Consider the following 72089-nt stretch of genomic DNA (forward strand, 5'->3'; position numbering starts at 1 on the left):
TCGTTAAAACACCTCAAAGCACTTTATAGAATACATTGTGAAGTGGAATAAAAACAGAAGTCGTTCGGAACATGCAGCAGGTCAGGCAGCATCTATGGAGAGAGGAAAATTAGTTAATGTTTCATGTTGATGACCTTTCATCAAAACATCGACCTGAAACATTAACATGCTGCGTGTTCCCAGAAACTTATATTTTTATTTCGGATTTCCAGCATCAGTGGTATTTTGCCTTTTGTGCAACGTAAAGTGAATTGACTGCATATTTTGTGGGTGAAACGCGGCAGCCAAGTACGCACAGCAGCGTCCCACAAGCGGTTTGTGGATTGAGTGACCAATTTTGGGGGAATATAGACTGCCATAGCTTTTAATCAAAAATGAAAACCCTTTGCCACCTGTATTAATGTACACCAAAAAGAGTGCAGCATTTTATTTTCAGGTGTTGCGGTTTTAAAATCCCATCGAATCAAATCCCATCAAACTGTTGCGTTGGTGCAATGGATAATTTAACGACTGGTATTTAATCCCAAGAAAAAATATGGATCAAAACTAAAACTGAAAAGGGCTTTGACAGAAATAAGCCGCACATCATAATAATAATAATAATAATAATAATCCTTGCATTTGATATAGCGCTTTTCACGTCGCGAGGACGTCCCAAAGCACTTCACAGAACACACTGTAAAGTGAATTGACTGTATATTTGTGGGCGAACGCGGCAGCCGATTGCGCACAGCAATGTCCCACAAACAGTCGTAGATTGAAAATGACCAATTTATTATTGTTTGGGGTTTTTGTACGTGACCAGTGATGAGTTCTGATCGCCCTCTTATGCTCTCAAAAGAGTACTGCACAAAAAGTCGTGGAGTAAACACGTCAGCATTGCTCTTTCGGACCATTAAGAAACACTCGTAAACTTTCAGTGTTTTATAACATCGTCGCGAGAGAGAGAGAGAAAAAAAAACCATTCAGAGTATTTTTTTTTCCTTTCTGTCCCGATGGGGAATACATGACTCGTGCGATGAGCAATGCAACTGACAGTGGCCGCAGCTCAACCGCAGACAACATTTCTGCACCAACGATGAGAGCCTTTTCTTTCTCGGTCGCCGTTATACAACGAGAGAAACGGTCAAAACAACGCGCAAGAAAAAAAAAAGGGGGAAAACCGATGTGCGGCGCAGAGCTGAAAGTCGAGACGAGAGGGAATCCCAAACGTTTGCTTTGCAATGTGCGGAAAACAAAATCCACGCCGTTGACCTAAAAAAGAAAAAAAAAAATCCACCTTTGCGTTTTTACTTTTTTTTTTGCAAAAAAAATATATAAAGGAAACGAGAAAGTTTGAAGGGTTTTTTTAAAAAAAAATTAAAATTTTTTTTTGCCACAGCAAGATTGGGGGCTGAACAACGTCTCCACTGGCCAATCGCTCGCTTCAGGGTTGTTATTAACCATATAAATCAAACCCAGAAGTCTCTCTAAGTCGTACCTGGTGTGTGTGTGTGTGTATATATATACACACACACACACACACAGACACAGCGCATCTTGTGAGAGGAGCAGTCACTCAGAGCAGCAACATGTCTTTCTCGTGGAGTGTACTGTTTGTCACAGTGTTGGGTAAGTAAGCTTTCATTTGCACAGTCACTCTACTTCACATTGCCCTTCAGGAGACTTTCTGTTGAATTTGATGTTTTGCATTAATATTTAAGGCTTTATCCCCCCCCCCCCCCCCCCCCCTCGTTACTGACTGGGGAAGCTGCTGGTGTAGTTATTTACCCACGGTATTTGTCAAATGCAAACCTTGTCCTGAAGCAACCACCAGTTGGGAAATTAATTTATTGCGTGTTTATTTTTTTATTGCAGGATCAGTGTCTTCTGAACTTTACACGGCTCGCATAAACATGGCAGGAATCCGGGGCACTGTTGACTTCGACACCGGTTCACAAGAGATCTCGACCAATTTGACGAGCGATTGTGCTCAAGTCAACGTTTCCATCCACGAATTGCCAATCATGTACGGTCACTCCGAGAGCCCCTGCAGCCCGGCGAATACCGGTGGCGAGATCTATAGATTCGTCGGGAATGGGATGCACAGTACGCTGAATTACAGCGACTTTTTCAAGACAGAATCTTCCTTGTCAGATCTGTCAGTCATCATCCACCATTGCCAAACCGATTCCCGAGCATGTGGCACCGTAACAAAGAAATCCGGACTCACCAAGACCTGGCAGGGGAAATTCTTTATCTCTGTAGCCGGTGAGGTGTACATCCGCCAGAATGTTAACGAGACCTCGTCCAGAATTCTAACAGACCTCAGAGTGACCAACAGCAGTAGGCACATTCAGAACGTATCTCTGTACCTTTCACAGACTTGTGTTGAGGGGGCACAAGACAACGCGACATCTAATCGGGTACTCCTGGGCGAGTTCCAAGTCGGTACCCCTTTAAATGCTCGAAGATTTCGAAACGATGGGGTCAATTTAACAACAGGGACTCCAGAAAAGTTTCTGGTCATGAACGACAATGGAACATTGCATTGTGCTGAACTTAGGCAGCTGGAAGCAAAGAGGGTTTCTGCTGTCATAGGCATGAAAGGTGTCAAGGGGTATTTAAATTTCAGCCAAATATCTCCATTTGATCCTACAATTTTCACCATTTTTCTGACAAACCTGAACAAGCTGGCTAAAGCATACCATGTCCATAATTTTCCCGTGCCACAACAGCGTACTGCAAAAGATATGCTTTGTAGCAATGATAACCTAGGAGGACACTGGAATCCATTTGGCTTAGATACATCCAGCACCTCCTATCCCAAATTCCCGAATGGGACCCATGATCACTATGAAGTAGGAGATCTGAGTGGAAGGCATGGCTCTTTAGCTGATATGAATGAGTTTGAAAAAACCTTCAAGGACTGGAATCTCCCTTTATTTGGGACCAACAGCATTGTTGGTCGTTCGGTGGTCATCCACCACCCCAATAGTTCTCGTTGGCTGTGCGGCAGTATTGGATACCCAGGAGAGGTCAAAACTGCAGTAGCCATATTTACAAGCCCTGTGGCAGGAAGAATAATGTTTAAACAATTGGCAAACAATCCCTACTCAGATGTAACTATCTTTTTGGAACTTTCTTATGTCAACTCGTCCGCCTTAGTCACAGATGGTCATAACTGGCATGTCCATGAATATCCTATTAGTTCAGAATCAGATTCTGACACAAGTATTTGTTCAACTACCATGGGGCATTTTAACCCTTTCAAAGTAGACGTTAAAAATCTTTATAAAACGGAGTGCAGTCCTGAAAGCCCTTTCAGGTGTGAAATTGGAGACTATGCCAGTAAACATAAAGCAATAAATCTGCCTAACCGCACTGGAACTGTTAATACCAAGAGTTTTTTTACTGATACCACTTCAGCGCTTGATGGACAACGTTCCATTTTCCCCAGATCAGTAGTTATTCACGGAAAAAATTACTCATCTACCCGGTTAGCTTGTGCAAACCTAACCCTCCTTCACTCAGTTCAATTGAGGACTGATGCATGGATGGGTGTTGGAAAACTAAATGGAAATGTAACATTCAAACAAGTTTCCAATTTGGATCCCACTGTCATTCAGACGAATTTAATGGATATAAATGGAAACGCAAAAAATTATTTCATAAATACTCTTCCCATCAAGAATGGCTCTTCGGCATGTTCTGACGCCAATGTTGAAGGGCATTACAACCCATTCTCTGTGAATATGTCTTTGTCTCCTGCACCAGGCAATGGTACAGCTGATCAGTATCAAGTTGGTGATATCAGTGGTAAATTTGGAACATTATCTGGTCTAAAACAGTCATTCCAACAGCATATAGACACCAACATGGCACTGTTTGGACCTCGTAGTATTGCCGGACGTTCATTGGTTATTTACTCGTCAAATGAATCACGGTAAGTTGTTTTTACACATAATAAATAAAAATTTATGTTTGATTTACACGTTGAAAGCATTCTTTATATAATGGGTTACTTTGAAGTGTTGTGATTTTAGACAAGCATGGTAGCTATTCACAAGATTGGTCTAGATGAAGAAAGCCTTTTGGCCATTTGACCTCCTTCCTCCAGAACACCCACCCTACCATCCCCATCACAGCATTGAGCTGCTTTTTAAATGAGTCCAATATCCTGGCCTCAACCAGCTTTCCTGGCAACATTACCCTCTGTAAAGAGAAACTTTCTGGGGTCTATCCTGAAATTGCCCTTTACAATTCTTATTCTACTGTTTTCTTGCATCTTTGAGTTTTAATCTGGGTTTACTTGATCAATCACATTTAAAATATGCTCCATTATGAGGTCCTCTCTGAGTCATCTTCTCTCAAGCCCTAGCTTGTATAATCATTGCTCATAGCTCGTTCCTCTAACACTGGGTTTGCACCAGAATGGAGAGAAATGGTCCAATAATCTTGTGAATTTGCATTTTACTGTTTCACATGTATTTCACTGAGGAATATTGGCCAGAATATTGGGAGAGGTTTCTGTAGTTTTATGGGATTCTTAATGAACCATCCGAATAATCAGAAAGGATTGGCAGGATCTCTGTTTTGATATCTAATTTGACTTATCTCGAACTCTGCATCGACTTAGAAGTTAAATACTTTTGCTTTGTCTGGGTCATTTTTGGTATCAAAGACTCATACTTTGTGTGCACCCAGAAGTATTGAGGTTATAATTAGATGTATCGCAAAGTATTTCTAATTAAAAGTCCATTTTATATAATACCTATAAGGGCCAACTAAATGTAGGCTGTTAAGAACAGATTTTACACATGACCCTCTAGGATAGTTTCATAGCTAATTGCAATACGAGACATCAGCCTTGATGGCTTACTAAAATCTTTGTGGAACTGATAGAATTTGAGAGGAGTTATTGATCCCATCTTTGTACTGCAATGCAAACTGGGTTCAAACACTGGAAAAATATAATACTTGCTGCTATACGATCATGTTTCCTTTTGCGAAGATTAGAAGCTAACAGCTACAACTGTTAAATCAATGTGATACTGCAGCTCGGCAGAGGGGTAATGAAATATTTATAAAGGTAACTCTAATACCGGAGAGTTAATTTGTTTTGGTTGATATGTTTAAAAATTGATTTGGCTTTCAAGGTATCATAATTCACATCTTTCATTATTTCCTAAAAATACCTAACACTACTCATTGTCCTATGTGAAGGGATCTATATAAATGTTGTTGTTTTTGTTCCCCAAGCCATTGCTTCTATCACCGGTTGTTAGTTGATTGGCGGATCACTTTTCCGGGGGTAAAAAAAGTCCAAAAAAGAAAAATAATAATTTGGTCACTCAATCCACGACTGATTGTGGGACACTGCTGTATGCAATTGGCTGCCACATTTCGCCCAGAAAATATACAGTCAATTCACTTTGCAGAATATTCTGTGAAGCGCTTTGAGACATCTCAAATAAGGAGTGTGATAAGGAGCTATATCAAATGCATGGATTATTATTATAACTGAAAGTTTTAGAGTTTGTTGTGTTTGAAGATCAGTACGAGAAACTTATTCATAATAATTATTAATACTCTTTAAATTTAATACATTCAGCCTTTCAGTTGGAAGGATGTCTAAAATCACTTTGCAGGATTTACTGGAAAGTGATTGTGAAATGTGTTGGTGAACATGAAAGCCTGGCTTAGTTGTGGAACTCTCATGTGTGAAATGCTAAAATTGTGCCCCCAATTAGTTTGTCTTAGTCAGATTTAGAGATTGAAAGGCTACTTAAAGTTGATAGTTATTTAGTCAAGATATGGATCGAAAGTTCTGAAAGAAAGTATAATCAAATAGATATGATCAAATATTCTATGGAATATTATAACGTCAGTCCAGTTGTGTTTAAGATGGTGAAAATGCACACATTAAGTACGTTTTGTAGAATTGCATAGAATTTACAGCATGAAAACAGGTCATGCGGTCCAACTAGACTATGCTGAATTGCCATTCCCTTATTGCATGTGCTTTATTTAAAAAAATATATATAATTGAGGATAAGTAGATGTTGAACTCTGTTTTTAATGTGCGTCTTCATTTTCGTTTTTGATTGCTTTGATGATGCTGATGCTGGGGCAAAAGTTGGCAATGTGCAAATCTAATCGCTGACAATGATGCTGCAGGGGAGTGGATTCGAGCCAAGGTTGTCTTTAATGGCACGATGAACGGGACAGTCACACTGGTAAGGCTGTTTTTCTTTCAAATACTTTAAGGAGACAATACAGTTCTCCCTTCCTGCCATAGAAGTGCTGTACAAATTAAGGATTAATTCTATAGTGCCCTTTCATAGAATCATAGAATTGTACAGCACAAAAAGAGGCCATTCGGCCCATCAAGTTTGTGGCGGCTCTTTGAATAGAGCAATTAATGTCAATCCCACTCCCCAGCCCTTTCCCCATAACCCTGCAAATCTGTCCTCCTCAAACACCCATCCAACGCATTTTTAAAAGTAGTTATCGAATCGGCCTCGACCGCCCTTTCAGGCAATGGGTTCCAGATTCGAACAACTCGCTGCGTCAAAAAAATGTCTTCTCACCTCTCCCCTCTGCTTCTTTTAGAGACTGTTTTGAATCTGTGACATCGAGTCACCGACACACCCACCAGTGGAAACAGTCTTTCCCTTTCAAACCTATCAAATCCCCTCGTGATTTTGAAGACCTCTATTAGGTCTCCTCGTAACCTTCTCTGCTCCAATGAGAATAATCCCGGCCTCTCCAGCCTTTCCTCATAATCAAGGTCCCTCATTCCTGGTACCATCCTCGTAAATCTCCCTCTGCACCCTTTCCAATGCCTTAACATCCTTCCTATAGTGTGGTGCCCAGAACTGGGTGCAGTATTCTAACTGAGGCCTAACCAGTGTTTTATAAAGGTTAATCATAACCTCCTGACTCTTGTACTCTATGCCCCTATTTATAAAGCCTAGAATCCCATTTGCCCTTTTTACAGCCTTATCTTCCTGTCCTGCCACCTTCAAGGATTCATTTACCTGCACCCCAAGGTCTCTCTGTTCTTTTATACCCCTTAAGATTGTATTACCAGCCTGTATTGCCTCCCCTCATTCTTTCTACCAAAATGCATTACTTCGCATTTCTCTACATTGAAACTCATCTGCCATGTGTCGCCCATTTTACTATTCTGTCTATGTCTTCCTGCAATTGGCTCCTATCCTACTCACTGTTTACTACCCTATCTAACTTTGTGACGTCCGCAAACTTGGAAATGGTACTTGCTATACCCAAGTCCAGATCATTTATGTACATTAAGAAGAGCAGTGGTCCTAATACCGAGCCCTGGGGAACGCCACTGTACACTTCCCTCCAGTCAGAAAAGCAGCCGTTCACCACAACTTTCTGCTTTCTGTCTTCCAGCCAGTTCTGGATCCACGCTGCCACTGTCCCTTTTATACCATAGGCTTCTATCTTTCTTACAAGTCTTTCATGTGGCACTTTGTCAAATGCCTTTTGAAAGTCCATATAAACTACATCAGCTGCACTACCTTTATCCACCCTCTCCGTTACCTCATCGAAAAATTCTATTAGATTTGTTAGACAAGATTTGCCTTTAACAAATCCATGTTGGCTGTCCCTAATTAAACCATATTCTTCTAAGTGAAGATTTATTCTGTCCCGGATTATAGTCTCCAGGAGTTTCCCCACTACTGATGTTAGGCTGACTGGCTTGTAGTTCCCAGGTTTGTCCTTCTGTCCCTTTTTGTACAGGGGAGTCACATTGAGGAGTCCTGTAGCTCAGTGGCTAGAGCACTCGCTTTGCAAGTGAGAGACCTGAGTTCAATTCCAGGCAGAGGGCGAAACCTTGGGCAAGTTTCCTTACTCCACACGCCTAATAATAATCCCTCCAAAAACCCAAAACAATAATAAATTGGTCATTTTCAATCTACGACTGTTTGGACATTGCTGTGCGCAATTGGCTGCCGCGTTCGCCCACAAATATACAGTCAATTCACTTTACAGTGTGTTCTGTGAAGCGCTTTGGGACGTCCTCCTGACGTGAAAAGCGCTATATCAAATCCAAGGATTATTATTATTATTATTGGCCACTCTCCAGTCCTCGGGCACCACTCCTGTGTCCAACAAAGATTGAAAAATTGTAGCCAAAGCCTCCGCTATTTGTACCCGTGCCTCCCATAGTAACCTTGGTTGCATTCGTCCGGACCGGGCGACTTATCTACCTTCAGCGCAGTCAACCTTTTCAGTACTTCCTCTTTGTTTATACTTATCCTATCCATTCCCTCTACCCTCTCCTCTGATACTACGGCATTTGGTGCATCCACTTCTTTTGTGAAGACAGATGCAAAGTACTCATTCAGCACATCAGCCATGCCCTCTGCCTCCACAATAAGATTTCCCCCTTGGTCCTTAATTGGCCCCACCCTACCTTTGACTAGCCTTTTTTCTTGACATGTTTGTAAAATATTTTAGAATTCCCTTTAATGTTACCCGCTAACCTTTTTTTGTACAATCTTTTTGCCCCTCTTATTTCCTTTTTCAATCCTCTTCTGCACTTCCTATATTCGATTTGGTTGTCTTCTGTATCTTGGGTTTGACATTTGTCATACGCCTCCTTTTTCTGCTTCATTTTAAATACAATTACTTTCGTCATCCAGGGAGGTTTGGAAGCCCTACTTTTCCCTTTTGTGGGAATGTATTTATTTTGTCCCTGAGCTATCTCATCCTTGAAGACTTCCCACTGCTCTTTAATTGTTTTACCTGCCAATCTTTCTTTCCAGTCCACCTTGGCTAGGTCCCTTTTTAACTCACTAAAATTTGCCCTCTTCCAGTTGAATACCTTTACCTTAGATGGTTCCTTGTCTCTTTGAATCTAATGATGTTATGATCACTGTTACCCAGATGCTCTCCCATTGAAACCTGCTCCACTTGCCCTACTTCATTCCCCAGAACTAGACCTTGTTGGGCTGGAAACATACTGATCAAGAAAGTTGTATTGTATGCATTGTTGGAATATTTGCCCCTCCTTGCCCTTTTATTTGCCAGTCTATTTTGGGATAATTAAAGTCGCTCATTATCACGACTCTATTGGCCTTGCATCTGTCTGAGATCTGCTTGCAGATCTGCTCATCTATTTCCTTCCCACTATTTGGTGCTCTATGGTATACCACTACCAGCGTAACAGCTCCTTTTTTCTTCCTTAACGTTTTGGGGCCCTCCAGCACCTCGACCCTTTCCACGGCTATAACTGTATCCTTGACTAACCCTTTCTGCGATTGCCACACCCCCTCCTTTTTTTCCTTCCCTATCTCTCCTGAATACATTATAGCCAGGAATATTCAGCTCCCATTCTTGTCCTTGCTTGAGCCAAGTCTCTGTTACTGCTACTACATCGTATCCCCCTATGACCTGCAGCTCACCAATCTTGTTTGCTATACTCCATGCATTTAGGCACATGCACTCCAAGACCGACTTGACCTGTTCTGCGCTTCCCCCCTGTTTTATTTCTCCATTTCTAGCTCTTCGTTTTTTGCATTCCCTTCCCCCCTCAAAACTAGTTTAAACCCTCCCCAACAGCATGAGGTAGCCTGTCTGCAAGCACATTCGCCCCACCCCTGTTTAGGTGCAACCCATCCAAATGATACAGGTCCCACCTGCCCCAGAAATGGTCCCAATGATCCAGAAACTTGAAGCCCTCTTTTCTGCACCATTTCTCCAGCCAGGCATTCATATGCTTGATCCTGCCATTCTGATACTTATTTGCCCGAGGCACAGGGAGCAATCCAGAGATCGCCACCTTAGATATTGAATTCTTTAGTATCTTCCCCAGCTTTTGATACTGACCCTGTAGAGTCTCAGCCCTTTTTTTACCAATATCGTGGATCCCCACCTGGACCACCCTTCTGGATGTTCTCCTTCCCCCTGAAGAATTTTATCCACCCTTTCTGCGATGTCTAAGACTGTTGCACCATATCATCCTTGACTCCCGTTTTCTGTTACAAAAACGTCGGTCTATACCTCTCACTGTTGTATCCCCTATGACAACAGCATTACTCCTGTTACCTATGTCCCCCTGTTCCACCAATTGTTTTATACTGTCCTCCCTGGAGATATCCACACTCTCAATGTTCAGTACAGAGTACTGGTTTGAGAGTGCTACTCTATTGGGGGCATTTTGCCTAGCCCCTTCCCTCTTCCTACCATGCCGGACAGTCACCCAGTCATTTTCAGTCTGAACCCTTGGTGTGTGGGGTGGGGTGACCACCTCTTGAGGTGTCTGGTCCATCAAATACTCACATCCATTGATCAAGTTTGAAGACCAAGGCTTGATCACCCCTCTCTCAGGGGTCCCATTATCTGCAGGACTGATGAAAACATCCTGTCCCTGACCATTAACTGGATGCAAGCATCTCCCGAGCCTCAGGGGAGCGATGGTTTCCTCCAACATACTGTCCAAGAACCTCTCACTGTCCCTGATGGTGCGCAGTGTCTGCACCTCGGCTTCCAGCTCAGTTTCTCTCAGCTGGAGCTTCCTGAGTTGCAGGCACTTGCTGCAGATGAAGTCGCCCGGGCTCAGGGCGCCCTCCATTATCTACCACATGTCACAGTCCTCGCATTTCACTTGCCACATCATCTTCTCACTCAGTGTTTTCAATATTTTTTTTGTTTTTTTGTTTTAATTTGCTGTCAGTGTTGTAGTTTCTGACAGTTTGTTGATGTTTGTCCTTGGTTCTGCTGTTGAAAAAAATGACGTCACACCTATGTCACTTTTTCTTTTTTTCGTCGCTCCGACAGTTCAGAGGCAGCTTACCTCCGCCGCTCCTTTTATACTGATTGCTAGGCCCAGGCTCCGCCTCCGCTCTGACCTGATTGCTCGCCCCGAGCACTTAAAAATATGTATATTTCACTTCTACCCTATTCTCCCATGTCATCTTAGCCATTCACAGCCTTATAGAATCATAGCATTTTACAGCACGGAAGGAGGCCATTGGGCCCATCATGCCTGTGCCGGCTCTTTCAAAAAGCTGCCTACTCGTTCCACTCCCTGCTCTTGCCCCATAGCTCTGCAAATTATTCCTTTTTAAGTACCTATCTAATACCTCTTTGAAAGCTATTATTGAATCTGCTTCCACCATCCTTTCAGGCCGTGCATCCCAGACCGTGATAACTCTCTGGGTAAAACAATTCTCCTTGTCTCCCCTCTGTTTTTTTGCCAATTATCTTAAATCTATGTCCTTTGGTTACCGACCTATCTGCCAGAGGAAAGTTTCTCCCTATCTACTCTATCAAAACCCTGTATAATTTTGAACACTTGTATTAAATCTCCCCTCAATCTGCTCTGCTCTAAGGAGAACAATGACAACCTTTCTAGTAGTCCCGCATCTCTGGTATAATTCTTGGAAATCTTCTCTGCACCCTGTCTAAGGCCCAACAGAAAAAAAATGTGGTTACTCAATCCTTGACTGTTTGTGGTCCACTGCTGTGCGCAATTGGCTGCCCCATTTCGCCCACAAAATAGACAGTCACTGCACTTTACAGTGCATCCTGTGAAACGCTTTGAGACGCCTCGAAGGCATGTTAAGGCACTATATCAAATGCAAGGATTATTATTATTTTTATCAAGCTTTTTGGAGAATATACATCAAGTTGGTTTTCTGAAAATAATGTGCAGAACAAAGTTCTGATTTTTGTGGTAAACGTTACCTTATATTGCCCATGAATCAACATGGGCAATATAAGGTGACTCTACCAGTTTAAGCAGAGGAGGAAAAAACATGATGAGAAATCCTACCCCAGAAATTCAAACACACATGAATACTCTGGGTATCCATTTTGTTTTGGAAAAAATGTCAGTTGTTTGTGGCAGGGATGCATTCATACGCAGCGGTACTCATTATCTTTGCCAAGATAAGGACAGTGGTATGAAATTTTTATTTTCTGTCATTTCAATCATCCCTAAGAATTCTTATCTAAATTCCCTTTAGAAATCGTACAAATCTGACCTGTTATGTAGAAATTACTATAATAATAATAATCCTTACATTTGATATAGCGTCTTAACACATCATTGAGACATCTCAAAGAACTTCATAGAATATACTGTAAAGTGTTTTGACTGTAAATTTTGTGGGTGAAATGTGGCATCCAATTGTGCACGCAATTACAATAATTAAATGACAATATAGATGGAGGCCATCCGCAAATCAAGCTTCGCTGGTGTTAGGTGCTCTACTGGAGCTAACTAGTTAATCCCAGTTTCCTACTCATTCCCCATATTTTATTATATTTTTCCTTTTAAATGTGCACCTATTTCTCTTAAGTGTAATAGTCTCAATCTTGGGAAACCTTATAGCAAACCTTTCTTGTTCCTCTACATAAATAGGCTGTTTCTACTGGTTGGGGAGTCCGTAACCAGGGGACACAAATATAAGATAGAGACTTGGGGATCAAAAAGAGAACTTAGAAGAAACTACTTTGCATAACATGCAATGCGATTGTGGAATTAACTGCCTGAAGTGGTGGTTGAATCAGATAGTATAGATGCATTCAAGAGGAAGCTAGGCCTTCACATGAGGGAGAGGGGAGTAGAAGGTTGTGGGAGGGAGTAAGGAATGGATGGAGATTCAGGTGGAGAATACAAATGGGCGACACCAACAACAACAAATTACATTTGTATAGCGCCTGTTATGTCAGGAGGACGGTCCCATCGACTGTTTGGGCATGAATGGCCTGTTTCCATGCTGTACGTTCTTTGTAATTGTGGGCACAACAACTCAAAAGCAGTTTCAATATTCAGTTTGTTCTAAAGTGTGACTCACTTTGATTTGCTTGTTACTGATGGAGATATCAGATGACTGAGTCAAGGAAATAGTTTATATGCATAGGCTTATCACAATCTATCACTTCATTATTTCTGAACAGATGAGAACTTTTTAATGTCCAAGTTTAATAATTTCTTAAGAAATGTAACAAACCCTTTAGTCCAATACTGACAAATGTGTCAAAATTATCTCATCATGTTGCTCTGAGTAGAAATGTTATGCCTGGCTGACAATAGGAATTCCTATTTTTATTAAGCCATGTCAATTCTAGTCAAAATATGATATCTTGCACAGCTGAATAAAAGATTAGATCAGTTGTTAATTGAGCGCCTGTAAAGTGGATGATAGTAGGTATCCCAAATTGTTTTATTTGAGGTACTTATTGAGGATTATTATACCTATTATAATAAGCGTGGAGGGGCATCGTTGGGATGAGGGAGGGCGGAGAGGTTGAAGCACGGTCGAAAAGGAGGGTCTTGAGTTGTGTCTTCAAGGAGGCAAGGGATGGTGCGTGGCGAAGGGATTGTGGGATGGAGTTCCAAAGAGTGGGGGCAGAGAGGCTGAAGGCCCAACCGCCGATGGTAGAGTGGGTTGGGCGGGAGACACGGAGCAGGCCGGAGTCTGCTCAATGAAGGGAATGGACAGTTTGATAGGGGATGAGTGGGTCAAACAAGTAGGAGGGGGCAAGACCATGGAGGGGCTTTGAAAGTGAGGACAAGGATTTTGAATTCTATCCTTTGAGGGATGGGGAGCCAGTGGAACTGGGTGAGGGTGGGGGTGATGCCTGTTGCGGGGGAGAAAATGAACTGCAGAGTTTTGGATGATTTACAGCTTGTGGAGGGAAGAGTTGGGAAGACTGACAAGCAGGGAGTTGTTGTAGTCGAGCCTGGATGTAATAAACCGGGAATGAGGGTTTTGGCAGTCTGAGGGGAGAGGCAGTGGCAGAGCCAGACAATGTTACGGAGGTGGAGGAAGGTAGAACGGGTCATGGCATGGATGTGGGGTAGAAAGGGCAATTGAGGATCAAACTAGACGCCAAGGTTCTGGACTGGCTCAATGAGGTAGAGTGTGCATCCACGGATGGTGATGATGCCAGTACCTGAGGTATGGAGGCGCTGACGGGAGCCAATCAGGAGGGCTTCAAGAAGGTTGTGGGTCTGGGTTCAACATTGTAGACAAAGAAACGTATTACATGGTGACTTTGTTTTGGCTAATCCTTGGGGTTTGCACATATATCAATTGAGTTATTGCAGACATAGGCACCTCAGACACCTTACTTGGTGCCTTAGGTGTTAATTAGCACATCACATCCATCACAATTAGAATCTTCATCCCAAAGTAGCAGAAAGTGTGGAAATGCAGTGATGTTATCATTGATCGTTTGGGGACCAAAATAGATTTTTTTCCAGGATGTTTTTTAAAAAGCTGAGCAAAGCTATATTGTAATTGTATTAGTGGAGATATTGCATCTGCTGCAACCCAGATTTTTATCAGGATCATTGTAAAGAGTTATCAGAGCAGAACAGAAACTCAGTTTCTTTCAAAACATATTTAAATTGTGATTGTGCCTCTTCACAAAAAAAGCACATGGTTCAAAAACTGAACTGGTTCCAATAATAAGTCACTCCAAATATTATTTCCTGCCTCATTGCAGTATATTAAGACCCTGTAACTGTGATTTTTCTGCTTTCATCCCTTGCAAACTGTTTTATTTCCATCTGCGATGTTCCCTATTTTTCCTTGTCAAACTATTTTTGTATTGCTTTTCACGATTAATATGTGAACCATTTCTCAAAAATATCTTTATGGTTTAAATATGAATACATGTTAAGTCAACTTGAAACACATTTTGTTCTGACCAACAAATTCCTGATTCGGAATGAAGCTTAATTATAGTCAGCAAAAGAGTGCAAGCTTTGATAAGAAACTCCTCGATCGATCTAAATTGACTCAACCCTTCCCTCCCCCCAAGAATGTAATGTGTTTGGGCTTATTGATCAGATCAATTAAATTAAAGAGCCTGGGAATCCTCTGATGGGTTCATCGCGGCACTCAGCGCTGGCTGTCCAGCAGCAGCCACACCGACTGCCCCATTCCCCGCTACAACCGCAAGTCACCCTGGACCCTGACCCCGGGGGCTAACCTCTCCTCCCTCAACTGCATCCCCACCCTCCCTCCCAACCAACCCACTACCCCCTCCCATCCCACTTATCCCCCTGGCAACTGTCCACTCCGCATTGGACTTCAAAATGTCCGCTCCATCTCCAACAACACCCTGGCCATCAAGATCTCATCCTCGATGAGAACATTGACATCATGGCGATCACAGAACCTGGATCACCCCAGGCGGCACCTTTCCTCTCACTGAGGCCACACTACTCCGCTCCACCTACCACCATCCCCCACGCCCCAACCGTCGTGGGGGTGGTATGGCCCTCATATCCAGGACGTCACTTGTCCTACCCCCTACTCCACTGGCTTGTTCCCCTCTTTCGAAGAACACCTTACCCTCTGCCATCCCCCCACCTCTCTCTGAAAATTCTCTTACTTTACTGACCCCCAAAATCCTCTCCCACCTCCATTTCTGACATCTCCACCCACTTTGCTTCCCTCTGCCTCTGCTCCAATCGCATCATCATTCTAGGCGACTTCAACCTCACTTCACCCCCTCCTGCTCCATCTCTTCAGACTTCTCCTCTCTCCTCTCCTCTCTCAATCTCTCCCTTCACATCCACTCTGCTACCCATACCTGTGGTCACTCGTTCAACCTGGTGATCACCCGGGGCCTCAATGTCTCGGATGTTACCATCACTGACAAGGCCATCTCTGACCACCATTTCATCTCCCTCAACTCCCATATCCCTCTCCCCACTGCCTTCAAACCTACCACCATCTTCTACCACCCGTGGAAGAAGATTTCCCTGCAATCCCTCTCCGCTGCCCTGGAGTCCTCTGATCTCCTTCCCCTCTGGCCCACCTCTCGCAACAACCCACCCACTGCACTCACTCTTCTCCACAGCACCCTCTCCACCACACTTGATGTCCTTGGCCCCCTCACCTCCCGAACTGCCTCCTATTCCTGATCCTCTGCCGAACGCACTTGGCTCAAATCTGGCCTAACAGTCCACCGTCACATCTGGCTGTACCTCATCAAGAACTACCACTCCACTCTTGCCTCCGCCAAATCATCCTTCTATTCCAGGTTAATCCTGGAGGCGAAAGGCAATCCCAGGCTCCTATTCTCCACCACTAACTGGCTCCTCCGCCCTCCCCGACATGCCTCACAGATACTTTCCTCTGACTCCCACTGCGGGAAAATGTTGGACATCCTTGAATCCAAAATCGCTCAGCTGCCCTGCCCTCCCAACTTCCACCCCCTCCCTACCCCCACCCCACACAATTACCCATCTGACAATTACCCATCCCTCCTTCTACATCTTTGAACCTATCACCCCTTCCTCTATCTTCAACACAGTAACCTCCATGAAGTCCACTACCTGATCCCTCAACCCCATCCCTACCCCTCTCCTTAAATCCCAGCTCCACTTCCTTGCCCACTACTCGCCGACATCATTAACCTCTCCCTGTCATCTGGCACTGTTCCTTCCCCCCTCAAAACAGCCACTATCACCCCCACCTTGAAGAAACCTTCCCTCGACCCATCACAGCTATCCAGCTACCAGCCCATCTCAAATCTTCCCTTCCTATCCAAGGTCCTTGAAAGAGCCGTTGCCTACCAGCTTCGCTCTTTCCTCTCCTCTCACTCCCTTCATGAACCCCTCCAATCGGCTTACCGTGCTGCCCACAGCACAGAAACTGCTCTGGTCAAGGTCACAAACGACATCCTGACCATGTGTGACCAGGGCTCCCTCTGCCTCCTCGTTCTCCTCGACCTCTCCACCGCCTTTGACACCGTAGACCACTCAATCCTCCTCCACCGCCTGTCCTCCCACCTCAACCTTCAAGGTTCTGTCCTTGACTGGTTCAGGTCTTACATTTCACACTGCCTCCACTTCGTCGCGGCAAACGGCTTCTCCTCCAGCCCCCGCACTGTCTCGTGCGGTGTTCCTCAGGGCTCTGTCCTCGGTCCCCTCCTCTTCACCCTCTACATGGTCCCCCTTGGTGATGTCATCCACAGACATGGGATAAATGTTCACATATATGCGGATGACACCCAACCCTACCTCTGCTGCCTCCACCCTGAACTCCAGGACGACTGGCGTCCTGACCGACAGCCTGTCCAACATCAAGTCCTGAATGAGGGCCAACTTTCTCCAACTCAACATCAGCAAAACCGAGGCCCTTCTGATTTGCTCGCGCCAGCGCCTCTGCACCTCAGGCGCTGACAGCATCAGCCTCCACGGCTGCACACTCAACCTCACTAAGCCAGTCAGGAACCTGGGTGTCTTTTTGGACCCTGAACTGGATCCTTTCTCTGCCACATCCGTGCCATGCCCGGCACTGCCTACCACCAACTCTGCAACATTGACAGACTCCGCTACTGCCTCACCCCTCAGGCTGCCGAAACCCTCACCCACGCAGTCGTCACCACAAGGCTTGATTACGGGAACTCCCTCCTTATCGGCCTTCCCAACCCTTCCCATCACAAGCTGCAGATTATCCAAAACTCTGCAGCTCGTATACTCTCACGCACCAGGCTCCGTGACCCCATCACTCCCACCTTCGCCTGACTCCACTGGCTCCCCCCACCCCAGAGGATCGAGTTCAAGATCCTCATCCTCACCTTTAAGGCCATCCATGGCCTTGCCCCCTCCTACCTCTCTGACCTGCTGACTCCCTACCAACCTGCCCGCGCTCTCCGTTCATCGGGCTCCTGCTCCATGTCTCCCGCCCAACCCGCCCTACCATCGGTGGCCGTGCTTTCAGCCTCTCTGCCCCCACACTCTGGAACTCCATCCCACGGTCCCTTCGCCTCGCTTCCTCCCTTGCCACCTTCAAGGCCGGTCTCAAGACCCTTCTCTTCAACCGTGCCTTTGATCTCCCTCCCACCTCTCTGCCTTCCCTCACCCCTACACCATCCCTCCCCCATGCTCGGGCCTCGACACCTGATTGTTCAGCGCTTTGGAACATCCTCCTGACGTGAAAGGCGCTCTATAAATGTAATTTTGTTGTTGTTGATTAATTTCAGCTTCAGCAGCAAGCTTATTACGTTTAGATTTTCCTGATGTAATTTATTATTCATCCTTTGTGCACCTACACTCTATAAACAAACTGAAAGAAGATTAGTTCTTTATCATTTTTATATTTATGCTATCATAAAAATGTGGCAACTCATTTCTGTCATACTGAGGACAGTGGTTTCGCAGAGATGGTCTGGAGCCCAGCAATGCTCATTATCAGATCTGTTCACGTGTTTCTGTTCCTCAGTTTATTGCAGTTGGAGCTCATCAGCAAACTCGTTCTAATCTGTCTTTGCCAGGTGTATCTGTCAAATTAAAGAAACATTGAATACAACCATCTTGCAGGAATAGAAACATAGAGACAGGTGTAGGCCATTCAGCCCCTCGAGCCTGTTCCACCATTCTATTGCCTAGGCAATGTTTAATGATAGTTTACAAAAATGCCTCATTAGCCCTAGAATTCAGTAATGGGATAAAATTGTCAATGGAGTGCAAATTAGAATATAAATAAAAGTGCATCCAAGGTTCATTCTAGTTTACACACCAAATCTAATTACCCCAGAATGATTTTAGAATAGAGGTAATGCCATTCATTTCTTTTCATTAAAAGTTTTTAAAGGTAAAATATTTAGTTAATTTCAGGAATGACACTGGGCGAAGAGGAAATCTCCCTTTTGTGCCGCATAGAGTATCAATCACCTTTTACAGCCCAGTCTTACTCATTGCAGCTGAATATGTATGAGACCTTGCCCCACCGGCCTAGTGGCAACCAAAAACTTGCATTTATATAGCACCACTTATGCAGGGCAGCGTCCTAGAGTGCATGATGCTGAGCTGAAGGGAGAGGTGACCGTAGGCATGGTTGAAGAGGAAGATCCTTAGGCATGGCCTGAAGATGGGGAAGGAGGGGGCAAGGCAGAGGGATAGAGGAAGAGTGTTTCAGAGTTTCATGGCTGAAAACGCAGCCACTGATAATGTAACAGAGGGCACGAGGGACCAGCAGGAAGTTGAGGCCAGTCGAGCAGAGGCAGTGGGTTGAAGGTTGGGGAGTAAGCAGGTTGGAGAGTTAGGGAGGTACTAGGGCATGAAGGGATTTGAATACGAGTGTGAGGATCTTGAAATCGATCCGTTGAATGATAGGGAGCAAGTGGAGCCTGGCTGAAACTAGTGTGATAGAGGTACAGAGTTTGGTGCATCTGAGAATATGGGTGGTGGAGTTTTGGATTAACTGGATTTTGTGGATAGTGGAACTGGGGAGATCGGCGAGGAATGCTTTTGTGTAGTTGAGGCGGGAGGTGATGGGCTATACAGGGAAGATAGTCCAAAAACCAGCCAGGCCGATTTAAAAAAAACTAGCTAAGTATCCTGTTGACTTTTGACAATCTAAAGGATATGTTCCAAGTGTTTTGTGAGTGCAAGGTACTGTCAAGGAATGCAAGGAATTTTACAGTGATTAATCATCTGGAAAATGCCCAATTTTGGTTGGTTAATATCAACAGAATTTATGCTGAGTTGTGCTTCTCACTTGTAAACTCACAGGGAATTTTTTTTGGTCAACTGGGTCATTTGTCTTGAAATGCACACTCTCTCCCAGAGGTACAAATCACTGAACCCAGGCACTCTCGCTTGTGAGGCAAGTGTTCTAACTGGTATGCTATAGGATTCCTGTAGGAATGAGGATTCCTTTGTGGAGTCCTGTAGCTCAGTGGTTAGAGCACTCGATTTGCAAGCGAGAAACACCTGGGTTCAATTCCAGACAGGACGAAACCTTGGGTAAGTTTCCTTATTCCACACGCCTAATAATAATCCCTCCAAAAAACAAAACAATAATAAATTGGTTGTTTTCAATCCACGAGGTACACTGTGGTTCGCAATTGGCTGTTGCGTTTCGCCCACAAATATACAGTCAATTCTCTTTACAGCATATTCTGTGAAGCACTTTGAGACGTCGAGAAGACATAAAAAGCGCTATATCAAATGCAAAGATTATTATAATATAGCACCCTTCACGCGGTATAGCGTACTGGAGCGCTTCGATCTTTGAGAATTTGTTGGTGTTATTCAGTGATCTGCCTCTAAATTTTATTTAACATTGTTTGACATTGGAATGTTATTCATAAAGCACTTACTGCCCACGAGAAAACATTTCCCAGCTATTTTCAAAACAGGGCGGATTGCAATCAGAGCTAATTTCATTATGTGCAGTGCAGTCACGTCAGTCACATAGAAATTACATACAACTACCCCAACCCAAATAAATAGGACCTAAATTAGTTTGATTTGTGTATACTGGCTCTGATATGCACTCACAATGATCTAATTTTACTTGTACCTAATTGCTTGTGAATTGATATCCACCCTGTCTTGTCTCTCTCTTTCAAAAGGTGATGGAAGTGATGGCGTTGATCATACTTTCAACAAGTCACCATGGCTGGGAATGCAAATTCCCTCCTGTGGTTTATTTTTCATTAGTTTTTAAATCCCCTGCATGGGATGGGTTATTTTGATGGATCTGGTGGAGTTGTGTATTGTAATTGGAGTTGAGGTACAGTTCAGCCGTGACCTAATAAAATGGTGGAACAGGCTCGACAGGCTGAATAGGCTACTCCTGTTGCTAGGTTAGATATTTTGAATGTTTCTACAAATACATTTTACCAAGGAATCAATTTGATATGTATTGTATAAAAAGATAAATTAATTCAAGTTGGAAAGCAAACGTACTCATTTGAATTACAATATTTTTATTTTCTAAATTCTGTTTCAATTAGACATCATACTCACTGTTGAATGTATGTCTTTCAGACGTCTCAAAGCGCTTTTTGGACATCTCAAAGATGTGTTAAGGCACTATATCAAGTGCAAGGATTAATATTGTTATTACATCTGTGAATATTATAGAAAACTGGTCGGAGTTTCTGATGAGAAGTGTGTCGGTCATTCATTTCATGGGTCTGACCTTTTGCAAACAGCAGACTGACTGCTCTTGAATCAAACATTAATCTTGTGCAGTGATCCAGATTTGAAGGAGAAGGTAATCAAGTGTGCGGTGCAGTGATTCAGCCTCAGAATTTGATTAATTTGAACATGCAGTGAATGTATCTATGCAACATGCACGCATTCACAGTTTGGTTCAGTTGATAACACTCTTGCATCTACAGACTGACTAGTACCCAGGTCCTCTCGGGTGTGAGGCAAGTGCTTTAAACACTACGCTACAGGATTCCTGTAAGAGCAAGAACCAGTTAACCAGATTTAGAGAGAAATTATAAGAACAATGAATAAATTTAGTGAATATTATAGAAAACTGGTAGGAGTTTAAAATCACAAAAGTCATCTGAACTCCACCCCCTCTGGCCTACCTCCCACACTGATTTATTCTCTTCGCTCACTCTCCTCTACAACTCCCTCTCCACTGCCCTTGATGCCCTTGCCCCTCTCACCTCCTGAACCACCTCCTTCCTCCTCACGAACCTCACCCCGGTACACCAGCCATCTCTGCTTCCTCAAGGGTCGGGTGCCGCCCGCCGAACTCACCTGGCTAAAATCTGATCTAACGGTCCACCGACAGATCTGGCTGGACCACATCAAAACATACAGTTCCGCTCCACCTCCGCCAATTCATCCTCCTACTCCAAGATAATCTTGGAGGCGAAGGACAACCCAGGGTCCTATTCTCCACCACCAACCGGCTCCTCCGTCCATCCTCTCACGCCTCCCCCATCCTCTCCTCAAACACTGACTGTGAGGAGATGCTGGATTTCCTTGAGTCCAAAATTGAGGGGATCCGATCAGCTGCCTCCACCCTCCCAACCGCCACTCCCTCTCCATCTCTCCCCCGCACCACTCCGACCCCTACCCATCCCTCCCTCCACATCTTCAAACCTGTCTCCCCCTTTCTCATCACCACTACATTCAGCATGAAACACACCACCTGCTCCCTTGACCCCATCCCCACCCCTCTCCTTACCTCCCAGCTCCATCTCCTCACCCCTCTACTCTCTGACACCATCAGTCTCTCCCTATCATCTGGCACTGTTCTCATCGCCTTAAAAACAGCTATGATCACCCCCATCCTGAAAAAAACTTCCCTGGACCCATCCTTACTTTCTAATTAACAGCCCATCTCCAACCTCTTTTTTCTTTCGAAGATCGTTGATAGAGTCATTGCTTCCCAGCTTCGCTCAATCCTCTCCTACCACTTCCTTCAGGTGTCCGCGCTGCTCACAGCACGGAAACTGCTCTGGCCAAGGTGATAAACAAAATTTTGCCCATCTGTGACCAGGGCTCCCTCTGCCTCGTCATCCTCCTCAACTTCTCTGTTGCCTTCGATACTGTGGACCACTCTATCCTCCTCCACCGTCTCTCCTTTCACCTCAATCTTCAAGGTTCTGTCCTTGAATAGTTCAGGTCTTATCTCTCACGCCATTTCCAATTTGTCTCCGCCAACAGTTTCACTTCCAGCCCCCGCAGAGGCTCGTGCAGTGTTCCTCAAGGCTCTGTCCTCGGTCCCCTCCTCTTCAACCTCTACATGCTCCTTCTTAATGACATCATCCACATACATGGGGGTCACCTTCCACATGTACGTGGATGACACCCAACTCTATCCCTCTGCCTCCATCCTCAATTCTAGGACGGCTGACATCCTGATAGACTATCTGTCAGACATCAAGTCCTGGATGAGAGCCAACTTTCTACAGCTCAATGTCAGCAAGACCGAGACCCTCCTGATTGGCTGGCACCAGCACCTCTGCACCTCAGGCGCTGGCAGCATCAGCATCTATGGATGCACACTTCACCAAGCCAGTCAGGAACCTGGGTGTCTTGTTCGACCCCCAACTGTCCTTTCTCCCCCACATCTGTGCCATGACCCGCTCTGGCTTCCCCCACCTTCATAACGTTGCCCGACTCTGCCACTGCCTCACCCCTCAGGCTGCCAAAACCCTCATGACACATTCGTTACCTCAAGACCCTCCTTTTAGATCGTACCTTCAGCTGCCCTCCTACCCCTCTGTCCTCCCTCATCCCAACCTTGCTACCCCACGCTCGCGTCCTGATCCCTGAGTGTTCAGTGCCTTGGGACGTCCTCCCGATATGAAAGGTGCTTTACAAATTTAATTTTTTTGTTGTTGATGTTGTTGTCGTATTCTGGTAATCTGAAGTGAATCAGCAATATCGTCCAACATGCTGGTAGTTTGTTTTTCACCTCATGAGTGTTTGTGGGACTTTACTGTATACAAAATGGTGACCATATTTGCCTGTAAATAGTCACTACATTTAACAATGGTTAAGCAATGTTTTATCTTTCAGTGTGATGTAATTAGAGGATTTGCAGCAGTTGAATTTGTTGTCTCCAGAATTTATCAGATAACTGAGCAACAATGAAGTCAAAGTTGTAAATTGTTATTTTTACCCGGCAATGGATTGTGGTGAGAATTTAAATTGCCAGATTTCAAGAGAGTGAAACTTGAACTGTTTAACTAGCAATCTGATCCAATGAGGCTATTGTTGAATCATGGTTTTTGAAGCATGCATTAAGCCATGTTCTCACTCGTCACTTAATAAAAAGTCTCCAGATCTTCTTGCTCTGAATAAACAAAAAGATAAATTTCATGAGACCTTTGTCTCCATTAAGGTTGCCTTTGTCTTTATTGTGTTCTACTGTACCATCCAATATTGCCCATAACAATCAAGCAAATACAAATAATTCACACCGATCTAATTGAAGTTGTTTCATGCTTCCTTGACCTGCTTTACATCAAAATCCAATTGTGTAACATGTGAAAACTGATGCTATATTGGGAGTTTTGGCATAAACAGCATCCTTGGCCCTTGGAAGGGGACATGAAACAGAAAAGCTACAAGCAGGTGAAAGGATTTGGAGCAATTAGAGAGCATAAGTCCAGATGATCCCACCAATTTTAATCAGCTTTTAGTGGCATCATTAGGAGTTTCTACCACAAGCTGTAATGATAATTTAAAGCTCAACTGAGATTTAATGACAAGAGATCCAGATGTACTGTTTCAAGCTAAAAGCTGGTAAGGACCACCAATTTAAAAAGGCATGGCACTGTATGCTCATAACATTTTTATTATTACATATAACTTTAAAAAAAATCTGTAATATTTGAAGGGATTCGTGAAAAATAACAGAATTTACAACTTTGACTTCATTGGTTTCTCAGTTATCTGACAAATTCTGGAGACAACAAATTCAACTCTTATTTGTCAAATTGAAGATCAGGAATTGACATTGGAAAGCTCATTTTCTGGATATGATCAAGAAAACTGTTAGTATGAAACAATCTATCTGAATCAAAGCACGTTGCTCACCCTTCTCCTTAATAATTGTTGCACTTGACTTAAGATGCTGAAATGCCTCAAAAGCGCTTCACAGAATTTTCTATAAAGAGTTGCGATTGTATTTGTAGGTCTGAAATATCTAAGATATGAGGCCACGTAGTTTGTATTACAATTTACAAGATTGGATGGATTGTGAAAAATTCCTGAATTCAGTCTTAATTTGAAAGTTTCCCACAGTTCTTTATAAAAATTATAAAAAAACAGCATCCACGTTGAGACTGAATTTAAGAATTACCCTTAAATTTCCTGCTCCTGGAGATTAGATGAATTTATTTCTTTATGCATCGTGTTTCTGAATTTGCAACTCTCCATGGAATAATCAAGAAAACTGGGCCATACTGTTGGGATATAATCCTGTTTAGACTTTTTAACCATGTCTTCAAGAGAAAAGATTGCTCTGAGGTTTAGTAAAATTAGATAAAATGAGAATCCCATCAAAACAAAACTTGCTAAATAATTTAAATAGTCTTTGAATCTCACACCATGTCATATTGGTTAGAAATAGCCTTCAAGCTATTTATTGTTAACTTTGCTTGCTTTCCAAGATAGTTTTAGCCACAATGGCCCTGGACAAGCTTTGAGTTCACCCATCGAAGGATGGCAGAAGGCCACACATGATCACTTAAAGTTTTTGAGTCTATTGTTCATTGGCAGTATGTAGGCCAGTGAAATAATAATAATAATCCTTGCATTTTTGCATTTGATGTAGCACCTTATCACGTCTTCGAGATGTCTCAAAGCGCTTCACAGAATATACTGCAAACTGAATTGACTATATTTTGTGGGCAAAACATGGCAGACATGTGCTCACAGCAGTGTCCACAAACACTGTGATTGAGTGACCAATTTATTATTTATTATTTTACAAAAATTATTATTATTCATGAAAATTAATAATAATCCTTGCATTTGATATATCGCCTTATGTGTCATTTAGACGTCTCAAAGCCTTCGCAGAATATATTGTAAAGTGAATTGGCTAAGATTGAATTTAAGGGTTTGCCAAAATTCCGCACAATATTAAACTTTAAGACCAGGCTAAGACCACATCTTTAAAAGTAGCAGTTCACTTGTGTCCACTGACTCCTATCTAAGAATCTATGAACAGCTGAATATTTGTCTTAAACATGTTCTCCTTCTCCGCAGTGCAGTTTGACTGTGAGTATGAGCTTACAGTCAAACTATTCATTCTTTTGAGAATACAATATATTGAGAGGAATTTGGTTTTTACAATGTCAACTGCAAATTCTCAGGCTTCATCAATCATGGCTTTGCAACTAGGTACTCCTGTGTTTTGTTTTTCTAACCCTGTGAAAGTTGATATTTATTCTCTCATAATACCCTTTCAGCTTGATGTTTGTGCGTCTGGATAATTGCTTAATCAGCCAATAATTATATTTTCCAGTGTTCCTATTGTCCTTCCAGTACAATATGATTCTATGCAACCAGGAAACTTTCTTTAGAGCAGGGTTTAGGAATACAGGAAACGTGATTGCATCCAAGTTTTCATTATGATGAAGATAATTATGTTTTGTAGCAATTTTTAAAATATTTCCTGCTTTCTTCCTCAACGTTTAGCCTAATGTGTTCCACGACGAAATATCTACAAACCTTATCGTAGTTTCTCCTCGATTGCTAAAGTAGTTTTTCCACACAATATTCTGGTCAATCAAGTTCTTACCCTCATAATCTGTTTATTGGAACTGAAAAGGCATTCTCAGAAAATTGATAGTTTGAATTTATTCTCATAAAAACCTTTTCACCCTGATGTCTATACATCTGACTCGCAAGAATTTCACTTTACAGTATATTCTGTGAAGCGCTTTGAGACGTCTAGAAGACATAATAAGGCGCTGTGTCAAATTTAAGTATTATTATTGTTAAGAATTTAACTCCAGTACGATTTTTTTTCTCTCACTCCACTCTTTCCATCACAATGTGCGATTTACGTTACCATTTTCGCAAAGGAAGAAAAAGTGTAAACCAAAGGGATCAGATTTTCCTGATTATAAAATAGTAGTGTGTTTTTCTGATTGTTGGTTTTGCATTTTAAGTTTCTTAAATTAGAAAACATGGCAATGCTGAGCGAAGGAATTCATTCTAGAGCATTCTGTATAGGTCCCATCACCAGACACCAGGAAGATTGTTAAAAGCCGCTTTCGAAGCCCTCCATGGGCTTGTTATTCCCAGTACAGACCTGTCTGCTCGGCGGACTCTGGCCTGCTCCACATCCCCGCCCTGCCCACCCCACCATTGGCGGTCAGGTCTTCAGCCTTTCTGCCCCCACCCTTTGGAACTCCCTCTTATAGTCCCTTTGCCTCGCCCCGATCTTGTCTCCTTCGACACCAGTCTGAACCATCGCCTTTGGTCACTCTCCTGTCCCCACTCTCTTTGCCCTCCACCCCTCCTGATCCCAACCCCAGCTCGGACGCAAATCCTTGTCTGTCCTGCATCTTGGGACATCCTCCCGATGTGAAGGGGACTGTGTAAATATAATTTGTTGTTGTTGCTACCATGTTATTTCCATAATCTCCTTCCAACTGGCTGCTTTCTGCTCCACATGGATATCCTGGTTACATATACAAACTAGTTTTTTCCTTAAGAGATATTGTAAAATGTTATTGCAGTTGACATGTTTGAATGCAGCCACTAATGCATGAACTTGTTTCCATCCTATATCTAAATGGACAGATCTTTCTTACAATGCAGCAGAAATGATGGACTGACAACGTTGATTCAGCCAATTTCCTTTTGATCCACATTACCCTGAGATTAATTTATCACTCTGCACATGAAATTTTCTTGATATTGTTGGGAATGTTCAAATTACGTTGTGTGTAAATAGGGTCAGTAAAGCTATGACAGCTATGTTTAACAGCTTAAGGTGTTGTCTTTCTGATTATATCATGGAGACCTGTAGCTCAGTGGTTAGAGCGCTCGCCTCACAAGCAAGAGATCTGGGTTTGATTCCCGGCAGGACAAAACCTTGGGCAAGTTTCCTTACTCCACACGCCTGATAATAATCCCTCAAGAAAAAAAACAATAATACATTGGTCACTTAAATCCACGACTGTTTGTGGGACGCTGCTGTGCGCAATTGGCTGCCGCATTTCGCCCACAAATATACAGTTAGTTCACTTTACAGTATATTCTGTAAAGCGCTTTGAGATGTCTAGAAGACATGAAAAGCGCTATATCAATTGCAAGGATTTTTATTATAATTATATCTTTGTTTATCTCCGAGCAACTGGTTCGTTGCAGTTCATTTTTGTCCTTCTGGATTGAACATTTGGAAAATAATAATAATAATAATCCTTGTTTAGCGTCTTAAATCATTGATTTATCACCTTATCACATTTTGAGACATCTCAAAGCGTTTCACAGAATGTACTATAAAGGGAATTGACTGTATATTTTGTGGGCGAAACGCGGCAGACAGTTGCACACAGCAGTGTGCCACAAACTGTCATGGATTTCTTTTTTGAAGGGATTATTATCCCTGGAATAATATGCTACAGGACTCCACGGTACAATTGAATTCAAATATTTTACAGAAAAATGTCACTTTGAAAAATTGTGGAGTCCTGTAGCTCAGTGGTTAGAGCACTCGCCTCACAAGCGAGAAACCTAAGTTTGATTCTCGGCAGGGCAAAACCTTGGGAAAGTTTCCTTACTCCACACGCCTGATAATAATCCCTCAAGAAAAAAAAATAATAAATTGGTCACTTCGATCCACGACTGTTTGTGGGACACTGCGGTGTGCAAATGGCTGCCATGTTTCTCCCACAAATATACAGTTTACACTTTACAGTATATTCTGTGAAGCGCTTTGTGACGTCAAGAAGACCTGAAAAGTGCTATATCAAATGCAAGGATTATTATTATTTCCAATGTTTTTTTTATTCAGCTCCAGTTTTGGCTCTTGTGCTTGATAATCCCAAAGCATTTGTTCTACAACCAGTAGTACTTATGGCACAATGATATCAATATCACTGACTTGTACAGGTAGCATTTCTGACTTATAGAGATAGAATTTCTGGCTTGCAAGTCGGAACCCCCGATGACTCAACAATTTACATGCAGAGAAGATTGAATAACGTGTCTTCATGTAGGCAGTGTGCAGCACTGAACAAGGGGGTATTGTAAGCACCAGCAAAATATCCAGTTTGAAATATCAAGCAAGGACTGTAACTTGATAATGTACTGCAGTCCTCTATAGCCCCAAACCCTGTTTGTCCAGTTTGATTAAGCATACAATTAGAAGAGTGGGTTTTGTTAAATTGTGTCAAAGAATATGCCAAAGAAGTGTATTAGACTCAACAGGAACCAGGTCGAAAAATTAGTATTTGACCTATTTAAAAAAGCTAATTGAACCCTGGCTAATATGTTTTCTAGTGCTGCTTCCTGAGTGCATCAGCCATGACCAACTCTGGGAAATGTATCCCATATTCACTGAATACCCCCTCTGATTAGTGAATCCATAACAAGGGATCCTAAGATCAGGATAATGATTGGAAGAATTCAGAAGGCGTTGAGAAATCTTTTACGCAGAGGGTTATTAGAAGGTTGAATGGCTTGACACAAGTGCCCACCTCATATAAGGGTATAACAGCACTTAAGGTAATTCAGTGTCAGTCTGGATCATTTGGTAGCATTTTCGCCTGAGCCAGATGGTTTTGGTTCAAAGTGTCCTGACCGACAATCCCCACAAATAAAATTGATCACTCGCTTCAGGGCTATTTGTGGAACATTTCTGCGTGCAAATTGGCGGCTGCATTTGCCTAAAAAGGGCCAGTCACTCCACCTTTCAGTACACCTGTGAAGCGCTTTGCAGTTCTTAACAGGAGCCCTTAACAAGAAATTTGAGTTCTACAGATAGGATACTCCTTCTGGAAAATAGGTTGCATCGACCACAGTACTGTGTTATATATAGATTTAATAAAAGCTCATGATAAACACAGTAGAACTGGTGTACATAATGATAGGACACTGAGACAGATATATGGGGCAGTGAATAAATTTATAATTGTCTGTGTCAAATCTGGGTTGTTATAAAGCATATTTTAGTGCACTATTCAGTGGCTCACTCATAGAAATACAATAAGAATCCAACACATTTAATTGTTTTTAGAAAGTTAACAATGATCCTGGTATGACATGACTATGGATAGCTAGTAATAGGAAATCCCAGCCCTGCTTTTCCAACAAGAAACATGCAAAGTATAAGAGTGTATTGGCATTTGGTAGCATTTTTACCTTTGAGTCAGAAGATTGTTGGGACTTTGAACTTGCATAGTATCACTAGAAAAGAGAAGAGAGTTTCTCCTGGTGTTCTATACTATGGTCAGGTGCATAACCATAGCATACATCTAATTTATGAGATAAATATCACTCAATCAATGGCTCTCAAGGGCAGCACAGTATTTTTGGGGGGGCTAGAATGGTAAACCATATAATGACCTTGTTTCTATCTGAGAAATTTGGAATTTGTGCCTGAGTGGTATAGTCAAACCTCAATTCAACATTCTCGCATTATCGTGGGTAGTTTGGCTTAGTTGGTTGCACACTCACTGGATTAAACATTTGCTGGTTTCAATCCCCATGTTAGGACTTGAAACTCATAGTCACATATTAATGAACAAATCTGTTCACAAATCTATTCATCTGTTTGTGTTGCACATTAAGATAAATAGGGAGGATACAATTAATAATCCTTGCATTTGATATAGCACTTTTCACGTCGGTTTGACGTCCCAAAGCGCTTCACAGAACACACTGTAAAGTGAATTGACTGTATATTATTCCATGTTGTACCATGAAAGCATTTCTTAAAATAACTGGAGTGTGGGAAGACTTGAGAAGGTACTGTGTGGATATGGAAACAATATAGGAATAGGAAACAGACTGCACATGACCCTTGAAATCTTGGCAGAAGTGAATGGTGTTCCAGGACGTGACATCATGTCAGTTTAAAACAAAAACATGTTTCAGAGTTAACAACTTTGAAAGTCCTTCACCTTTTAACCAATTATTTATTTATCAAGAATATTTACCCAACATATGTCCTTGGTTTAAGTGGCATGTTTATATGCCTTGGCTGCAGCTGCACATCTGGAAAAAAATACGATAGGTCTATAAATTGTGAATAGAAACAAAAAGGGGCACAACTTTGATATGTATGTAGTTTCTGTGATAGCTATGATTGTAAAAGTTATCTTCCTACCCCCGTTCCAATTGAGAGAGTTCTTGAAGCAGGCACTTTGGGCACTTGCCAATGTAATTGTAACTTAAAAATTAAAATTGATCATTTACATTTCTGTTATTCCTGTTACACCGGCCTGCTTCAGGTCCCCCTCACTTCCTGCTCCACCATTGGCGGTCGGGCATTCATCATCTTTGCCCCCACACTCTGAAACTCTATCCCACAATCCTTCCACCTAAACCCCTCTCTTGCCTCCTTCAAGTCCCGTCTGAAAACCTTCTTCTTCGATCGTGCCTTCGACTCTACCGACTCTACTCCTGTCTAAAAGTTATTTGGGTGATGTACAGAAAAGCAGAAGTAATAAAAAACATTGAATCTCCAAAACTCCAAATATACCATTCTACTTTCTCTTCCTCCTCTCCACATCATCATTCTGTTCAAATCAAGATGTTATTCTTTTAAAAGGACTGCATGACCTTCAATCTTCCTTTATTCCCACGATGAATCTGCAGTTTCTAAATGAAAATCAAAGCGTTGCTTTTCGATTTGCTTTGTCCTCTATCTAGTACAACATTTCTTGGCCTTTCTTCAGTTTAAAAAAAAGTCATTGGTTGAATGAAAGTGAAAACAATTCTGACACTCAAAGGGATTGCTAATGAGATTACCAGATGGATGTGCAGAACAAAGGGAGTTATTGTATTATTACTGTTTCCTGAGTTCTGATTGCCGGACGAGTAATTAATGCCCACTAATCACACATGCACTTCATTTTCAGTTGCAACTAGTCTTCCCAGATGGGAGTTCAAGTGACACAACAGTGGAAGTGTACCTTCAGCAAACGAGGAGACACTCTAGTGCTGTAAGTCAACACATTGTTCAGTTCATTGTCCTTCATTTTGAGTTGGCCTTTTGGCTAAGATGAAGTGTAGTGTGTGTGTAATGAAATTGGTGGGTGTTGGAATTGGAATCAAGCTCATGAAAACGATTTCAATCAAGGTTCAAATGGATTATTGGACAGAGTAGATGCAAAGCCAAAGCTGACACATGAGTATCTGATCTAATCAAAATTTTTATCAGTGTTTTGTTTAATCCTCTTGGGCTTGGCTCCAGGGTGATGTGCTTGGCAACAGAATGTTGGAATTGAGTCAACCCTCCGCAGCAGTCGGCAATCTTGGTAATCCTGAGCCAGGCAACTCCGCAGTACTTCAAGGCACTGCTGATGACAGACCAGCCAATCTAGTTTATCGGCAGAACTTGGAGCGATAGACTAATCAATGGGAGCAGGGATTCTTCCCACCCAGCCCTGCTAACCCTGCAAGCCAAAGCTCTAACCAGTAGAGTGGTCCTAGCTGTACAAGCAGCCAGGCAGTGCTCTCAATGGTAAGCTGTCTGGATTTAGCTGGTAAAACTCCTGCAGTTATCCAACACACAAACCTTAGCTCTCGCCAACATGCTCGTTATACTTTCCAGAATTGCACAGCCCATTTTAGACACAGGGAAATTTCCACGTGTAGTTGATGTACACATGTACTCTGCCTGGTTTGGATACTCTTAAGCACAATGATGGGTTTCCTACTTTGTTGTTCTACGGCCTTCCTAACTTGTCGTAAATCTCTGTAAGGTATTTGCTTTCTCTTCATCTGAAACACTTGATTCAGTATTTGTTTGAATTAATCAATGTGATTTTGCAGCAATTCATTATGAGCAAGATGTTAATGTTGCATTTACAAAGCTTGCACATAATGAAACCGGTTTTCTTTGCTTCCCAGAGTGAGGATCTAAAATGGCATATTCACACCTACCCCAGAAAAGAAGATGACCAGACCTGCAGCAACGTAGGAGGACATTATAATCCTTACAAAATCGACACAAAGGTACGTTCAGGTTCACTTTTACCCTTTAAGTGTAGACTACAACAAACAGAATGCTGCTATTGAATGGCACACCTCTTGGATACCAGACTTATTTTCTGTTGCCATTGAATAAGTTGTTGCTGTAGCTACAAATTCAGTTTATCTTATTGTGTTTCTTTAGTGAAACTGTTACACCTATACTGACTATGGTATCTAGAAATCTTGCCTGATTAACCACAGCAATTTTTTTTGTATACCAAAAATGTTACAGTCAGAACAGCTGCTTATGATAATATTTTTTGCATTTGATGTAGTGCCTTTTCTGGAGGACATCCCAAAGTGCTTCACAGGATTCACTGTAAAGTGCAGTTTTTGTGTATTTTTTGTAGGCAAACTCAGCAGCCAATTTCCACACAACAATGTCCCACAAACGGTCATGAAGTGAATGACCAATTTTATTGGAGGGATTATTGGCCAGGACATCAGGAGAAACGCTCTTCTATTTTTGAATAGTGCCATAGAATCTTTAACATCCAGCTGAACAGACAAATGGGACCTCATTCTCTTGTCTCACCTGGAGCTCCAATGCCTGACACACAACCTTTTGACTCAGAGCTGCGAGTGTGACCAATCGAGCCAAGCTGACACACACCTTGCTATAACATGGGTTGGCAGTTTCTGGATCCCAAACATTAGGCTGATCTGTAGACTCTCTTGTTTGACAACCTGGTAGGTAATTCAGAAATCGAATACTCACGAGACATTTTATTTGCAACACTTATTCATTTTTTTGGGGGGGAACTGAAAACATGTAAAGTCATTATTCCGAGTATTCTTTTTGTAATGAAACTGATTTGAGTTACCTCCACATTGTGATAAATCTGAAATGTTATTTTCATTGCCATTGGCATTGGTTTCAGCAATTCTATTTTTATGGTGAAATGGAAGGAAACTAAATTTAGGGAGTGGCTTCCACATCTGTTTTTAACATAAATGTATGTAAGAAAATATATTGTCAATTTTGCAACCATTTGCCAGTTTGGGTTCAGTTATCAATGCTCCAGTGACATCAGTTACAGATTATAATGTGTCCCAAAGCAACTACATTCAATTCAATAGGAGTTCCCATCTGCCAGACCTGGAAAACAATAACATGGGCAACAATGGAATTAAAGCAGGGCCCAAATTGGCTACCTCCAGCATAAATGGTGCCTCCCAAAATGCCTGGAGTGCTTTACCAATGAAATGCATTGAGTACCATATTCATGGACGTCTTGTAGTACAGTGGTTAGAGCACTCGCCTCGCAAGCGGAGCAAAACCTTAGGCAAGTTTCCTTATTCCACGAGCCTCTGTTTACGTAGCAGTAAGTAGGGATCTGTTGTTAATTGATTGGCAGATTGCTTTCCTGGGGGTAATAATCCCTTGAAAAATAAATAAATAATAATAATTTGGTCACTCAATGCATGACTGTTTGTGAGACACTGGCTACCGAGACATTGGTTGCTGCATTTCACCCACAAAATAAACAGTCAATTCACTTTACAGTATATTCTGTGAAGCGCTTTGGGACGTCTAGAAGATGTGAAAAGCACTATATCAAATGCAAGGATTATTATTATTAAAATATACAGTCAATTCACTTTGCAGTATATCTGTGAAGCACTTTGAAATGCCTCAACGATATGATAAGGCACTATATAAAATGCAAGGAATATTATTATTAGCAGCTATGTATCCTATCCTGGAGGGTGGCATGGCATTCAACATTATAATATATGTCAATCATGGTGATCACTCACACAAGGAAACTACTAATATTGTTTTCTGAAATATGACTTTGGCAATGTTATCAAGCCAAACACATGTTGAATCTGATAAGCCTATAATTTTCCTGTTAACGTCGGGGAAATGGTGCTTTGTTCACATATTACATAAAATGTTTATAGACGCATTGTGCAAACCAAAGGAAATTACATATGTTAAACAATACCTGTATTTTAACTTGAATGGAACAAAAGTGACAGCGAGCAGGGGTTGTTGAGTGGAAAGTATCCCAATTACCGATGTTAAGTTGTGTGCCCTTGCCAGCAGTGAAGTGGAAAGTTTGTACAGATTTATCAGATTAATGCAAGTCGACTGTTGTTTCAGGTGCTGCAAAAAGGAAAAATAAACTACTCGTGGAACAATTACAAATATAGTTGAACTTTCTTGATACAATAGATTACAAAAATGTGTTAGGAACTGTGATAACTGTCGCTGTCTAGGTAAACTGGTTAAAGACCAGGATTTACCAAGAGACAAGAGGATCTACAAAGAGACAATTTGCATAGCACGTTCAAAGATTCTAACCACATCTACTGTAAAGCTACTATCAGCCTTCTCCTCTACCCCAAAATCCAACTACCCTGAAAGCCCTGAGCCATGAGGAGGACCACAGCAAGTCCTCTGAGCAGCTCCGCAGGCCCCCATGTTGCCCCTTTTCCAACTTGTTTTCAGCCACTACATCCTGAAACTCAGGAACAATCTTCCTCTAACAACAAAATAACTTGCAATTATATAGCGCCCCTCAAACAGGGTAGCTTCCCAGAGCGCTTGACAGTAGCAGAGCATGACTCCGAGCCGGGGGTAGGGGGAAGTGACCGTGGGCATGGTTGAATAGGAATAATAATAATAATAATCCTTGCATTTGATATAACGTTTTTCACGTCTTAACGTCTCAAAGCGCTTCACAGAATAGACTGTAAAGTGACTTGACTGTATATTTGTGGGCGAAATATATAATATATATATAAAATAAGGAAGGTCTTAAGGCATAATATGAAAATGGGGGGGGAAGGAAGGGGCAAGGCGGAGGGATAAAGGAAAAGTTTTCCAGAGTTTCGGGGTGTAGTGGTTGAAATATGGCTACCAATGGTGGAAAGGAGGGTAAAGGCTCTAACCCTCCACCTTGCCCTTTCATCCCTAGCTATTGGCGGTGGCTGCCCAATTCCAGTCAATTGGCTGATGGCCCTATCAGTTAAGCCAACGGGTCATTTGTCTTAAAGGTGACCCTTTAACTGAGTTTTACACCCCCCCACCCAGGAATATTTCTATATGTTCAAGAACCGTACAATTTGCTATTAAAGATTTATTAAGGAATTGGTTTTCATCAATTGACCATGTTTTTTCACTTGTGGTTTCAGGCCAAATACAATTCCACCTGTTCGTTATCTTATCCTTTGCACTGTGAAGTGGGAGACATGAACTCCAAACAAGGCCCCATCAGTCTTGGGAAGAGATACTTAATGAATGACGTCAATCTGCCACTAAATGGAGATTTTACTGGTCGGTATATAGATTCATAGAATCATAGAATTGTACAGCACAAAAAGAGGCCATTTGGCCCATCGAGTTTGTGTCGGCTCTTTGAATAGAGCAATGTAATGTCAATCCCACTCCCCAGCCCTTTCCCCATAACCCTGCAAATCCGTCCTCCTCAAATACCTGTCCACCGCGTTTTTAAAAGTAGTTATCGAATCGGCCTCGACCGCCCTTTCAGACAATGTGTTCCAGATTCGAACAAGTCGTTGCGTATACACGGTTTAAAAGATGTACACGGTTTAAAAACTGCCAGAATATTACAACATAAGAAATTATTTTGTATTTAGGTGTTAGTCATTCATCCTTGTAACTCAGCACCAATCGTTGAAAGTAAAGCTGTCTTTGATTCATTTTGAGAAGATCTATTGAGAGAAGACTTGATATATTAACATTTTGAGTTACTGAACCCATTAGTTATTAGAAGTCATTGAACCATGGGTTTCGTAAAGGCACTAACATAGCTGGCAATATGCCATCTGACTAGAAAGTTGCAGGTTCAATTCATATTGGAATTGGCCTTAGCTTGGAGCTGTAGGCAGGATGATGATGATGCTCTCATGGATTTCATATTGAGCTGTACTGCCCAACATAAAACTGGTGGAGAGTTCCTGGAGCCTGCTAGCCACCTAGCTGAACAAGTAGCAGGAAGCTTGCCAGATAGTGATTTCAATGACAAGCTGTGTGGTTTTAGCTGGTTAAACTCCAGCAGTACCACAAGCCACACTTTGGAGTCCTCAGGTCTTGGCTCTTGCCAACCTATGCCTGATACACTCCAGATTTAGTCAAACAGGATACGTCACTCCAAAGAGAGAGAGTTTCCATTCCAAAGCCATGGAAATTTCCATGTGCAGCTGGCATAAATATGTGGAGCTTTGTCTGGCTTGGATACTCTTAAGCATGGTGACGGCTTTCCGCATAAGTCAGACACTCAGCTGACCAAAAAATACTGAATAGAGTGTACATGTTTATCTTGGATAGAATTCATTTATGTATTTGCATTTCATTCGTCATTGTGAAGTAGTGCTAAGATGTGCATCCTATATGAAAGGAATTATTGCTGTTTAATGGATACCGTTCTAATTGTTTTATTCAATTCTAGTTGTGGGCCGATCAGTGGTGGTCCACAGTAATGGACCTAAAGGAAAGTTGATGAATTGTGGTACCGTTGTTGCCGACTCTCCAGTGAAATCACTTATTTTTCCCACCGTGAAACATTTCAGCAGGTAGGCACTGGAAAGTGGAAGTAGGCTTGCGATCAAAACATTCAAAATATCTCAAGAGAAACTTGAGTGGATTATTATGTTTGGATATCTGATTACCACCCCACCTCCCATTGTGTAAATGTCCTGAAATCACTCCTGGCATTCTGTGATTTTAATACTTCCTCCAAACTTCTTGTAATAATAGAAATAACTTGCGTACGTTTGGGGATGCAACCAATGAAAGTTATAGAGGTTTAAAGTTTCGCTTTGACAAAAGATAAAATGGTTTGAAATACGGTAATTCTATCCTTAAAAGTCTTTTTTTCTTACATTGAGAATGGCCCATAGTACTGGATTGAAACAAGGTTGAAAAGAGTCATTCAGATGCATATTAGGTACATTTTCTTTATATGGTTCCAACTATCTTGTTTAAGATAATCTTTAAACAGAGTTGTATTTAAATGTTAGTGCTTTTTGTTTCAACTTCATCCCTTTCTTCTTCAGTGTTTAATGGGACTAGATGCTGCTTTAAGTCCAAGCCTTTCACCCCCAGCTCTGTCTTGAACATCTAAATACAATAGATGCTCGGACAGTGGTCACTTGCTGTTTAAATTTTTCTCGAAAGATAACATTAAATCTATCTTTAATAAAGAGATTTCCCAGGCTTTTCCCTAGGCTTTTCTAAATCATTCTTTGTGACAGGAAAATAAAGAGAAATATAGCAGAACAAAAAAAACTTCACTGGTTAAAAATAATTAGGAATTGAATTATAATAAAAAAACTTGCATTTGATACAACACCTTATCACGTTGTCGAGCTATCTCAAAGCGCTTCACAAAATATCCTGTAATGTGAATTTACTGTATATTTTGTAGTATGTAGTAGCCAATTGCGCACAGCAATTTTTACAATTAGGTAGCCCTTAGGTCCCCAAAACAGAAGTAATGCATAGTAACAATTTTAGGCAGCAGTTGACAATAGATCAATCTGCTATATGAATCTAGTAATATGATGTATTTCCATTATTTTAAAGAGCTGAAATTATGCCACTTAAGATTATACAAGAATGAAATGAAACAGTGTACAAAAAAGAGAAAGTGCACTTAAGTTCTTTTTTCATGGAACAATGTTTTTATTTTTAAAATGTTGCAGTTGACTCTTGTTGGTTTTGCCCAATAATATATCATTTCTAGGAGCTCCAATTAACATCTTGATGTGAACCAGTGGGAGTTTTAGTTTGTGCTAATGCAGTGGAGTGATCTTTCCACTTTGGGTATATTTGTTTACATGGTGGTAACCCAGTGGAAAGATTATTCCAACTGGCTGCACTGTGCATTTGGTACAATGTAAAACTGCTACTGGCTCACAAAGATAAATTAATTGGAGCTCAGTGACCAGGCAGATGACTCGGGATTGATTCCCAGAGCACTAGAGCAGCCTAGCGAACGTCCTAGGTTCCCCTCTACTGGGTCCAGCCAACTCCGTGTCCCCCGAATCCTCCGCTACACCATTGGCGGCCGTGCCTTCAGCCACTACGCCTCGAATCGTTGGAACTCCCTCCCTCAACCGCTTCACCTCACCTCCTTCCCCATCTTCAGGTCGCTCCTGAAGACCTTCCTCTTCGACCGCGCCTACGGTCACCTTCTGCCTCCCCCTGGCTCGGCCTCGGGGCTCTGCCATTGTTAAGCAGCCTGAGATGCTGCCTGGCGTGGAGGGCAATATATAAATGCAAGTTGTTGTTGTTATGGGGTTTAAAACACACGCATGAAAACGGCATTTTAAATGATGCCTTACTTTACGCCTTGAAATGGCGACTTGAAAGGCGCTATACAAATGTAATCTTGTTGTTGTTATGCCGGAAAGATCAATCCCAGAATTTACGTACCATATACTCAAGGACAGTATTGCCTTAGTTTAAAAATAGCTATGGTTTTAATCTTTGTAGTGACAGGAATCTGGTCTGCTCCATGTACCCTGCTCTCCCGCCCCATGATTGGCGGTCAGGCCTTCAGCCTTTCTGCCCCATCCTATTGGAACTCCATCCCACAGTCCCTTTGCCTCACCCCCTCCCTAACCTCCTTCAAGGCCCATCTCTAAACCCAACTCTTCGGCAATGGGTTCGGTCACCCTCCTTCCCCCACCCTCCCTGCCCTCCATCGCCCAATCCCCAGTTTTGCAAATCCTTGACTGTGGATTGATTCTCAAGGCGCTATACAAATATAATTTGTTATTAAAGAAAACAATCACTCTGTTGTTTCCTGTTTTCAGTTAAGCATTGCAAGCATTGAAGCTGTGAAGTACAGGAGAGATGTTTTCATTTTGCAAAATAGGGAAACGTGGTTGGGAAATTCAATTGAAAAAACATTGCACAACACAATGTCCTGAAACTGCTGAATTCAGTGTGTACAACATTTACTGATCATATTAATATTTTAACTGTGGAAATAAATTATTCTCAGAACAGCTTGACCTCAGCATGAAAATGTGCTGTATCAAATGCAAGGATTATATTATTATTATTAATCTATTATTAATCTAACAGCCTAAACTGAAAATAAGAGACTAATATCAGGACTGTGTTCTGTTTGTAGATATGATTTCCGTCATACCATTGCTGACTTCCTGGGGATTCAAGTCTGGAGGGTAACCATTTTACCAGAAGGAAAAGGTGTGTTGGTGACAAAGGGCTGCCAGAAAGTCCGCTTTTACACCGTGGGTGAGTTTTCTGAAGTAGTCTGCGAGATTTGTCAAGCAAAAGAAAAGTTAGCACTGTTTTCCCAGTCTCACTGAATGTCTTCTTTGGCTTAATTTGTAAATAATGTGCTTAACTTGTACTTAAACACTATAATTTCTGTTTTTGAAAAGAAAGGTGTGAAATTTAGTGGGGTGGAATACATGCGGCAATTTTTACCAGAATTCCTTAATTAAGGAATCCCAGGAGACTTCTTTCAGTGACTAGAAAAATACCACATACCTCAGGCTGACTGACAGTGACATTACCGAAAGTAACTGCTTCTTTGTTAAGTAATCCTGTTAGAAATTGCTGGGACAGAATTCATTGTCTTCAGAGTTAACAGGTCTGTAGTGGACAGAGCTGCAGCTAACAGAGTTTGATGGTCTAAATTGACCCCAGAGTTAGAGCTGCTCTAAATTGACTCCAAGTGTTGTGTTCCCTAACCCTGGGGCAATTTAGACCATTTACCTTCGGTGCTTGTGTGTGGCAGCCGGGTGAGGAGAGGTGATGCCCTCTACAGTCGCATGGTCCGTCGATACCCAATGCCAAGGTTTGCCATGAACAATGTACAGTTGGGTGAGTTACCGGAGAACAACTAGCACCATTTGAACCATACTCCAGCATGAGAAGGCATTGGGATTAGGAGTAGAGATGTACCAAAGAGGAAAAAATGAGGGGAAAAACGTTGGAGAAAATTGCAATGAAGCAGACTTACTGCATTGTTTTGTGGTGAGGATATGGTTGATGGTGGTCAGAAATCTCACTGAAAGCAGGAGGATGGAGAGCTTCACTGAGATCACAAACCAATGGCTGCCACTATACTGCATGCACACACACACACACACACACCTTTTGAGTTATAGTGTCTCTGGCCGTACTTGGTTTGCGCAACTGCTTATGCTTTGTGTCATGAGACAACACAAGCTGCCATTTCCCTAATGGTCATGACCTTATAAGAGACCAGCCCAGACATGTTGTCTCAGAACCGTGTCGATGACTAAATACAAATTGTACTCTTGTGCCTGGACCTGAGTCCGCAGTCCTGTCATTCAACCAATATACATATTGCAAAACCGTAGGTTTTGCCTCTCGAAGTATGGTAATGGTGTAATTAGAGATTCAATTTCATCTTGCTGAAATCTCTTAAACTCTGCAACTCCCTGCTTCCTTGCTCCTCGCCCCCTTTTTAATCTAGCTTTAACCCCACCTGAAGACCTACCTCTTTGACCGCGCCTTTGGCCACCTCCCCCTCCCTCTTCTCCCTTGCTTGGCATCCAAACCGGTCACTATTCAGTATTTTGAGATGTTATCCAGTGCCAAGGACACTATATAAATACACCATTTGCTTGCCGTTGCTATGAGATCATGCCAGTATAAATATTCAGGATTTTTTTTCTACGGCTACCTGCTTTCTCCCCACTCCACTACCCACTGCCTCTGCTTGGCTGGTTCTGGCCTCCTGCTCGCCCATCATCCCCTCTGTTCCACCATCAGCGACCATGATTCCAGCCACTTCAACCCGAAGCTTTGGAACTCTCTCTCTCTCTCTCTCCTCTCTCTCTCTCTCAAGACCTCCGTCTTGCCCCCTCCTTTCTCTCTTTTAGATCACAACTGAAAATCTTCCCGTCCTCTCTTCCCCGGGCTCGGTGTCAGACTCTGCCACTGTTAATCCCTCCATGATGCTGCCCCACGTGAAAGGCGCTGCATAAATGCAAGTTATTATTGTTGTTCAGGAGTGAGGATGAGGGGAGAGGGCAATTTCTGCAACTCTTGATTAATCAGCAGGATCGACAGAAGAGAAATAAAGTCTAACATCCTTTGTACTGAACATGTTCTGGAAACGCACTGCATTTGTGAAAGGCAGACGCCCTCCTCCATCCTGAGTCTCTCGCATGATTCCTGCTTTCTGAAGCTAGATGACCTTGCCATGTCATTTGTTCACAGCTTCTTCCCCTTGCTCACCTAATTAACTGAGACAGATTATTCCAAAAACCGTCAATAACACTTCATAACGAATCTACACCAAGCCACTTAAGAGCTCATTTGGGAGTCAACGTGAAGAAAGATTTTCCGAATTGGTAAGAAGGGACATCACACACATCACACAAACACATGCCTTTTTAACAACACTCTCCATTTAGTTTAACCTTGAGCTAGTTTCGCTTTGGAGTCTGATCCACACTGTAGTCTGTGCTCTCTGAACCTGATTCCCTTAACTTGTGGCTGAAAGCCGTGCATGCTCTTTCACGCAGGGGCATTCATTCTCTGTAAGAGTTTCAGTTGTAGTTTTCTGAGGTTAGATTGTGTTGGTGGGTGCAGGTGCACTCTATCATGCAAATGCTAGCATTCAGGGAGGCACAGAAGTACAGAGCGCTTGGCAGTGACAGGAAACATAGGTTTTACATAACATGCACAGCCCCTTATAATACCTCCCCACTGTAGAGTTGCTAAAGATAACTCCACACTGCTCATATTTTACACTCCACACTGTGAACCTGTTTATACTGCGTTATTGTGGCTATGTTGGGTGGAGCCTGAATGTAATCAGTCAACTTTTCAGTCTGTGGTTTTAGTGGAGAAATGTCCATCCTCCCATTATCTTTAAGAGGACACTATTTTTATCCTAAAACTTGGTGAAATATGAAATTCAATGTGCAGACAGAGAGGAATCTGACTCAACCTGTGAACCTGCTAACTCTTTATGATTGTTGCGTCAATGGAATGTTTTATTGCAGTAATCAGGGTGATGTCTTGATGACAGAACATAGATTTACTTGGTAATGAGGGCCCATTGCCCAGAAGAGTTGAGGGGACGTTTGAAAGGCATTTTGTTCATGCAATTCCTTTCTAAATATGGTTATTCTCTCAGATGCAGCAAAAGATTGCACGCTCAAATAACCTGCATTTTGTTCATGAAGGAGGTTATTTGAGCATGCAATCTTTTCTGCATCTGAGAGAATAATCAAATCTAGAAAGGATATTGTTAAATATTTGAAGGGGGAATTTTGTTAATACGGGAGTATAAAGATAGTCATGGAAATGAACAGGGAGTTGAGATTAGTGTAGTATGGGGACAAAGGGAGGCGCCTAAGAGCGTTGGTAACTAAAGAAAAAAAAGTAATACAAGTATTAAAAATCTAGTTAAAAATTAAAATCTAATAACCAATGTTCTTAATATAATTATTTTCTGGACCACAGCCTGGTTATATTGTGGTGACAATGCTTCTCTTACCAGCTACGTCCGTTACCTGTTTCCTGCCTATAAACCCTTGAGCTTTTTTTTTTTGCAAGTTAGGAGACGTTCTTTAATTTCCACAGGGAACAAACTATTTCTTTATCATCTCTGTAACCAGAGAACGGCCACTTAATGGCAGTGGTTGCAGAAGGAACCTTTCCTTTTCATTCCTCTTTCAGGAACTCACTGTATGCCACGCTCAGTAAGTCCTGTTTAGAATGAAGTGGATTGCAGAAATAATAAGCAAAAGGGACAGTACGAGGCTGTGCTGTACAGCTCTCACAAGAGGGAATCTCTGATTAATAGAAGCCTTTGTTAAAGCCATCAAATCTTGCAAAAGATTCCCCTCACTCAGTGCCATGAATGAACACTATCCTTTTGCAGACCTCTTCTGGTCTGTCAAAGGAGAGATAGAGACAAGGTCAGGGATCAACTGGGTAAAAGTAACTCTGATTGCACAAATTTTGTCTTGCTGTTCGCGGACAAGATTTGAAGCGATGATGTTACAAGCTTTGCCGATGTCCTGTGTTGACAGGACTCAGAATCAAAGATCTTTAAAACCTCAGTTAAGCACATCTAAGTTGGCTCAGTTCCCAGAAAGGTCTTCAGACTCTGAACTCAGATGAGGTAGGAGTGGAGTGGAAGAGGGAGATATAGTTATAATAATAATAATAATAATAATCCTTGCATTTGATATAGCACTTCAATGCCCCTGATTTGTAAGGAAGATCTAATATTTCAAAATAATTATGCTTATTAATAATCCTTATAGCTATAACATCTGCATGTTTAATGTATATTTGAATTGATTTATAATAATAATAATTCTTGCATTTTGATATAGTACTTTTCACATCGTCTACACGTCTCAAAGTGCATCACAGAATATGCCATAAAGTGAATTAACTGTATATTTGTGGGCGATTTTGTTTTTGTTTTTTGGAGGGATTATTATTAGGCGTGTGGAGTAAGGAAACTTGTCCAAGGTTTCGCCCTGCCTGGAATTGAACCCAGGTTTCTCGTTTGCAAGGCGAGTGCTCTAACCACTGAGCTACAGGGTTCCTAATGTTAAATCAGTGCTATGCATTATTGAACTCTTGAATTTATTCTTAGCCCATCCTCCATGATATATATATATATATAAGAAAGTGTTTACAGCAGTATGCTGTTGTAAACACTTTATCTCATTTATATATATTTATACATCTGCAAGCAGATCTCAGACAGATGCAAGGCCAATAGCGTCGTAATAATGGGGAACTTTAATTATCCCCAAATAGACTGGCAAAACAGCAGCGCAAAGGGCAAAGAGGGGGACATATTCCAAAAATGTATGCAGGACAACTTGCTTGATCAGTATGTTTCCAGCCCAACAAGGAATGAAGCAGAGCTAGATCTAGTTCAGGTAAATGAAGTAGGGCAAGTGGAGCAGGTTTCAGTGGGAGAGCATCTGGGTAATCGTGATCATAACATCATTAGATTCAAAGTGCATATGGAAAGAGACAAGGAACCATCTAAGGTAAAGATATTCAAATTGAAGAGGGCAAATTTCAGTGAGTTAAAAAGGGACCGAGCCAAGGTGGACTGGAAAGAAAGATTGGCAGGTAAAACAACTAAAGAGCAGTGGGAAGTCTTCAACGATGAGATAGCTCAGGGACAAAATAAATCCATTCCCACAAAAAGGAAAAGTAGGGCTTCCAAACCTCCCTGGATGACAAAGGTAATTGTATCTAAAATGAAGCAGAAAAAGGAGGCGTATGACAAATGTCAAACCCAAGATACGGAAGACAACCAAATCGAATAAAGGAAGTGCAGAAGAGGTTTGAAAAAGGAAATAAGAGGGGCAAAAAGATTGTACGAAAAAAGGTTAGCGGATAACATTAAAGGGAATTCTAAAATATTTTACAAACATGTCAAGAAAAAAGGCTAGTCAAAGGTAGGGTGGGGCCAATTAAGGACCAAGGGGGAAATCTTATTGTGGAGGCAGAGGGCATGGCTGATGTGCTGAATGAGTACTTTGCATCTGTCTTCACAAAAGAAGTGGATGCACCAAATGCCGCAGTGTTGGAGGAGAGGGTAGAGGGAATGGATAGGATAAGTATGAACAGAGAGGAAGTACTGAAAAGGTTGACTGTGCTGAAGGTAGATAAGTCGCCCGGTCCGGACGGGATGCAACCAAGGTTACTATGGGAGGTATGGGTACAAATAGCGGAGGCTTTGGCTACAATTTTTGAATCTTTGTTGGACACAGGAGTGGTGCCCGAGGACTGGAGAGTGGCCAATGTGACTCCCCTGTACAAAAAGGGACAGAAGGACAAACCTGGGAACTACAGGCCAGTCAGCCTAACATCAGTAGTGGGGAAACTCCTGGAGACTATAATCCGGGACAGAATAAATCTTCACTTAGAAGAATATGGTTTAATTAGGGACAGCCAACATGGATTTGTTAAAGGCAAATCTTGTCTAACAAATCTAATAGAATTTTTCGATGAGGTAACGGAGAGGGTGGATAAAGGTAGTGCAGTTGATGTAGTTTATATGGATTTTCAAAAGGCATTTGACAAAGTGCCACATGAAAGACGTGTAAGAAAGATGGTATAAAAAGGAGAGTGGCAGCATGGATCCAGAACTGGTTGGAAGACAGAAAGCAGAGAGTTGTGGTGAACGGCTGCTTTTCTGACTGGAGAGAAGTGTACCGTGGCGTCCCCCAGGGCTCGGTATTAGGACCACTGCTCTTCTTAATGTACATAAATGATCTGGACTTGGGTATAGCAAGTACATTTCCAAGTTTGCGGACGACACAATGTCAGATAGGGTGGTAAACAGTAATAATATTATTATTACCTCCAGACAAGCAATTCACCAATTGACTAACAACCAGATTCCTACTTACTACTAGGTAAACAGAGACATGTAGAGTAAGGAAACGTGCCCAACATTTTGCTCTGCAGGGAATTGAACCCAGGTCTCTTGCTTGTGAGGCGAGTGCTCCAAACTCGTGAGCTACAGGATTCCACTCCCATTCTGCTCTTACCTAGCATCTATACAAATATAGCTGTCTAGGTATCAAATCTAGGTTTGTTCTTGATCTGAGAGCTCAGTGTCACACTGAGAGGCAAGTTTACTTACTGCACCATAAAGAGAGCTCAATGGAAATGTTTACAGCAGTAAGTTGAAAGAGTCAATGTTTTTTGCAATCAGAGTTGCCCACAATTCCATCAGTTCTATTTCAGAAACAAACTATTCAAAGTCAAACATAAGAAAATGCCCAGTCTTCTAAATGGCTTCCTGTTTAAACATTAACAGAGTGTTTAGGAAAAGTTCTTTGTCAATGTATGATACAGAGATTCTTCCAACTCTTAGGAAATTATGACTTTGGGATCGTCATAACATTGTACACACAGACTTTTGGGCAAATATTCGACTTGGTTTGGATTTATGTAGCATTTACGGGGTCCTGTGTTGACTATACGGTATTCAAAACCAAAGTCCTTTAAAACCTTGGGTAAGTTCATCTGTTGGGTGAATTCGTAGGAAGGTTCCCAGGTTCAGTCACAAACTTTTCAAACTTAGGCAGCATTTATGAATTTTCCAAATTCTGGATGGTCTAAACTGCTACATAAATAGAGTAAATCTAGACCAATATGAATATCTCCCTGTATGTTTGGCAGCCTTATGATCCACAATGACAACATGATTGACAAGCACCAAGGTAAGTTTGATCTACCATGAAATACAACACAAAATTTCCCCAGACTCACGGTAAGACTAGTGGGGAGATTAACAGATCCAACCGTTCTGGGATCTGGAGTCAGTATCACTGTACAGTGAGCACTTTTCATGTTAAGCGAACACTCCACCATGTCTTTAAACTGTGAAACTATTATATCTTAGAAATGTGATAAGTGAAATTCCTTTCCCCTTTCAGGAAATGTTGATCAGCAAAAACTGAATGCAATAGAGAAAAGTAAGGAGTTGGGTAATTACACAACTACAGACGATTGCAGATCAGGTATGTCATGTCATTTTGCAATTGCAGTACTTACAAATATTGTTTTTGTTGCTTTGGGTACAATAATTAATAATAATAATCCTTGCATTTGATATTGCACCTTATCACGTGGTTGATTAGTTAACTACCTGCTGGTGTTCCTAATAACATTACCTATAAAAACCTTTAGGAATCTGTTTAGGAATCCTGCAAATTTTGCGGCATAATAATAATAATCCTTGCATTTGATATAGTGCCTCATCATGTCTTGGAGACGTCTCAAAGCGCTTCACAGAATATACTGTAAAGTGTAGTGGCTGTATATTTTGTAGGCGAGACATGGCAGCCAAATGTGCCCAGCAGTGTCCACAGACAGTTGTGGGATATTCTTTAAAATAATGTTTTTTTTCTTTTCTGTGAGTTTATAATAATAATTATAATCTCTTTCTGGTTTTTAACAGATCCCAGTGGCGCTGCCGGCTCTGGCCATTTCCCAAATGACCAAACACTGATTCTCTTGATATTGGCTGTAATGATGCAGTTTGGTCTGTACTGTGTATTAGAATAGTTGACTTTGCTCTGTGGATGACGCTAGCTATCTGCCTCAGTATTGCTGTCCAACCCAGAATACTGCCTTCCCCCGACCCAAACCCAACTTTAATGCATTTAAATCAACTCAGAGCCTTTGCTGTCTTTGGTCACCTTGCATCGCACACACTAATCCATTTTTTTTAGACCTATACTTTTATTTTCCTATGAACCAACATCTAAGATGTAAAGTGGAACATATTCATAGGGATATCTTTTGGTTAAAAGTAGCAGTGAATCAACTCAAAAAGATGCAATGAAATTATTGCAAGGGAGCTAATCTAATCTCGGTATTTAGCAGGCCGAACTGAGATTACGTTTTTATCTGTTGAAACAAAAATATACTCAGCAGTTTTAGCTGGTTGAACTCCACCAGTCCTCTGGGGTCCCCAAACCTTTGGCTCTCACCAACCTGTGCCTGATACTTTTCAGAATTAGGTAAACAGCTTGCAAATTTCCAGGGAGAGAGAGTGCACATTCCATTCCAGAAACAGGGACATTTCCACGTGTAAACTCTCAGTTTCATTTGGATACTCTTAAGTATGATGATGGGTTTCTTTATGTGTTGGACCCCCCAAAAATCACAGTAAACAACCACATGATTTGGACATTGTCACTTCAGTTCATAGACAAATAATTTGCAGCTGATCAGCAGGAAATTTAAATGTCCAGTGCTATTATTTACATATGTTTTAAGCAACAGCAAGTAATGTTTTTCTGAAAACAAACTTCTGTACTTGTCAGTAGAACTGGTGCATAGTACTACAGTGTCTTATGGAGACATGAGCCTAACCATACCGGAACAGTACAGCACGACACATTCTGACACAGTAAGGGCACAGCTAAGCATAATCTACCAAAAATACCTTCGTGTTTATTGTACAATCTTTTTGATGCTTATAATTTAGGGATATTGTGTGAATGTATAAAAAAAATGTGAAAATTGACACTGTGTTGTCTGTAGTTGAGAGGTTTTTTTAGATTAACTGATTATGTGTATAAAATTTTATATTGAGTAAAACTTGTTACTTTTCGTATAAAGGGGTCAAAATTGATTAGGTATGCACAGATTTTATTCGACCAATTTAATAATGGATTCTATGTACTAATATCTGACTTTCTGGAGAGGCGCTCCAGAATAATGCAGTTGGATTGTGCTTTGCACTATGGATCTGAAGATCTTGGACCCAAAAGGCATACAAAATGTTTGGGGAAACAATCAACTGTACTTGGCTGAATCTGAGCCTAGAGATAGGAGGGTAAACAGTTTATCAACTTCTGAAGAGGAGGAGGGGGAAAAGGAGAACAAAACTTTGTAAATTTACAGATTTTTTTATTATAATGGCTCCACCATAATGATATGCAATGCAAGCTCCAGAAGCAGAGTCTCTCACTTTGACATCTGCATCAAGTGTTTGGTAAACAGACAGAATGGGTTACTAAACAGGCAGTCACAAGGTTAGTGAGCCCTTTAAGGGTGAAGGATTAGCTGGGAATGTTTACAGTGGGTAAATGCTCATGCTCAAGACTATTGACGTACAATATGTGGGCCTCACTGACATGCCTGCATTGGCATAAATCCTAAAAACACAATTCTAATTTGTATGATGGTTGAATGGCCTCTTTCTGTGCTGTAATATTCTGTGATTCTATAATTTTAATACACCAGGCAGTGTGCTAGCTGGTTAATGTTTCTTAATTATTAGAAAAGATTTTAGTCCTATAAGAGTTTTATTTAAAAAATCTGTTCAAACGGAGACGAAGGAAAATTGAAGTAAGGGCTCGCCGGTGATACGATTTATAATAATAATCCTTGCACTTGATATAGAGCCTTATTACATTGTTGAGACATCTCAAAGCGTTTCACAGAATATATTGTAAAATGGATTGACTGTATTCTGTAGGCAAATCGTGGCTGCCAATTGCACACAGCAATGTCCCACAAACAGTTGTGCAGTGAGTGACCAAATTATTATTATGGAGGGATTATTATCCCCAGAAAGTGATGACTAACAACCGGGTTCCTACTTACTGCTGGGGAAACCAAGGTATGTGGAGTAAGGAAACCTGCCGAAGGTTTTGCCCTGCCCGGGAATCAAACCCAAGTCCCCTCGATCTGCCTCAAAGTTGCTGAAGGAAGGGACTTTCACTAATTGTGTTGCCTCATGTGATTATTTCCATACTGCTTATTGTTGTGGCTTAACTCCATATCAGATTGTTCTTTAGTGCAAATTATCGGGCAGCGGGGAAGAAGAAAAGGGAAAGGTTTAGTTTGATAGGTGCTAATGCTTATTGCACTTTTACAATTGGATATACAGTATATGAACTAGTTTTACAATTAGGTGAGCTATAAAGCTGAATGCAATTAAGACTGTCTTTTTGATGTTAAATGTGCCTGTGCTTTTTGCTGTAAATATTCATATTTCACTTAATGCAACTTCAATTTTGTTAGCCATATGATAAATCTTGCGGTCTGTGTGTGGTAAACATGATGCTGACTCTCACCGTGTCACAAGTGGAATAATCGAGTTTTATTCTGATCTCCTAATCATATCGTGTAGCTCCTAGTTACAATTTAAATCAGTGACTGGCCATTAAAATGGATGAATTGGTATCTCTGTGGGGGCTGAGTGCAGGGATCGATGGTAAAGATGGATGGAACGATACCAGCGCAAGATGTGAGCACAGTGAGCTGGCTCCTACTAGAAGATATCAGCTCTGCAACCAACGGTCGGTCATCTGTGCTTTACCTTCATTGCAAATCCCAGCTCGCAATGTGATTCACTTGATTGCAGTAGTGAACAACATTATCATAAAGTTGCACAATGACGAAACTCCATGGAAACCATTTTGACTAGTCACTTGTTTCTGATTCATTATGTACAGTGCCGGTGATGTTTCATGTGAAATAAAAACCCAGAACAAACAATTTGAGTTTTTTTATTGAGTCTAATTGGTTTTATTTTAATAGTTCTATTGTTATACCTTCTTTTCCTGACGTTGCTGAGGGGTAGGTCCTCCTGATGTGAAAGGCATTATATAAATGTAATTTGTTGTTGTTGTGTACTGGGGTATGGCTCCCCAGAACGGTAGCCCTTTGATATCTAACCTGAGTGGCCAGTCTTCATGTGAGCTAAGCAAGAAGTATCAGCAGGCAATTTGACCATGGAGGATATCACAGCCAAGCCATGACTGTGCCAATATTTGATACCTGCACATATAGGTGGACGAACCCTGTTATATGGCTTTAGCTAGAGCGCGAGTCTTCTTATAACACGTGTCTCCCGTGGACCTGTTTCTGAAAGCACAGTGCAATTCCGGCTTCTAGCGCCAACTTCCTCCGCATGTGTGCAGTGTTGAACCCACAAACTTCTGACTGAAAAGATGAGAGTGGTGCAAACTAAGCAAGGCTGACATACTATGGTATATTGTCAAAGGCAGGGGAGGGTGGCAGACAAGGGTTACTGATCTCTTTTAAAGTGGAATTGTGGGCTTGGTGAGACAATCTATTCCTCAGATTTCTGATGATATTAACGCAACAAATACTTCAGTTGTAAGACAGTTGACTTCAAGAGGAACCGACCCCTAAACCATGGTGGTTGTTTTTTTACATCTACCATAAATAAAGTTAGAAACAGGAACTAAAATTGACATCTGCCTCTCATGGTTATTGATATAAATTTTTAATCTGGAAATTACTTCGGGCTTGAATTTAAAGAAATAAAAATGACTATTGCACCAATATAACATTGGTAGAGTAACACTAACTTGTCTCATTCCTTGTTAATAATACTAATAATAACGTCTCAAAGCGCTTCACAGAATATATTGTCAAGTGAATTGACTGTATATTTGTGGGTGAAACGCGGCAGCCAATTGCGCACAGCAGTGTCCCACAAACAATCATGGAATGAAATGACCAATTTATTATTTTTTTTCTTGAGGCACTATTATCAGGCGTGTGGAGTAAGGAAACTTGCCCAAGGTTTTGCCCTGCTGTTAGTGGATGAGAATCCAGTGCTAGTGAAGGGAAGGAATGAAAGGAAGAGTCAACAACAAAGGATATAAAGCGATGTTGCAGTGAATGTTTTTATTCCTTTTTATGTTGAAATATGTAAAAGTGCTTTCCGACAAGAATTGCCAAGTGTCGTGACTATGTTTTTTGTACGCAAGCATTTTGCACTCGCAAGTCTCGCAAACAGCTACAAAGCTTATAACCAATTTGTCTGAATGATTGTTGCCTGAATTGAGTGAGAGTGAAAGGTACTTTGATACTTAACTCACAACCCTTGAAATTTCAAGTCATAATCTACTGTTTCCTCTACTGTCCCACTTTCTGTTTTAGTGGGGGTGCGGGAACAATAGTATTAACTTGAGTTAAAAGAGCAATATTAAATGTTAAAAACTTGTAATAAGGTGGTCAAAGTGCCAGACAGCTACGGGTAAGAAACCCTGTATCATTCAGATAATTAAGATAAGTTTCGCCCACAAGATACACAGTCAATCCATTTTACAATATATTCTGTGAAACACTTTGAGACGTATCAATGACGCGATAAGGCTCTAGATCAAATGCAAGGATTATTATTAACAACATGAGAACTGGTTATTTTGAAAGGCTGTACAAAGACATCACAATCTCAGGGTTTTTAAGGTTAAAATGTAACCTTATTTTAACCTTATTTTTCACCCAATTTTTGGGTGAATGCTTTTCAGATTCAAACACAGGGCAATGTGACAGCATGCAGTGTATAGTTGGCAATCTTTTCACTACAGTGTTTGTAACTGGAAATCCCCCTTCTACACGTGGAACTAAATACTGATTGGCGTCAGACATCGGTGGCTTGAGGTAACCCGCTGTTCCATAAAAGCTGTATGTTTTATAGTATGATTCTTTGACCCGCTTCCCATTACCCTCCGGTCCACCATGGGCAGGTGTCACCCACTTTGTCCCCTGCTCTCTCCAACGCTCTCCCAAATATATATAATAATCCTTGCATTTGATGTAGCACCTTACCATGTTGTTAAGATGCCTCAAAGTGCATTGACTGTATATTGTGGTTGAAATGCGGCAGCCAATTTTGCGCAGCAGTGTCCCAACAATCAGTCGGGGATTGAGTGACCAAATTATTTTTTTATTTGAAGGGATTATTACCCCTGGAAAGTGATCCCCCAATTGACTAGCGACCGGGTTCTTACTTACTGCTAGGTAAACAGAGGCGTGAGGTATAAGGAAACTTGCCTAAGGTTTCAACCTGCCCGGGAATTGAACCCGGGCCCTCTCGCTTGTGAGGCAAGCGCTCTAACCAAATACGCTAACAGGACTCCAGCTTGCCATTGAGAGCACTGCCTGGCAAGCTTTCAGAGCTTGGAATGATTTGCACTTCACCTCCAGCACAAAGATCTGAACATCACATGAATTTTGCATCCTCAACAGCAGCTACTGGCAGCTCCAGTTTTATTCCCAGCTGTAATCTTGTTCCGCGTCCCACCACAAAGCCCTCATTAACAAGTGACACAACCATAATCATTGTGCACGCACTTCGCAAACTCTCCAGCAGCAACAACAACTTGCATTTATACAGCGCTCTTCACACTGGGTAGCATCCCAAAGTGGGGGGGGGGCGGGGGGGGGTGTGTGTGTGGAGGGTGGGGGGGTGGTGAGATGACCATAGGCATGGTCGAAGAAGGAGTCACAGCAGTGCTTCTCGCTTCCAATTAATAGGTATATAATACCAGCGTGAGGCTTTTTAAAGGAAACTGTTGCCTTTGCGGTTATGTACTAATTGTGTTCCCATTTTTACTTGTTCTTTTTGGTTCCTTCCGGTGCCTGTTCAGGTGGATGTTAAAGATCCTGTGACACTGCTCGTAAAGAGAAGGGAGTTTTCTCCCAGCGTCCTGGCCAACAGCCCAGCCAAATAAAGCCGTTTATTTCATTTGTGGCTGTTTATGGGACATTGCTGGCTGCTGCGTTGGTCTATAAAATACACCGTCATTAACCTCTTTATGGTAAATCCTGTGAAAGAGTTTTGAGGTGTCCTTCTGATATCACCTTCTGATATCAAAGGCTATCATATTTGATAGATTGCTTACAAAGAGCATTTCAAACAACAAACAAAAATGATATTTGTACAGCAAAGCACTACACAAAAGATGTCTGGACAGTGTAGTGACCGCATTTGTTGGCAAACTATGCATACAGCTGGGCATCTTCTGACGTCTAAGATTCACTATTGTTAACATGAAGCCGAAACAACATTGTCACTATAGGAGTCTGCAGTAGGTTTGATTTTTGCCCATTGAAGGGAACAGAATATATGGACCTCAGCCTCTATTGGAGCATCTTTGGTTGAAAATCGCGCCCTCTAGCGGCACAAATACGTGTTGATTTCTTACAAGGGCCACTTTCGACTAGTTTCAGTGTTGTCAGTTCAGTTGCTTCTTGGGATCAATTTGAAACAAACCGAATCGTGACCAGCTGTTCTGCGAACGCAAAAAAAAAAGTATACTGACGTTTTGATTAAAAACACTGGAATCAAAATAAATCCTACGCAGAAACGGAGACAGAGCTTAGGCAAGTTTCCGTACTCCACACTCCTGTTTACCCAGCAGTAAGTAAGAACCCGCTGGTTAGTCGATTGGCGGATCGCTTTCCAGGGGTAATAATCCCTTCAAAAAAATAATAATTGGGTCACTCAATCCATGACTGTTTGTGGGACACTGCTGTGCACAATTGGCTGCCGTGTTTCGGGCACAAAATATACAGTCAATTCGCTTAACAGTATATTATGTGAAGTGCTTTGAGACATCCCAATGACATGAAAAGGGATTATATCAAATGCAAGGATTATTATTATAACCTTATATATTTTGGATAATGTGTTGGAAAATTGTTTACCCTCCTTCCCTACCCGCCAAGACTCTTAATGTTATCATTTCATGTTACCAGTGCAGTCACACAATCATTATCTAAGCCTCACACACATACAAAATGTGATATTTCCTTTCAAGGTCCTCACTCTCACCCGTAAATCCTTTCATGAGAAAGCTCTTCAGTCGTGATCTAAATGATGATAGACTTGATTTTATAGAAGGATGGGCCGTTCACGAATGAACATTATGCATGATACAACACTCAAGTTTTGTGGTCTAACAGGATAGTAAGTCATTTTCCCACACAATGTCCCTTTTCATGCAACCATTTTATTTATCTTTGTCCTCTCAGTCTCTCTCCTGTAAGAGTTTCTGCCCATTCTTCTCCTGTGTTATTAAATCGTTTTGGTTTCTTCCCCTGTAATTGCCATCCTCTCTCCCAAATCTCGGTCTCATTGTTCTTCTCTGCAATTACCTCAATTCATTATTGTCCTCTATAATTCCAATGTTCTCACTCTCTCTCTCTCTCTCTCTCTGCATTGATATAATCTGCAGTTACCTTTGCATCACTGTTTTATTCTGATTTCCCTCCTTTGCCATCTTTTGGGCAAGTTTCCTTACTCCACACACACGCCTGTATTTACCAGCAGTAAATACCTGTTTGTTCGTTGATTGGCGGGTCACTTTTCCAGGGGTAATAATCCTTCCATCTAAAAATAATAATGATAATAATTTGTCCACTCAATCCACGACTGTTTGTGGGACACTGTGGTGCGCAATTGGCTGCCACTTTTTGCCTACAAAATACACAGTCAATTCACTTTACAGGGCTCTGTGAAGCGCTTTGAGACGTCTCGAACACGTGATAAAATTCTGTATCAAATGCAAGGATTATTATTACTATTATCTTTTCGACCCTTCTCTGGATTCTGTTGCTTTTGTTCCCTCTCATTTCCCTCCACTTATAATAGTAATAATAATCCTTGCATTTGATATAGTGCCTTATCACGTCTTTGAGACGTTTCAAAGCGCTTCACAGAGTAGTTTGTAAAGTGTATTTTTTGTGGGCAAAATGCGGCAGCCAAGTGTGCACAGTGGTGTCCCACAAACAGTCGTGGATTGAGCGACCAAATTTCTTTTAAAAAGGGATTATTATCCCCAGGAAAGCGATCCACCAATCGGCTAACAACCGGGTTCCTCCTTACTGGTGGGTAACCAGAGTCGTGGGGAGTAAGGAAACTTGCCCAACGTTTCGCTCTGTAAAAACTACACGAGCCGTAAATATTGCGACTCTCGGCGTCCTTGACATTTTTGCGGATAAGAAACACGACCACAACATACGTTCCCTTACAACGACAACAACAACAACAACAACGACAACACCGACAACAACAACGATGACGATGACGACGACAACGACGCCGACGATAACAACGACGCCGACGATAACAACGACGCCGACGACAATGACATCGACGACGACAACGACGACGACGACAACACCGGCGACAACGACGACGACGGCAACAGCGATGGCGACGACAACAACAGCACCGACAGCACCGACGGCAACAGCGACGACGACAACTTGCATTGATATAGCGCCGCTCTCGCGCTTCCCTCCCATTGTCCAGGACGGTGGCTGTAGAGCCTCTGACATGTCACTGTAAGTGAAGGGGTTTTGTTGTTGTAGTTGTTGTTGTTGTGATTGTTGTTGTTGTTGTCCGCTCTCCCGCGCCTGCGCAGATCCGCCGTTGGGCGACTTGAGCTAACGCGCATGCGCCAGAGTCCGGGCTCCCCCCCCCACCCCCGTGTCAGAGGTACGTGCGGCGGCGCCGTGACGTATGTCGACGTGGTGACGTGACGTGCGTCAATGTCAGCCTCCAGCCGGTGACAAAGCAGCAGGTGAGACACCCCCACCCCCTGAGGACAGAGAGAGGGACAGACACTCCCCACCCCCTGAGGACAGACTCTCCCCACCCCCTGAGGACAGAGAGAGGGACAGACACCCCCCACCCCCTGAGGACTGAGAGGGACAGACACCCCCCACCCCCTGAGGACAGACTCTCCCCACCCCCTGAGGACAGAGAGAGGGACAGACACCCCCCACCCCTGAGGACTGAGAGCTGAGAGGGACAGACACCCCCCACCCCCTGAGGACAGACTCTCCCACCCCCTGAGGACAGAGAGAGGGACAGACACCCCCCACCCCTGAGGACAGAGAGAGGGACAGACACCCCCCACCCCCTGAGGACAGAGAGAGGGACAGACACCCCCCACCCCCTGAGGACAGAGAGAGGGACAGACACTCCCCACCCCCTGAGGACAGACACCCCCCACCCCCTGAGGACAGAGAGAGGGACAGACACCCCCACCCCCTGAGGACAGAGAGAGGGACAGACACCCCCCACCCCTGAGGACAGAGAGAGGGACAGACACTCCCCACCCCCTGAGGACAGACGCTCCCCACCCCCGAGGACAGACACCCCCACCCCCTGAGGACAGAGAGAGGGACAGACACCCCCCACCCCCCACCCCTGAGGACAGACTCTCCCCACCCCCTGAGGACAGAGAGAGGGACAGACACCCCCCACCCCCTGAGGACAGAGAGGGACAGACACCCCCACCCCCTGAGGACAGAGAGGGACAGACACCCCCCACCCCCTAAGGACAGATTCTCCCCACCCCCTGAGGACAGACTCTCCCACCCCCTGAGGACAGACTCTCCCCACCCCCTGAGGACAGAGAGAGGGACAGACACCCCCCACCCCCTGAGGACAGACTCTCCCCACCCCCTGAGGACAGACTCTCCCCACCCCCTGAGGACAGACACCCCCCACCCCCTGAGGACAGAGAGAGGGACAGACACCCCCCACCCCCTGAGGATAGAGAGAGGGACAGACACCCCCCACCCCCTGAGGACAGAGAGAGGGACAGACTCTCCCCACCCCCTGAGGACAGACTCTCTCCACCCCCTGAGGACAGACTCTCCCCATCCCCTGAGCACAGAGAGAGGGACAGACACCCCCCACCCCCTGAGGATAGAGAGAGGGACAGACTCTCCCCACCCCCTGAGGACAGAGAGAGGGACAGACTCTCCCCACCCCCTGAGGACAGACTCTCTCCACCCCCTGAGGACAGACTCTCCCCATCCCCTGAGGACAGAGAGAGGGACAGACACCCCCCACCCCCTGAGGATAGAGAGAGAGACAGACTCTCCCCACCCCCTGAGGACAGAGAGAGGGACAGACACCGCCTACCCCCTGAGGACAGACTCTCCCCATCCCCTGAGGACAGAGAGAGGGACAGACACCCCCCACCCCCTGAGGATAGAGAGAGGGACAGACTCTCCCCACTCCCTGAGGACAGAGAGAGGGACAGACACCGCCTACCCCCTGAGGATAGAGAGAGGGACAGACTCTCCCCACTCCCTGAGGACAGAGAGAGGGACAGACACCGCCTACCCACTGAGGATAGAGAGAGGGACAGACTCTCCCCACTCCCTGAGGACAGAGAGAGGGACAGACACCCCCCACTCCCTGAGGACAGAGAGAGCGACAGACAGCCCCCCCAGAGAGAGGCTTCCCCCCACACCCCCCGGGGTCATAAAAAAAAGTAGCACAAAATGCGCAGTCACTGCACTTTAAAATGCTGTGAAGCGCTTTGGGAGGATCTCCCAACGTAAAAGGCTCTGTATCGATGTGATGATGATGATGAAGATGATGATTATTATTATATTGGTTCTGACCCTTCAGCGCGTGGGAGGGAGTGTTATAATATTCTGATATTGTGTCCAGCACAAAGTATTCCCATTCCCTCCTCCTGTGGGAACGCATTGGTCTCTGTGATTTGATGACAGAGTTCATTTTAATAGCGTTAGCAAATCGTGGGAATAATAATAATAATACTAATAATCCTTGAATTTGGTCCAGCGCCTTATCACGTCTTCGAGACGTCTCAAAGGGACAAGACACTCCCCCACTCCCTGAGCACAGAGAGAGGGAATCTCTACGGTGAAGTGAATTGACTGTATATTTTATGGGCTGAACCTGACAGCCAATTGTCCCACAAACAGTCGTGGATTGAGTGACGACATTATCATTTTTTTTTTAAGGGATTATTACCCCCGGAAAAGCGATTCGCCGATCGACCGGGTTCCTACTTATGGCTATGTAAATCGAGGTGTGTTGGTTTGAGTCCTGCCTTAAAAACTGCCAGCACGACATTCCTGCAAATGGTTTCTCCTCCGGTCACCTGTGGGGTACCCCAAGGCTCCATCTTTGGCCCCCTTCTCTTCCTCATCTATATGCCCCCTCTCGGTGATGTCATCCGCATACACGGAGTTAACATCCACATGTATGCGGATGACCCTCAACTCTACTTCTCCTCCAGCTGCGACCCCCAGTCCCCTGATATTCTGTCAGCTTACCTGACAGACATCAAGGCCTGGATGAGGGTAAACTTCTTGCCGTTAAACGTCAACAAGCCATACTCTTTGGCTCCCGTTGACGTCTTCTTTCCTGTGGTTCCGATTTCCTCAACGTACCCGATTTGTCCTTAAAACTTGCTGAACCCGTGTGCAACGTAGGCATCGGGTTCGATCCCCAGTTATCCTTCCTCCCCCACATCCGGTGCCCGGCTGAGACCACTTTCCTCCACCTCCGCCACATTGCCCGTCACTGACACTACCTCACACTCCACAAGGGGCCGAAACCCTTGTCCATTGCTTTGTAACTGACTACTCTAACGCCCTCCTCGCTGGCCTCCCCTCCTCCACTATTCACAAAATTCAACTCATCCAAAACTCTGCCGTCCGCATTCTCACCTGCTCTAAACTCCGCACCTGATTTCTCCAGTCCTTGCCAAACTCCATTGCTCCCTGTCACAGAGCGGATCAACTTCACTCTCGTGTTTAAATCCCTCCACGCCTTGGCTTCCCCCCATCTCTCCAACCTCCTCTCCTCACAGTGCGACCCGCTGTCTCCGCTCTACCGGCTCCGGCCTCCTCCTTGTCCCTTCGAATCCTCCGCTCCACCATCGTCGGCCATGCCTTCAGCCACTACAACAACAACAACAACAACGAGATTTCATTTATAGAGCGCTTTTCACGTTGGGAGGACGTCCCAAGCCGCTGGACAGTTGGGTCAGGACCTGAGCAGGGGGGGAAATGGTCAGGGTGAGAGGAGGGAAGGGAGGGAGCGAGGAGGGGGTAGAGAGTTGAGAGGAGTGCTCTAACCACTGAGCTACAGGACTCTATTGAGTTACGTTAAGCTATTTTACCAGTAACTCCTACAGAGAGAGAAAGAGAGATTCTGGAGACACTTAACCGAATCATTCTGTAGGACCCCAATCTTTCTTTAAAAAAAAATCACTGGAGGGTAAAATGAGCTGTGATTACAAAGGGCTTAGACGCAGCATGCTTGAGAATATGTTTTTATCTTGTGTTCGAAGGTACTTTACCCTTGAATCTTGATTGCCTTCAGCAACATCTCAAAGCACCACACTCCGCTTAAAGCCTCACTTTGAAGTACAAGATCTCACCTGGATTAAAAAAAAAATCGCGATTCTTTTCGCTTGAACTGTTGGAAGTAGCTGAGTGCTACATTTCACTCGCAAACAAAACAAAAACCCTTTTGCTCTTGCGCGCCTGTCTCATTGTGCGGAAGCCCTATGGGGATAAATAATACAGTACTCGTTCTGATGAAAAGCAGTTAATTATTCACCATAAATACAGAACGCTTCTATTAATTATTGTCCTGAGCGCAGTGACCCATTTACAGATTGCTTGTCACACTTCTCACAATTGATCTGGATGAAGAAGGCCCTTTGGCCCATTCGATCTTATCCCTCCAGAACACGCATCCCAATATTTACCCTCCTACCACCAGCACAGCATTAAGCTACTTCTTAAATGAGTCAAGTGTCCTGGCCTCACCCACGCTTCCTGGCAACTTGTTCCAGTTGTTCATGACCCCCCGTGTAACGAAAAACTTAACAGTATTAATATTAATAATTAATTATCAATAATGATAATATTACTTAATAGGAAAATGGAGGAAGCAAAAATAAAATCATGGCACTGGAACAGATACTATAAGCACAGTTGTGTAGTTTTAATGAGACCTGATCAGCATTCAGTACGGTATTTTTCTATCCATGTTTTCGTTCCATTTAAATCTAATCTACTTTCAACAGTTTGTGGTCACCAACTTCTTCACAGCAGCCAAATTATGTCAAGTGTTTTAAAGGGTGGATTTGTTTGGTGTGCTTATTTGGGAAGATTTATTTTGTATGTACGTTACAAAAAAGTTGCAGACTTATATTAACCTATACTGTTTTTTTGAATGTCTGTGTATACACAGAATTAACATAGGAATGAATCCTTCATGTAATCCAGGTTTTCTACTGTCTTGAACATGTGTGCTTTTAATTGACCAAGTGCTGGCAGTCTCCTTTTCAGAGCTCCGAGATGCTTTCCTGCATGAAGGGCGCTCTTTAAATGCAAGTTATTTTGTTGTTGTTGATTATATAATGCCCAGTGTAGTCAAAGGGCTTTGGTGTTGTTCAACTGTGCAGACTAAACTGGGACCTGCAGCTCCAATCTGGGCTCATAGCAATAAAAGCTTTATTTCAAAAGTCGTATCAGTGGTTGACACATTGTTTTATGAAATGAACTTTACAGTGCAATGAAATGGTTCTTCCTTCTAACGGTCATAGTTCACAGTGTTTAATTAGCATCGCTGAACCCTGTGCTGATGGAATAAAATCTCAACACTCACGGTGCAGCTCTTGAGCACGTTTATGGTGGTTAAGGTTCAATGTGTTGCAGGGTTTAGATGCCTCTTTAATGCTGCGTAGGGCAGAAAAGACTCATTAAGAAATTGGCCAGTGAACGTCGGATAGTAAAGCGCAGAGGGACACTTGCAGAGTGAGGTTCTGGTGTACACGTCCCGAGTCTTGCTGTACGAAGTATCGAAAGCCACGGTAAGCCATATTTCCCTGCCTTTAACAACAACAACGTGCATTTATAATAGCCCCCCCCCGGAGCTCGTAACACTGGCGGTGCACGACACCGAACCGGGGGGGGGGGAGGTGACCGTAGGCATGATCGAAGACGCGACCTGAAGGAGGGAGCAAGAGCGGAGGGATTGAGGGAGAATGTTCCAAGTATTGTGTACCACAACTAATGTTAACAGATGTTAGTTGTGTGTTATAAAACTCAGGGAATCGCTGTAGTTCACAGAGCAATGCCATCTTTCAATACGGTTTAGTTTAGATGAGATGTGTGACCAAGTGAACTGTTAAGCCACCAGGGATGGCAGTTGCAGTTGTTAGTGTTCATTGGACTGTAATATAGTACATCGAGGCATTATAAAGTGCAGTCGCTGTGTGTGTTGTAGTTGAGGTTCAGTCACTGATTCTCTCTCTCTGACTTGATCCTCCAGGAAAAGGGATGATGCCAAAAGTCACGACCGAGTTGCTGCGACACCTAAGGCAGGGGATGAGGAACGGGCAGAACACGAAGGAGCCAATTCAAGCCCTGATCGTGCCATCAGGAGACAATCACCAGGTATTACTGCACTAACTGCCTGACCTTCACTTCCATGGCTCCCGTTGCTGGTTTACTGCTGACACTCTTATTTCTTCTGGGTAAAGTTCTTTACCTTGCAAGTTGCACTAAAAATAGAATTGAGCGCTAATTAAGTTGGCTCGGTTAATACCTGGGCTGATGGAGCTTAGATATGAAGATAGGTTTGGGTAGACCTGGGGTTATTATTCCGCAGACCAGAGGAGTTTAAAGAGGCAATTTGATTCCCAGTGAAAGAGATTGGCAGGTTAGATAGTGGATGGCTCTTCCCCGTGGTGGAGGAATCCTTTACAAAGGTACACAGCCTGGGAATCCGAACAAAGAGGGTCAAAACTGACGATGTGGAATGCTCTGCCCCAGAAAGTTTCTGGAATTGGCGGAATCAATGGGGTCGAGAGATGGGCAGAGACTTGGGTAGTTGAGATATTAAGGGTTATGGTGAAAGAGCAGGGTATTGGGATTAAACAATCTGTCAAGCTCTGATCAAGATCTGATCTGGTGGAACAGGCTTGAAGGTCTGAATGGCCTCCACCTGTTCCTGCTTCTCTAAGTTCCTGTAAGTCAAATCTACGAAAGATTAAAGATCAGAAAATACGATTTTAGATCCCATTTAATTGGTCCATAGTCCACAACAAATATCTTGCTCACTTTTGATATTAATCAGTGTCTATAAACATGGATGCGTTTCAAAGATTTTTGTCTTTTAATTGCAGGCCTGTTGCGCTAGTCCCATTTACGGCACTGGAACCTACTATTACTAATAATAGCACGAATAATCCTTGCATATGATATAGCGCCTTATCACATCTTCGAGATGTCTCAAAACGCTTCACAGAATATATTGTAAAGTGAATTGACTGTATACTTTGTGGGTGAGACTGTGAGCTCAAAGTCCCAACATGGGACTTGAACTCACAAATCTGAGCCATAGATGCAGCCAAGTTGGCAACTTTTAGCTGCTGTATTTCAGTGGAAACCACCTCAGTTTTTCAAGCCTGACATAACTGTACCCCTTCGCCTATCATTCATATGAAGGTTCTCCCACAAAATACACAGTCAATACACTTTACAGTATAATAATAATAATCATTACATATGATATAGAGCCTTATCACGTCATTGAGACGTCTCAAAGTGCTTCACGGAATAGACTAAAGTGAATTGACTGTATTTTGTGGGCGTCTTGATGATGTGATAAGGCGCTGTATGAAATGTAAGGATTATTATGAACCTACGATACAACAACAACCTGCATTTATGCAGGGACATTCACGAGGCAAGAGTCTCAGTTGCACAGCCCCTGACCCACCCGCCCCACCATTGGCGGGAGATCCTTCGGCCACTCTGCCCCCAACCTCTGGAATTCCATCCCCCAGTCACTCCTCCTCGCCCCCTCCTTAGGCTCCTTCAAGTCCCACCTCAAGACCCTCCTCTTCGACCATGCCATCGGCCACCCCCCCTTCCCCTCCCCTTCCTCTCACCCACCAACCCCAGCTCGGGTCTGAAATGCTGTACTCTGTCCAGCGCCTTGGGACGTCCTCCCGACGTGAAAGGTGCTATACAAATGTAATCTTGTTGTTGTTGTTGATGCCAAGCCGGATGCATGTGAAGTGAATGAGGAAATGATATTTACCTTTTTTTTACAGTAAATACTTTACAAATTTAGTTTACGTCCAGTCTCCGTTCTTGATTGTTTGGGATGCGAAGTTAAACCAAGGTCTCGTCTGCCTGTTCAGGTGGACGTTAAACATCGCACGGCGCTAGTTTTTCTCTCTCTCTGTCTCCCGGTGTCCTGGCCAACAATCCCCCCCACCCGCCCCCCCCAAATAAAATTGGTCACTCAGTTCATGGCTGTTTGTGGGACACTGCTGTGTGTGCCCACGACATAAACAATCACTGCACTTTGAAGTGTATTTTCTGAAGTGCTTTGAGACGTCCTCCCAACGTGAAAGTGCTGCATCACACGCAAAGATTGTTATAATCGGTATTAAGCTTAGTTTTTCTGCTTCGCTTTTACAAAATATGGGATTTGCTTTTTCCTCGCTTGCCAGCCTTCACCCCAGTTTTTAAGCTCATCGTCAGAACTCCCTCGTGAAAATGTATTACAGCATCTGACATTTACATTAATGAAGCCAATAACCGTGCTTCGCTGCTTGTAGAGAAAAAAAATCTGCTTTGCTCATTAACCTGGAATAGCTTAGTGTGAGCTCTAACAATACATACACGGAGCTTGCATCTAATTAAAGGGCTTTTGTCCTTTTTTTTCCCCCCCCTCTGTCTCTTTCTCTCTCTCCAGAGTGAATACATAGCCCCGTGTGACTGCAGACGTGAATTTGTGAGCGGCTTTGATGGCTCCGCAGGTCAGAACTATTTATCATCATCACATACAAAAAAATAATAAACCCGTGGTGTAAACGAGTGCGGTCCACCACGATGAACCAGATTTGTGTGTGGACTCCCGAGTCTCACAAATTGATTAGCAGAACAGAACAGGACTGCCCCTCACGCAGGGTATTGTCCCAGAGCGCTAACGTACATGCGAAGGGGCAAATGGCCTGCTTCCAAACTCTGTGTTTCTGCGTGGCATCCACTCGCAATGTGGTGAGTCCGATGCCGGTTTAACTTAAAACGTTTTAAGGTTCGTGCCCATTTCGCTCCTCGCTAACCCTCCACACGCACGCACTCTCACGCGCTCACACGCACACCTCAGAAAAAGTCACGGTTGTGATTTGGGTTTACGTGCAGGCACGGCGATCGTAACTGAGGAGCACGCAGCCCTGTGGACAGATGGCCGTTACTTTCTTCAGGCCTCCCAGCAAATGGACAAGAACTGGACGCTGATGAAAACGGGTGAGGGTGACAGCGGGTAAACCAAAGGCGCGTGGCGTTAAGTTTCGCCACGTGCTTTGAGCGCTGTAATTGCCAAGGAGGGCTTGCCGTCCCGGGGCTAAAGAGCAGCGTCGCGGTGAAATCCGACTCCGCTCAAATTAAATCCACTGAAAATCCACGTGTAATAATAATAATCCTTGCATTTGATACGGCGCCTTATCACGTTGTTGAGACGTCTCAGAGCGCTTCACAGGATATGCTGTAAAATGAATTGACTCTGTATTTTGTGAGCGAAAGACACAGCAATAATAAAAATAATATTATAATAAGTCATCTTTGGACTTGATACAGTGCCTTTCATGTCGGGAGTGCTTCACTGTAAAGTGCAGCGACTGACTGTCATATAAAAAATTAACCCAATTTTCCCTCCCTCCCTCCCTCCCTCCCTCCCTTAACCCCCTACCATCTTGCTTGCTCCTCCGCTTAGTGGGCTCCAGGATGCTTCATGTCCCCTGTTTCACTCACCCCACTATTGGCGGGCGGGCCTTCTGTCATTCTGCCCCCACCCTCTGGAACTCCATCCTGCTGCCTCTCCTCCTCACCCCCTCTCTTGCCTCCTTCAAGACCCATCTCAAGACCCTCCTCTTCGACCGTGCTTTTGATCTCCCTGCTTCCCCCCGTCATGCCCTCCACCCTCCCTGACCCCGACCCTCAGCTCGGGTCCGTAACTCTGTCTGTCCAGCGCCTTGGGACGTCCTCCCGACGTGAAAGGCACTTTACAAATGTAATTTTATTGTTGTTCTGTCTGTAAATCAATACTAATGAGGTTTTTTTGACTGGAATGGTCGAACAGGACAATTTCCTTTTCATGTTCTCATTTAAGAAGCTTCAGATACATGAGAGTTCTCTTCAATCACTGGCTACAGTGCCTTGTCAAGCGCTGATTTTTGTGAAGACGTGTTTTCATTGTACAAAGCAGGTTGTAATGCTCGCGAGTCCTATCAAAGCGTGAATCTCTCTGGGTTACTGCTCTGTAGATTATATGTGTGTGAGAGAGACAGACAGACACACACACACACACACACACACAAAGATCTATTTCTCAATCGGCTTTACCTTTGAATTGCAGGTTTGAAGATGACCCCCAGCCAGGAAGATTGGCTAATAAAGGTCCTACCTGATGGCTCAAAGGTTGCTGTGGATCCCTTCGTTATTGCAGCGGGTCAGTACAATCCGGCTGCTGTTTGTTGTTGTTGTTATTATCTTTATTCATAATATCATAATCCTTACCTTTGATATAGCACCTTTAATAATAATACAACTTTTTGTCCTTCTGGATTGAACATATGGAAAAGAATAATAATAATAATCTTTGCATTTGATATAATGCCTTATCACGTCTTTGAAACGTCTCAAAGCGCTTCACAGGATTTGTGGGAGAAACGCGGAGGCCAATTGCGCACAGCAGCGTCCCACAGTCGACTGTGCAGTTGCAGGCGCAAACGTGTGACTTGCAACTTGGTGCTCTGTGGTTTATACGGTTGTGTTATAATATCTTTTCAGACCAGTGGAAGATATTGTCTAAAGCGCTGAAGAGTGTGGGACACTCCCTGGTGCCGAGCAAAGAAAACCTGGTGGATGCGGTTTGGAAGGACCGACCAGATCGACCCTGTAACCCACTGTTGGTTATGGAGCTGAGTTACACAGGTGAGTCTGCTGCCTGCTACATTTTCCCCCTGTTTTCACCTGCTCTTGAGTATCCGGGCAAAGATCTTCTGTCGTGATAATGAAAGAAAATAATCCTTCCATTTGATTTCACGTCGGGAGGACATCTCGAAGCGCTTTGCGGGACAAGCCATAAATAATAATGATAATACTTGCATTTGATACAGTGTCTTATTACATCTTTGAGACGCCTCAAAGTCCGTCACAGAATATACTATAAAGCGGAGTGACTGTGTATTTTGTGGACGGACGCGCCAGACTGTTTACGCCCAGCGACTTCCCACCCTGAAGGTCGTGGCTGTGGTTATCATGTATGTGTGACTGTGTTTCAGGCCTGTCATGGCAGGACAAGATCATCCAGCTCCGAGAGAAGTTAGCGGAGAAGAAAGCCACTTGGCTGGTGGTCACAGCCCTCGATGAGATCGCGTGTAAGTGCCTTAATGTTTGAAGAAGAAAGTGAATGTAGCAGCAGCAATAATAATCCTTGGATTTAATTATTAATTATCCTTGGTTGAGATGTCTGAAAGCATTTCACAGAATATATTCTAAAGTGGTTTGACTATGGGTGGAATGCAGCAGCCAATTGTGCATAGCAGTGTCGCACAAAACAGTCGTAGTTTGAGAAACAGCATTTTTCTTGAGGGATTTTACCCCAAGAAAGTGAGCCACTAATCCACTAACAACCGGGTTCCTACATACTGCTAGGTAAACAGTGGTGCATGGGGTAAGGAAACTTGCCGAAGGTTTCGTCCTGCCCGGGAATCGAACCCGGGTCCTCTTGCTTGCAAGGCGAGGGCTCTAACCACTACTTTATGGGACTCCACAGATGCAACAGCCACCAGCGGAACTAATAGGGAGTTTACAAGGAACATCTTCGTGCAGAGAGTGTGACTGTGGCACTCACTGCCGGAAGCTGTGATGGAAGCAAATAGCGTCAATGTATCTAAGAGGAAGCTTGATGAATGCATGAGGGAGAAGGGAATAGAGGGGTTCGGGAAATTAGTGGAGATTAGTACGGAATATAAACGCAGGCATGGATTGGTTGGGTCGAATGGCCTATTTCCGTGCTGTGTCGCTGTATGTAATTTGACGGCTTGCAGTTCCTTGGAGGCGGTCATGCACTTCAGAGAGAAGCTGCCCGTTTGTCAGCTCAGATGTTATTTTTAGAGCTGTAAGCTTGAGCTAGACCATGACTGATTGCTGAGTTTTCAGAAAGAAATTCCTGTCTGACAATGACTTCAGCTTCCCGAGCAGAAAAGCACTGGGTGAGCACCCAGGAGAACGCTTCAGTGTACAGTCGTCGGGAGAAGGTCACAAAGCCTCTGAAAGGAAGGGACATTGTCTTTGTAATCCCCTTACCCTGTGGGCACCACTTTTTAAGCTCTCCGAGACACTGCCCCGCGTGAAGGGCGCTATACAAATGCAAGTTGTTGTTGCTGACGACTCTTGGCTTCGTTCTGTGCTACTACAGAACAGTCATATTGGAAAACCCAATAGATTTAGTGGTTTGTGACCATACTATTTGGATGTTGAGCTCCGAGACATTACCTGAGTGAATGGCGCCGTCAAATGCAAGTTGTCATTGTGGTGGTCTGTTCAGCCTTGTTGCACTAAATTGCCCCATAAATAAAGTTTGTTTGGAAAAAAAATTTGTTCAAAAAAAAATACTTATAAATGTTTTTCTTCAAGATATGCAAACCCCTCGCTGTGTTCAGTTAGGCAGCTTGCTTTGTATTACTGTTGCATCTATGCCTGCTTTGCCACTGGAGGGTGCATTCGAGTCGTGCAAAGCTGACTAGCAGAGCCACAGATGTTGAATACTTGACCCGAGGAGCACTGTGCTTTAGACCCCAGGAATGCTGAATTCCCCTGTGCACTTGCTGTCATGTTATTTTTTACGTCAGCAAATTGTGTTTGGAGAAAGCCGCTGAACCAGAATGTACAGCATTGCTTAGCTGATGGCATTCTTTGAGCACTGGGTATAAACACTGGCCTATCCTGGACCTTTGAGATCAGTAATAATCCTTGCATTGATATAGCGCCTGATCACGTCTACGAGACGTCTCAAAACACTTTGCAGAATACACTGTAAAGTGAATTGACTGTATATTTTGTGAGCGAAACATGACAGCCAAATGTGCACAGCAGTGTCCCACAAAGTCGTGGATTGAGTGACCAAATTATTATTTTAATTTTAAGGGATTATTACCCCTGCAAAAGCGATCTGCCAATCGACTAACAACTAGGGTTCCTACTTACTGCTAAGTAAACAAAGGCTTGTGGAGTTAAGAAACCTGCTTAAGGTTTTGCTCTGCCCAGGAATTGAACCGAGGTCCTCCCGCCTGCGAGGCGAGTGTGTAAGATTATATTTGTGATGCTTACTGTTTTTAAGGTTTTTGATTAGTATACTTTTAAAATATAACCAAACACTTATAATCTGTTCAGCATAGCATTCCTTAGTTATTGGGACACGGACAAGGCTGTGTGTTTTTAATGACTAACTTAGGGCCCATGAGAGGGTACGTGTGCCAATTAGTGTTAGCAAAGATAAAGGTGTATTGGCCTAATAACTTTCCCTCGCTCGGTGCCTGGGTCCATTGTCATCCTACCATCTAAGAGTTGAGTAATTATGTTCTTGAGTGCAGATGTGAAAACAAGGAGACTCAGAGAGAGAAGTGCACTCCTAGACATCTGATTAGCTCAAGCCTAAGAAACAGGAAAGGAATCCTCCCAATTAGCTGTGCATATCTCTTTCTCCTTATCAGTTATTTTCCCACGCAAAAAGAGCCTGCTCAAAGTTCGCTAGCAGCCTGCGAAGGGTGGGGGCTATGTCTGTGACAAGGGGGGGTGGTGGTAGAAACAGGTAAAAGAAAGGTGGAACTTTGAAATAGTTGGAGTTGTGTTGAGGGTCAGCGCAGTTCCCAGTGGAATCGGTATCGATTCTCCTGTACCTATGGTCTCAGTTTTAAGAATAAATTAAACTGTTTGCATTACTTAATTAACCTTGGATTATTACACCCCCATATTGGTCGTCTCCATCCGAATCTTTTACAAGTGCTCTGACCACTAAGTTACACTGGATGACCCAGGAAGCCTGACTCTTTGATTGAGAGGAGGAGACACGATCAAAGTGTTTTAAGATTTTGAAAGACGTGGATATGGTTTGATGTTGTTATTTTCTTCTCTTCCCCCACCTCTGGCTGTCTCTCCTTCCTTCCTTCCCTCCCTCCCTCCCCCACAGGGCTCCTCAATCTCCGTGGTTCCGAGATCAAATACAATCCACTGTTCTTTGCCTTCGCTTTGGTCGGAAGTAAGAACATCAGGTAACTCACCCTTTCACTTTCACTGATTTTCACTTCAGCACATTCTTTTGGTGGACTTCAGAAATATTTAAAGCTTTATCTTTAACGCTTCCTCTCCCTCCCACCCCCCCTCTCCCCCGCACCCCACACCGACATAAATGGCTGCTGAAATCTCAGCAGAGATCAGCTGACGAGTTTCTGACTGCTTCGACCATGTTCTGTACTTATACACTGGGGGCAGTTTCGATATGACCGATCAAATGGAAGGTTAGACATACATGTTCGTAACTCTCCAAAGCTATTTAGGCTACTTAGACATTGTCAGCCTGACCCACTCCCATCGCACTCTTGGCTCTGCGTCAGAAGGTTGTGGGCTGAAGCCCCATGTTGGGATAGAACAACAACAGCAGCAACAACAAATTACATTTGTTTAGCGCATTTCACGTCAGGAGGATGTCCCAAGACGCTGGGATACGAGCTCACAGTCCGGGTTGACGCTCCAGTGCAGTGTTGGGGGATGGGGGGGTGGTGGGGCAGCGATGCGTTGTCAGAGGTGACGTCCTTTAGATTAAGGAATAAAACAGGTCCTTGAAGAGGAAAAATTTGCAAGGATATGGGGAAAGAGCAGGGGAGTGGGACTGATTGGGCAGGCACGAAGGGCTGAATGGCATCCTTCTGTGCTGTAATATTTTGTGAGTCCCTCCTACCCCTGAAAAGATTCCCACAACGTTCTGCGGAAAGAGAAGGGAGTTACTCCTGGCGTCCTTTACTTTCAATCCTCCAGATGAATTGCTCGTTCGCTGCAGTGTATGTGTTGACCTTGCTCTGCGCAGGAATAGCTGTTGTGTCGTTTGCCTACCAAAACCAAGTCGCTAACTTTACCTACACTTTGCACCAATTGCTATAAAGTATTGGGACTTTACATGTTTTATTGTAATAATAATTATAATAATAATCTCTGCATTTGTCCCAGTGTCTTGGGATGTCCTCCTGACCTGAAAGGTGCTGTACAAATGTAATTTGTTGCTGGTGTTGTTACCCTGCGTCGAGATGCCTCAAAGCGCTTCACAGGGTTCACCATAAAGCCATTGTGTGTATTTAATGAGTAAACTAACGTTTGAGACTCTTAGGGGAGAAAAAAAAAGTTTTACCTCTGTAACGCTCCAGTTTTCCCCCATTGATTCACCGCAGACTGTTCATCAATGAGAAGCACATGGAAGACCGGGCTGTGAGAGACCACTTGCAGCTGGACAGGGAGGTGGCACCCGAGTTCAGGATACAGGTGCACCCGTACGAATCCATTCTGACTGAGCTCCAGACCGTCGGAGCCCGTCTGAGCATGAAGGAAAGAATCTGGATCAGTAGCAAAGCCAGCCAGGCTTTGACCGAAGCTATCCCAAAGGTACATAGGGTGCCCGATGTAACCCATCACTAACCCGTCAGGAAAGGCTACTGGGTTTTAAGCGCTCTGAGATACCGTCCGGCGTGAAGGGCGCAATATAAACGCAAGTTGTTGTTGTGGGTTGCGGAAGTGAAGGGCATTGACGGCGCTGAAGGCAGTAGATGATGGCTTGTTTATACGATAAGATGCTTGTAGGGAAATGGCAAGGAAATGGGCTAAATAGCAGCGCCCTAGTCCAATAAAGTGGCACGTCCAGCCTCCTCCTGTCTCGCAAGCCTGTTAGCGAAGCCCAGGTGGAGCCCAGGCGTCTTGACTTAGAAATGTAGAATGAAACGCGTGTGGAGTGGCGAATGTGTCTAGAGGCAGCGCAGCGATTTCTCGGTATGCGAGATGCTGCTCGAGAGGACTACTGCAGAGTTCAGGGTCACTGGGACCAACATAGACCTGCGGCGATGGTTTGCTTTCTGCGTTGCTGCATGATTTCTGACGCAGTGAGTAGCTAAATATTGCCTGAAGGCTGCTTCCCATTGACAGCCATTGATTAAGCTGTGCTGTGTAGCTGCTGCTTTTAGCCAGTCTGTTCCAATCCCTTTTTTTTTACCACTGTATGTTGGATATCTTACCAGTGCAAAGTTTTCCTTAAAATTTTTTAAAAATCTGTGCTTTTTTTTAAATCATTTTATTCTTTTTCCCTCTCTTCCCTGTCCCAAAATTGTTTTGGTCACTCAATCCATGGCTGTTTGTGGGACACTGCTGTGCGCAATTGGCAGTCGTGTTTCGTCCACAAAACACACAGTATATTCTGTCAACAACGTGATAAGGCGCTATATCAAATACAAGGATTATTATTATTATTTCCTCCCCTCCTTCCCTTCTCTC

General features: G+C 43.2%; 2 protein-coding genes across 3 annotated transcripts in view; both read left to right on the plus strand.

Moving 5' to 3' along the window:
• Positions 1-1529: 1529 nt before the first annotated feature.
• On the plus strand, positions 1530-47871 carry cusr (Copper-only SOD repeat protein). The gene is made up of 10 exons (XM_042337095.1): positions 1530-1611; positions 1858-3925; positions 6119-6218; positions 31303-31386; positions 32297-32401; positions 35564-35705; positions 36841-36964; positions 39535-39659; positions 46841-46924; positions 47365-47871. The coding sequence occupies exons 1-10, from the start codon at positions 1572-1574 to the stop codon at positions 47469-47471; spliced, it is 2979 nt and encodes a 992-aa protein (XP_042193029.1). The 5' UTR covers positions 1530-1571; the 3' UTR covers positions 47472-47871.
• An 8327-nt stretch (positions 47872-56198) lies between these two features.
• The window catches only part of xpnpep1 (X-prolyl aminopeptidase (aminopeptidase P) 1, soluble), a 25367-nt gene continuing 9476 nt past the window's right edge, over positions 56199-72089 (plus strand). Inside the window, exons 1-9 of one of the 2 annotated variants that reach the window (XM_007903627.2) lie at positions 56199-56269; positions 61810-61934; positions 64249-64312; positions 64698-64802; positions 65911-66003; positions 66345-66488; positions 66839-66934; positions 69748-69829; positions 71000-71210. In XM_007903627.2, the coding sequence (XP_007901818.1) occupies positions 61818-61934; positions 64249-64312; positions 64698-64802; positions 65911-66003; positions 66345-66488; positions 66839-66934; positions 69748-69829; positions 71000-71210 (912 nt within the window). In that variant the 5' untranslated portion in view covers positions 56199-56269; positions 61810-61817. Of the gene's footprint in view, positions 56270-61148; positions 61349-61809; positions 61935-64248; positions 64313-64697; positions 64803-65910; positions 66004-66344; positions 66489-66838; positions 66935-69747; positions 69830-70999; positions 71211-72089 lie in introns of those variants that run through there. The other variant, XM_007903626.2, reaches the window with a different exon arrangement.

The sequence above is a fragment of the Callorhinchus milii genome, unplaced genomic scaffold (assembly GCF_018977255.1).
Source record: "Callorhinchus milii isolate IMCB2004 unplaced genomic scaffold, IMCB_Cmil_1.0 Scaffold7, whole genome shotgun sequence".
Classification (NCBI taxonomy): Eukaryota; Metazoa; Chordata; class Chondrichthyes; order Chimaeriformes; family Callorhinchidae; genus Callorhinchus; species Callorhinchus milii.

Bases quoted from the DNA above. Each gene is read 5' to 3' on its own strand.
- cusr (XM_042337095.1), top strand. From the start codon at position 1,572: ATGTCTTTCTCGTGGAGTGTACTGTTTGTCACAGTGTTGG. The intron at 3,926-6,118 runs GTAAGTTGTTTT...CTGGGGCAAAAG, and splicing joins TACTCGTCAAATGAATCACG to TTGGCAATGTGCAAATCTAA. The intron at 35,706-36,840 runs GTCGGTATATAG...ATTCAATTCTAG, and splicing joins ACTAAATGGAGATTTTACTG to TTGTGGGCCGATCAGTGGTG.